The sequence below is a fragment of the Coturnix japonica genome, chromosome 12, assembly GCF_001577835.2.
Source record: "Coturnix japonica isolate 7356 chromosome 12, Coturnix japonica 2.1, whole genome shotgun sequence".
NCBI classification, from domain to species: domain Eukaryota; kingdom Metazoa; phylum Chordata; class Aves; order Galliformes; family Phasianidae; genus Coturnix; species Coturnix japonica.
The window spans coordinates 14,733,854-14,805,942 of record NC_029527.1 but is presented as its reverse complement, the minus strand read 5'-3'; the positions used below and the strand labels follow the sequence as shown (position 1 = coordinate 14,805,942).

The 72,089-nt window shown below is 39.9% G+C and overlaps 2 long non-coding RNA genes across 3 annotated transcripts; one reads left to right on the top strand and one right to left on the bottom strand.

The window, feature by feature from the left end:
• Positions 1-14,061: 14,061 nt before the first annotated feature.
• On the top strand, positions 14,062-17,296 carry LOC107319744. Its single transcript, XR_001557915.2, has 3 exons — positions 14,062-14,230; positions 14,368-14,446; positions 14,674-17,296. It is a non-coding gene; the product is annotated as an uncharacterized LOC107319744 (long non-coding RNA).
• Positions 17,297-59,301: 42,005 nt separating this feature from the next.
• On the bottom strand, positions 59,302-71,664 carry LOC107320024. 2 transcript variants are annotated; one of them, XR_001558106.2, is made up of 5 exons: positions 71,267-71,664; positions 66,144-66,864; positions 65,380-65,691; positions 64,576-64,696; positions 59,302-59,505 (listed from the first exon to the last, which is right to left on the bottom strand). It is a non-coding gene; the product is annotated as an uncharacterized LOC107320024 (long non-coding RNA). The 2 variants fall into 2 exon arrangements; XR_001558105.2 differs by having other exon boundaries at positions 64,576-65,691.
• Between the last annotated feature and the right edge of the window lie 425 nt (positions 71,665-72,089).

The window sequence follows — 72,089 nt, the reverse complement described above, 5'->3', positions numbered from 1 at the left end:
GGGGTGGTATCAAACACATGCAAATAAAGAGTAAGGTATGCTGATGGCAAAAAAATGCATGAAATGTGGGACTACCTACCACTGTTTCAGGAGCTATCTCTCATCAATTGCAACTTTTTTGCCTGGTACAGAGGTTTTTATAATGTGCAGAAAACTCCCAGAAGGTAAAGCCAACCTGAGGAGCAAAAGGTTCAAATTCATGACTTCTCATTCTGTTGGATTTTAAGCAAATCTGCCATAGTGGTAGAGAAACTCAGCTGTCTTGGTGGTGGTGAGAGTGGAATAGGACTTCTTTGCATCCTGAAACTGTCCTGAAAATACAGAGCAGTCAATGGATAATGAGCCATGGCAAGTCAAGGGTACCATAGGCATACCAGTGTTGAAGTACTCTCCTACAAAATTATCAGGTCTTCACATCAGACTTGACAAATCTAGTTTGTGCAAGATGATCACTTCACCAAGGCTCAGGTTAAGTGTAGTACTTTAGGAAATTATTACCCTGAAGGATCTTCATGAGAATACTCAGTATGAAAAAATGTGGAATCCATCAGGATAAGCAAGATACTTAAAGTATTTCAAGATATTAGTGTCACAAGCTGTTCTCCCTGCAGCTGATGCCCCAGCTGCATCCATCCATTTGTCCTTGTACAAATATACATGCCACTGCGTGAGAGTTGTGTTGGTTTTCAGAATGTTTAGTAATATTATTGTATCTCGGTATCATTTTGACACAAAGTACCCAAAAGCAATGGCAAAAAAAATGGAGATGAGAGTTCAGATTTGCCTATTCTTATTGCTTGAGAACACCAGGGTCAATGGCATCTTATGTAATGGTTACTACCTGTGATTGGATTGCATCTCCTCTATTTAAAACAGATGCTTTATTTTAGCAGTGTTCCTGTTCGCACACACTAGAGTTTCCTAATCTGTTGCACAGAATGGAAGTTTATCAACTGCTGCTACCTTACAGCTAACATGGAGTTAGCTTCCAAAGCCCTGGAGTTTGACCTTCACTACTTACTAATAATTTCTCCAAGGCCTGAGAGATGTTTCCTTTTATAATACTGATTGGGCATTAATATCACACTTCAACAGCATGCACCGATCACTTCATATTTCCCTTAAACAATGTTTATGTGATTTCAGAATATAAGTTGGTAACCAAAAATAGATTGCTCTCGAGTGAACTAATCTATCTGCAACATGCATTGCAATCTGTCTACCCCTGAAAGACAAGATGAATTGGAGTGGCTGGCTTCAAGTGTGGTCCTCATTTTGCTCATGTTTCTGGCTCAGTGAGATTGCGAAACAAGGTTGTGTAACTGCCTCAAGGTCACCAAATGACTTGTTCATAAGAGGCAATGAGGTAATGAAGGATTTGCTTGTTCCACCCTACAACATTTATTTAAAGGTTTGGATGCTGAACCGGTCCTTGATGACTTGAGGGGGAGATGGGGGGGGGAGTTGAGGATTTAGAGTTGAGGAAGGCAAATGTCCAAGGGGATTATGCCTTCATGATTATTATTTGATATCCCTAATCTCTCACTTTCTCTCTCAAAATGAGGCCTACAGCAGATGTGTGGGGGATTCAAGGTAATGCACTGTTTTGTCCTCATGCAAAAGGCACACAGGACAGAGCTGTTCCTTGAGCCACAGCCATGCCACAACATAGTGTAGGTAGGACGTAACTGTTGAAAATATGTATTTTACTTATATTTACTTATATATAATCTCAGTAGTTGACCTTTGAGTGTGTCAAGCTTACTGGGAAGAGTCAAAGTGTTCTTTCCACACAGAAATACACAGAGCTCAGAAAACTGGGAAGAACTCAATGATGTTTTAGTTCCTAAATTCCCAAAAATACATTAGAATACAATAGTTCTATTTGCAGTAGCTTGTTTATTTTCAGGTGCTACCACTTCTTTTCTTCCTGGCACTTAGGCACAGAAGTCTTGTAATATATTACAGTTCTACAGCTGTCAGGAATTCTTTATTTTGCAGATAATTCTGTGCAAACACAGAAGCATAAAAGCTGAGTTTCCAAAATAGTTGTACATCTAAATATAAAGACCTGTCAAAAGTTCCGAGGGAGTTGAGGTGCATAACACCTATGCAGATCAACACAACAGTACGGTGCCTTACATATGTGGCTGCCTGCATGTATTTAATTATTTAGTTCTTATTACTCACATGAAAGCAGTGATTCTGAAATGAGTTAATCAGGGAGCTGCTTTAGAAAGTCTTAGTGAGAACCTTTCTACGTTTTAGTGCCACACTGTCTTGGAAGATGAGGCTTAGAGAATTACTTTGCATATAAGTGACAGAACCAAGTTTGTAACATAGAAGGGATGTAACTTTAGCATTCAAAAATACATATGTGCGATATGCTTTATGTTAAAATTGTGGTCCAGTTTATTTTCCTATGTTCTAAGTTGTTTTAGATGAGAAGAATAGATGTAGTGAGTAGCAAGGTACATCAGTGTTTCTGTTCACAGAATAGTTTCTGTACTGCCAAGTAAGGGATTGTTTACTGTTTATCTCTTGGAGAGGTGGTTGTTTTAGAAGGACCTTGATGTGACATCTCGAAGATGTTTGTTAAATTCCACTTAAATTAATAGCTGCTCTTCTTGGATTGTATGTTTTTAAGGGAAAAAATGTCATTTTCATAATATCAACCACTGCTTTTGTGACCAAAAAAAGTAATCTGCTCTTGATAAGCCTTGAGGAATTCTTTGAAATGATATCAAGGCAAAATGAGCTTAATTCCTTCAAAGTAGACCACAGTATCTTCCAAAAGGAGTTAAAGTCTTAGGAGCAAGTTACTGATTTTCAGAGTGCCTGTATGGTGAGTCCAAATTGGTGTGTTAAATCTTGAGTTGTTAACTGTCTTATAGTGCTGATAATGACAGCATTTCATTGTGAGTCCTTTCTGAGGTTCTTGCATTGTCATGATACGTTCCATCCTAATTTAGCTTTGATTCTGGCAGTTATGGTGTTCTGAGATACACGCCACAACCCAACTGGAGCGAGCCTCAGAGCAGCACAGACCTTCAGCTTATGTTGCTTGTAAGCAGATGCAAAATGTGCATTATCTTGTATCTTTTTCTGTAGGAATATTAAGTCTTAGCTATCTCTAGATTTTAGCCACTGTTAAACAAGCAACCTGAGTGACAAACACAAATGTTGTCTTTGATCATTTTCAATGACTCTATCTACTTCACTTACAGTGACTTTTTATACTTCTGATGTAAACAGAAGTTGTGATTTTTCCACCCCCCTGCTCCCCTGAATGAGGGTTTGTCTGTTGCCTCTACCATCTGTGTCAGTCAGGGAGGTGGGTGTGAATGTGGCATTCCTTGGGCTGGGGAAAGTTTTGAAGATGGTGACTTAAGGGTAACAGTTATGTAACCAGTAACTACAATTAAATTTGGTTTTAAAAAGTCAATTCAAGACCAATGGGAAAGATGGTGGATAATCTGTAGGTATAACTGGAATGGCCAGAGAAAGCTTGTATTCAGTCTCTAAATGTATTTTCATACACATGCAAGATAAATGCTGTAAGCGTAGCATGTGAGGAGGACTGCAGTACATCTGCCTAAAAAGTCACAGTGATATTTTACTCAGGCAGTGAGATAGGCTTACCTCATTAGCCTGCCATAATCCCTTCGTGTCATTAATCACAATGTCCATCACTTTGTCAGGCCTCAGATTTTCTCAGCAAGATAACTGTCCATCATGTCCATGATCTATAGGCAACTTACCCTTTTGAATGACAAAGATTGTTTTATCTCTGGTTTTTCATAAGACTTCAATTCCAGAAAGAGACTTGGGGCAGCATCCTCAGTGAGCCCAGTCCTCAGCACACCTCTTTGATGTTTTGCCGGCTGTCACTCACCTGTGGTGCTGATGGGCAAGCTTGTCCTTGCCATGCCCTTCCCATTTCTAGGGCTGGGAAGGATGTGATGCTTGCGATAGTGGCCATGGTTGCAGCAATCTGCATGCAGAGGTATGTCCAGGCTTGCCATCAGTGCTCAGCTTGCTTTGCTGCAGTGCAGCCTCTCTGATAGAGAGGGCTTCCTCTGGAAGCAAGCAAAGCAATAGCAAAAGCATTGTCAGAAAAATGTGTGGGCAGTAATGAGGAGTTTGGGATTGCTTTTCAGGACAGACCAATGAGTCAGAGCTCCAGCGAGCAAAAATTAATATAGCTCAACTTGCTAAATTAGAGCTCCTCTTCTTTATGTAAGCTGAGGATTTGGTATGTAGAGAAAACTGGGGGATTGGGAGGAGCTGAAAAATACCTCCCTTTCTTGCATCTGTTAGTGGAAAAAAAAGTCACCTAGAACTGAGCATGAAAAACATGTTTGGCTTTTAATTCTTCTGGCTTCTGATTTTTGGTTGGTGCATTTTTGTATACTGTTGGGTCTGTATTAATTATACCTTCCTCCTCTCCTTTCTCTTGTGCTCAAAGTCTTTTTATCTGAGCTGCTTCTAAACTTGTAATACCCACTTTATCCCAAGACGATTTATAAAGAAGTGCAGGACTGAACTGGTGTTCTCACATACTAATCATTTAATTTTAGTTATGAATTAAGCTTTTCATCTAAACAACAAATCGTGTTCAAAGCATATTTTATGTGACTGAAATACCGCATTGTTGTTACTGTTTGGAACACACTCCCCTTTATCTGTTTAAAGAACAGAAGTGATGATGAACCCCTGTGTTATCGTGGTACTAATTAGAAAAGAATGCATAAGATGTTATTTGCATTTACCCAAGTGATTAGTATGAATGGTTCTAACCTTTCGCTTTTTGACCTGCATTCAGCTTGGTGGGGATGAGTCAAATCAGAGTCCATTTATCACTTTTCTTGTTTGTTTTCTTGTTTGTCTGTCCATTCTTATTCTTTCCAATACCCTGCAGAATGTGTGGGGTTAGGGATATTTGTGGGCAGTGCACCTATCCAAAGTAAAGCTGGCATCAGTGTCTGAGTGCTACCAGCTTCAAACTCAATTAGCTGTTAATCCCTGAAACACCAAAAACTGGGCAACTACTGAAACTTGGGGCTATCTTCTATTATTTGCTATGTTGGAGTTGTTCCTATTTTATGGGGCTTATTCAGAATCACTGAGTTAATTACTTGGGTTTTCTTATGTTCTAAATATAATAATCTATGCTTTGTTTGGTGGAAATCTTAGCATAATGATTTAGGTAAGATAGCTTAGTAAATGATAACAAAGAAGCAACACAAACTTGCATGTTTCACTCAGTTATTGTATTTTACTTTCAATGCCCATAAAAGTACAGTGATTCATAGCAGTGTTCCTAAACAGTTGCTGCATTCTTAGTTGAGGGAGAAAGAAAGGTTTTTCCCCCTCTGGATAATCCACGAAGGAGGTATTTAATGAGAAAAATTAAAAGCTGTTCCATTTCATGCATGGTTTGGAGATAGACAGCTGAACTCCTCCATGCTAAACAGCTTTCTAATTTAATTTATCTTTTATGGGGTTAAAATAAGTACTTTTTTTTAAAAATGGCTGAAATGCCTAAATTCAAGGAGAACAGAAATCAGTAATCTGCAAAATGCATATGCTGTGGTTCTTATCTCTGCTACGGAGAATTGGCCAAATAAGCAGGTGGAGAAAATAATTTCCTCAAATACATTCTGGAGAGTGGGGACAGCTCTCTGAGTATCTGTAAAGAAAGAAGACAAGCAGTACTCCTGGAGTGGGTCCAGAGTTCCTGAATTGCTTTATTTATACCCAATATGAAGGTGCTTTCTGGTGAAGAGCTCTCAGCTCTGCTCAAACCTCTGTAATTAATTGCTTCCACCTTAGCGCACCAGCGTGGAGTTAAAGCGCTGGGAAGAAAAGACATTTGGAGGTGCCCTGATTGTGTGGGAAAAGACAGATGCTCAAAAAGGCTGCTGCAATATCCCTGTGCTCTTACTGTGGTACAAGGGACAGTCAGACACTCATTTCTGAATGATTAAATGACAGCACCTAACCACATAATCCTGGAAGTTGCTCTGTTATTTAATTTTACAGGGAATAACTATGTCCTTCAAAGCATTCAGGATTATTTTCCTTTAGCCTATGTGTAGGCCCCTTATTTATTCAGCTTCATTTTTAGGGCATTTCCTGGATACCTGACAAAATACTTCACATTTAGTATTTTAATGTGAGCAAAATAGAGCAGATAAAACTTTGGCAGGAATGCCTTATGTTTTTTCTCTCTGATGCATTATGCTTCTGGAGATTATGTTAATCTAAATATAGCAGATCTAAAGTAGCTGTTATTTATATATGAGTAAGTTTATTATTTTGCATTTCATAAGGTGAGGCTTCAAATCTAGGAGCACTTGAACATGTTTTCTTTCTAGTCTCAAGCAGTAGAAAGGATAAATGATGCATTCCTCTGGACCAAGGTCTAGGGACAGAATGCCTGAGGAGGGTGCAGGGAGAGGGAGATGATAGTGGGAATGGATCTGCAAGGTGCTATCCAGACAGGTCACCTGGGCACTGCAGTGAATGTGGTTCTTTATCCAGTTTCTCTCCACTAAGGAACTGAAATCTGATGTAAAACATTAATACAGATGGTATTTCTGGCAGGAAGCTCAGCTATTCACACCAATCACAATTCTTGTGTTACAACCACTCCAGGAACTTTATCCTCCCTGAGAAGTTGAGAGCAAAATCAGGCCTCCTGAGGCAACGACCAGGTTGGTTCCCCAATTGGCTGTGGCCATACTGACAAATGCCTGTGAACTGTGGCAGGACTGGAAACCTACAGCATGTCCCTCACTGCCTGCAACTCCCTGCATACATACTTTGGTTGTGATTCCTCTTGTATGGTCTGCATTTTTCATGGTAAATAGATATGGTGTTATCTGTGATTAAGAAGCTGCACAATACCCGTAAGATTTGTGATACTTCTTTTGCCCCTAGGCTGCATCACACATAGCTGAAATAGTAATAATGATGCTTTCAGGCTCAGAGATATTGCTTGTAAAACCTTTTGTGAAGCTTGCATCTGCCATAGGGCAACTGCATGATCAGCAGCATACAAATGTTAGTCATTAAGAAAAATAATCATAATGATCATCATCAGTAAAATAAAAATTAGTCTGTTCCTCGCCTGTCTAAATACTGCAGTACCTGCAGACAACTCATCTTCAATAAGCTGGAGGTGGTACAATGGCTGGAGCTTTGTCTGGGCAACACAACTGATCAATAGTGTAAGCAGAAGCAATCACTTTCATTGACTTGAGCAGGCAATTTGTGTTCGTCTTGTAGTGCAGCTGCATGGGAACATGGCGAGCAGCAAGCAGATAAAAGTGGCAGCTCATCTATTGTTGCTGGTAGTTGGGGCCAATTACTGGAATTAAAATAACCTTTTTTGGACTGCAGTGAGATTAGCCATTGACCCTTTTGGCCTAATGCAGTTACTATTATACTTATTATCATCAGTCCCTTTCCTGCCTTCCCTGGCTATTCTCTGTAAATGAAGGTACTCATGCTTGTATTTCTTCTTCAGCCTGATTCTGTGGATTAGAAAAGTGCCAAGATCTTTCCATTAACAGAGCTGGAGAAAGCTAGTGTGTAAAGCAAGGGGAATTCAATCCAATTTTTAGTAGATAAAAGAGGAAGGCCACTAAAACTATACTCATTGAATAGCTGCCGTGAATCTAAGTAATAAAAAGACTTGATCTCTGCATTACATGAGACTTGATTAATCTCTCATTGCATACAATTTTTCTCCATTAGAAATACTTTTCTCTCTGTCTAATGATGTGCAGGTAGCCACTGACTGAAAAAATGTCTAAAAGACTCCAGAACTGCTGTTAATTTGTCGATTCTATAAAGAGAGAAATTGATGCTGCTGAGACCCTCCCCAGGGAGGAAGAGCTCTGCCAGCCTTTGTTCAGAACCCCACCTCACACCTACTGACTTCAGAATGGCATTATGGAATGTATAAGGCCACCTTACAATGCCTGATGTCTGGAGTTTTTAATAGGTTCTGTTCATTGTGATTGTTTCTAAATTGTAGAAAAACAAAACTATACCCACCCAAATTGTCATATATATATGTGTGTGTGTGTGTCTATATAATATAAATTAGATCTAGCACATGATTCTAGTATGGTCATGATCACAGTGTCAAGCACAGAGCAGTGCTAATCTTCAGAAACCTCTGAGTTGTCATAGTTATGTCTCAGTGGCTTATTTGTTGTATAGTTCCAGTGAGGATGAAATATTTCAAATGCTTCTATTTAGGAAAAACATGTGTAGTCTTGTGCATGGCTGGAAGTCTTGTAGATGAACTAGAGATGATGCCTAGCTTGCCAAATAAAACTCCTGTAGCCATTGTATGCAGGGTCTGTAGGGCTGTTTCCCTTTCTGATCTTGTTGCATGGAAAATGCGCTCATCCCAGGACTGTGTACTGTAAAGAATGAGGAGCAAACCTGATCAGGATATGCTGTGAAATCTCCATTGTGCCTTTCTCTCCTTTCAAAGAATTGCACAGTGCCTTTCTTAAGCTGCATCACACAGTCTATAACCAGAAGGTCAAGTGGCACTTGCCAGGTCTTAGGAGGGTTCATAATAACTTATTTTTTTTTCCTTTGTACAAAGAATGATACAGGGAGAATAAGCCCTGGGATCAGAAGAGTGCTTAGCTTAGTTCTTACAGCAGTATTCTTTATTTTTCTTTTTGGTGTGTCTTTTTCCCTAAGTGGATTTATCTGATACGCAGGACATTAATATTATTGTCAGAAGGGGACAGAATTATAGTTAGACCAAACATTGTCTGGATTATCTGTTTTCTCTCGGGAGGGAATGATGCCAACTGAGGCTGGAGCATATGTAGTGGAAATGAGAAACTGTGAGCCGTGCCTTTACACTGACTGTGAAATGAACCACCACTGGGAAATACAAGTTCCAGCAATGCTGGAAGCATGAGTCTGGTCTGAACACTCTTTCCCCAAAGGGAGGTCCTATTGAAACATCATGATATAATGTTGCAAGAGGAATAAAATTGCTATGCAAACCACCAAGCTTAGGGGAATAACCAACTGCTGTGTCATTAGGCTTGACTGGAATGACTAGTTTGCTCTTGGGGAATTGGCAGGAGATAGGAAATGCTCGTTTGGTTCTTTTCCCCTCCAAGAACACATTTCAGCAGAGAGGTGCTTCACAGTAGGAGGATAAAAACCTTTCAGGAAAAGAAAGCATCATAGCAAACAATAGCAACTCTTTAAAAACTTGCATATAATTCTTGTTTTCTACCTGTTTAGGTAAATAAAAAAAATAATAATAATAATAAAGCCAGCACATTTAGTTGAATGGGAAGCTGTAATTAGTGTCAAAACTGGTACCATTCTGACTTCTGCAAGAAGGTCATGTACTTCTGCAGAATTTATCCTGGAGTATTATTTCTTCAATGTTTCTCTGAGAGTAAGAAATTTGGCTCTTGGGGCTGTATTAATGTAACATCCTCTCTCTGAGGCAGACATTGGCTGGCATTGCAGACTAAGATGTTATGCTTATGTAGACTGTTTGACAGAACGGTTATTGAAGGTGAATAAAGAAGATGAACTATTCAGAGAAAGTACATGAGATTAAGAACGCAAGGTCAAATCTCATGAAATAACTCAAGTCAGCTCTAATAAAAATAAAAGGAAAGACGTCGAGCATAAAAGTGATTTGAAGGGACAGGATGTTAAGAGGGGACTGGATGTGTGCTAAGCATAAACCCAGTAAACCCAATTACTCTGGTTATTACTTCCTTCACTACTGTTACAAAGGTAGTTCAGTTGCTCATTAGTCATTCCTTGCAGTATTATAATCTATCATAGCCTCATCTCTTCTCAACTCTTTTGAGAATACAGAAAGGAAAACAAATCTATAAGCTACCCCCTCCCCATATCCCCAGAAGACCTCTACAAGAGCTTCCTCATCCTTCAGAAAAGCAATCAGTATTGAACATCTTTTACTTTGTCGATGATTGATACTTCCTCATTTCCCATTACTCATAGAAAAAAAGACATTTGTTTTGTGTGTATTTTAAGAGATGATAGAGGCTGACTATGGGTGTCTGAGATATTCATGAAAACTTCATGGCTGCTCCTTATCCAGCTTTGACAGCAGCCTCGAGGAATTGGAATGCCCAAAGAATAAAACCCTGTGGTAGACAAGGAAAATGATCTCTTAGATGAGCGCTTCTGTTGCCATGTATCACAGAATGTTGAGGTTACTCTGCCTGTAGAATTTGCTTCTTCAAATCCAGGTTACTTTTAGGAGACTATCAGTTAAATAAGGAAACTTTCTTTCTTCAGGATCTTTTTCTTTTTTTTTTCTTTTTTTTTTTTTTTAATATTAGATTTCTTACCATAGATCTGGACTGGTATTCTCACTGCTGAAATCAGTGGGATTTCCAGATGATTGTTATGTTGGAATGGACGTTAACCCCACAGGTATAAAATAAATAGCAACCCTTAAATTTTATCTGTTTGAAAATACTACATATGTGCTCTATCCATAGATAGATGCATACCTAGATCTATATAGGTCCAGTAAGATGATCTGTGACACTTGGTGCAGTTACTTTATAATTTCAGGAGTTTTACAACAGATTTTTAATCCAGAATGTGACCGGAGTCAGCAGAATACTCCTCAGTATTGTCAAGCCATTTCAGAGCCTTTAGAAAATGGTGAAAAATGCAATCAGTGTGTCATAGGAAGAGAAGGAGACTGCAACAATATCAGGAATTCTCCCTATTGGGATAAGAGTTCCCAGGAAATTCCAAGAGGTGAATGATACCTTTTCTCTTCAAAAGGAAGAAAAGGCCTTTGTGTGTTTAACTGCTTTTCTGACTTGAGGGGAAATTCTCTTTCCATCTGAATGTAGCAATAAGAAAGATAATGAATTAGAATAAGCAGCCTGCTTTTATTGATCTGCATCAGGGATGTTATTCTGTTCTCAGCAGCGTTTTTCCTTCTACACTTATTTCTTCTAACTATAATAATGTTAAATTGGAAAGTGTACGGTATTGTGGGACGTTCAATTAGTTCCGTGGAGTGTCTGAGCAAGTTAATGCAGTTTGACGAAAGCAGAACTTGAGCTCTCATCTCAGATTTGTGTTCGGTTTTGTTAATTCTGACAGATCGTAGCAGATGTCTGAAAAGACTAATTTAAAATTAAATGGCATGGAAAAAAAAGTTTTCATTCACTTACAATGGTTGAAGAAAGAGATGAAACCATCTTCGTGTTTGCTCGCTTTGGAGTATTTTTGTAATACTTTAGATTGGTTTCAGTGTGTCCCCTCTGCTCAATTCACCATAGAATGTGCGGATTCTAGGCAGTATATTTTTACTGCAAAGGTTCCTTTTTAATTAAGCACACATTCTAGGTTAAACGTACATTTGAAGAACATGGTGCTGTTGAATAATCAAAGGAATTGAGTAAAAGGAGTCACAAGATACTGTGCTGGTCCTGTGTGGGCACCATCATGGGTACTGGTTGTTGGATGCATCTGCCATTTCATGTTTTGAAGGAAAATATCTGATGTCATTCCAAACACTTGTGCTGTATCTTGAAAATCTATTTTTATGTGATGTTTGGCTGTCAAAAGTGGACTCTGACATGCTAATGACAGCCCATATGCTTTCAAACGTTGTACAAGGAAAATGTTGAAAGCTCCTTGTAAATAGGCTCAATCCTACTGCTGCCAGGAGGTTTGTTAAAGGTTTTCCATAACCTGAGTGTGGCCTCCTCAAAATACTGCTTGTGTTTTCCATCCAACAGTCAAAACTCTTGAACTGTTGAGATTTTCTTCCCTTTGTAATCTCTGGATCATTCATCAAGCAGAATCAACTGGGAGGTTGGACTTGATAATCCCCAGAGGTCCCTTCCAATTCGTAGTGTTTTGTGATTGCTCTATGATCTCAATATATTGGAGGGAATATTAAAGGAATATCTGTAACACCTAAGGCTACAAACATAATATATGCAATTAAATATTAGGTAATAACTACTTAAACTTGCCTTTAATTTAAAAATGAGTTTCCAATTTAAATGGAATTTTATCCAATATAGCATTTAATTTATTAAGGAAGTTCCCTTGCATTTCTTTACTGTGGCAGGTGCACATCTGAGCTCTTGTTTCATACCACTTGTATCAGCATGGTGCCATTTTCTGATTTCTTCATGGGCTGCTGAAGGGATAGGATGCGGTGAGGCTCTGTTCTTCACATTAGTAGCTTCCTGTGCTGATGCAGAAGGGGCAATGGTACAAAGCCTTTGCTGCTCTCAACTCTTTGCTGTGCCTCTGGTTTGCTACTGGTCTTATCTCCCCTTTTCTGGATAACTGATGTTGCTGTGCTAACTCTCCATCCATGAAGTTCTGCTGGTAGATGAGGTCATCCCCTGTAAAGGATCTGAAAGAAAACAACGGTGTTGTCCTGGGAAGCACAAATCAATACAGAAGTTGCACTATTCAATATCTGTTGCTTTCTCAGAGACTTAGAGAAATGAAGTTCTAATTGCAAGTAACTTCCAAGATATGTGAAAGGTCAGAACGTGCATTTGTATTTTAAATGGGTTTGTTTCCGTCTGGTTGATTGAGCTATCACTCTTGAGGCTGGTGGAGGTGCCCATGTTTGTCATTTGGGAGCAAGCAGCAGCATGGCTTGAATTGGCTCAAATACTGTGAGCTTAATAGGGTGAGCATACTTTCTGTAATAGAGAATAATGGAGCAGCTTAGATCTACTAACACATTTGTTACTTTATCCAGTAGAGCACAGCATGCTCTGTGTGTGGCAACCAATTAGCCTTGGTTAATTTTAGCATTTAATACAGATGGCATTTTCTTGGAAAGATAAAGTTATGCATCAACTCTACAAACTTCTTGTCATGCTTACAAAGAAATGAGCTCGTGGACCAGGAGCAGCAGGCAAAGGCTGAATTCAAGGAGGATGGAAGTGATGCTGATCAGAAAGGCAAAGTGCTCTTCTTTCAGATGGATTCTGCCACGGCTGTCCAACAAGTTGTCTTCAGCCCGCATGGCTGGCACTCCAAGTTACCAGATGTAATTTGCTCCTGTCATGCTGCATTGCCAAGCTGGGGTGCATGGGACGCATACACATGTCTGAAAAGAAATTTAGCTATTCAATTAGCATTTTCATAATGCTTTGAAGTAATTTTCTATCACCAGTGGTGAGGGACGTAGCACATCCCTCCTTGAGCACATTGTATCTGAGGCAATAATAAAATGCATGGGGGAACATAAACTGGGAAATGCAGCAGATTGCACTTTAGGATGAAATGAGCACTGCTACTCCTAGCCCTGGGAGTACCTGCAGTTATGCACTATGGGGCTTAGTCAGCTGATTCCAGCCAGGCCGGGAATAGGACTTTAAGCATGAATGGCTACATGGAAATATGGGGTAAATATTCCTCATACCTGCTTTCCCTCTGCTCCCCCTCCTGAAGGAGTAAGGCATAGAAGCTGAAGTGGACCCTGAAGTCCCTAATAAATACCAGTTTTTATGCTGTAGGACAACTCTTACCTGTACAAGGCAGATATATGGCAGCAATAGTCATTATTTTTAATTTGCATTTCAGTAACCAGGTTATTGCATGTATAAAACTTCAATTATAATTTTAAAAGGCTGTTTGGATGTGTTCCAGTGTGCACATTACTATGTGTGCTGTAAAAGAAGAAATATCCATTGACCCTAAACTATCAGACCTCAGCAGTAGATGAAGTTTGGTGCAGATGGTATTTTGGTATCAGATGTGGCTTATAGAAAAACAGCACAGCCACCAGGAGGGGATTTACACTTCTCCAAAACAGAGTTGTTTACTAGCAGGGTGATGGAAGGAGATGACTTTCTGATGTTACCCTCAGGATAGACTATATAGTTTTATGTATTCACCCAAGTCATTTGTTACCAAGTGGTCTATTTTTGACATTACGGATACTCCTATTCATGCTTTATCTCTGTTAGAATTGGATTGTGATTTCAGATGACTGGATAGCACTAAGACCACCTTCCTCTTAAGGCTTAGGGAATATGTAAGGAACTGCTGTTTTCCAGCATGTCTTCCAACTCACCTGATGGACAGCAGAACACAGAGGGCAAGTTGAAAGACATAGGGATACAGGGACGTGGAAGTGCCTTCCAGTGACTGCTCAGGCACCGAAGACTGATATTCAATAAAAGAACAGGTTTGTGGTTGAAACCCTTTGTACCACAGGGAGTACTATCACAAAGTTAAACACTCATATATCATTGTAAAACCTGAGATAAGGAAAATAAGTAAATTAACTGCTGCTAATCAGGATCTTGTTATCCATATTTCCAGGTGTTTGTCATGGGCTTCAGAAAATTTATGCTGTAGTTAAAGCAAAAGAAAAACACACTTCAAGCATTCCTACCTTGCTGTAAGTACCACCATTAATAAGCTTTTCATGGAATAAATATTGGGCAATTTAAGCCCATTAAGATTTTTCATCAGGTATTTTTGGGCAAGGCAAAAATAGAACTTGAGCTTCAAAGGTTGAGAAATTTGAGATGTTGTGCAAGAAATAACCAAACTTATAAGATTTTGTTGTAAAACCAAAGGCTGGAAAGAAGTTGTAAGCAGCAAATCTTCCATTTTTGCCTCCAGCAGAAAACTACAAAGGGTGCATGAAGTAGCACAAGAAGGAGGAGAAGGAAGATTGGCTGTCAAGTATTGCTCTGTTTTACCTTTAACAAAGTGCATGGAAATGGCTGTAGACAAAGGGCATAATGTGTTGATATCTGCTGAGTTATGTATCCACTGAACCCAGTTACCTTCCTTGCTGGTACAGGAGCACCACCTTGTCCTTTAGGCCACTGCTGCACCAAGCTCTGTTGCTTTCATCTCTGCCTCCCAGCCCAGGGAGAGCAGAGCTTGGCATATCGGCTACAGGAGGAGCCTGCTCTCACCTGCATTCTGTCAGTAGCTTTTCAGGATGGAAAACTCCACTTATCATATCATTCTTCAGTAATTTCTTTGTTGACTTGAAGCACAAACTCCTTTTGCTGTCGCTGCTTTGTGATTAGCATCTCTGCAGGGGAAACGTTGCCAGCAGGTGTGTGTTCACATTGTGTCTCTGACAGCTCTTGCCATAGCAGCCTTCTTACTGTAAGAGCTCCCCAGAGGGGCTGCAACTCCCTCCCTTAATTTTGACAATTTGGGGGCTCTGGGGGCTGTCTCAGCTATTCATAGGTGTGAAGGGAGGAAAGAAGTGTGTTTCTGCAATCTTACACACGCTTGATTTCTGTTCCAGTAACTTGCAGACTGTGTAGGAACAAAAAAAATCCAGCCTTGCTTGATTGTTCTTTAATTTTAAACCATATATTATAGAGTACCTCAGTGAATCTCATAATGTAGAATCATATTTTGGAATATTTTAGTTTAAAAGCGTACTTAAGAACTGTCAAACTACTAAAAGTAGGCACTAGAAACTACCAAAATGTGTGAAGTATAGAAAGGGAACACCAATATGGCTATTTCACTTTTGTCTGTCATTACTAGCAAGTCACACAAAGATCATATCCTGACATGAAATTCGGGTTGCTGGTTACCCATTAGGAATTCATACAGTTGTTTAGATCCTTATCCCAACTGAAAATAGTCATAGTTTGGTGATTGTTTCTCTGTTATAGAGAATGCTTTATTTTCTTTGACATTTTAAAGTAATCAGAAACCTGAGACAAAGAAAATCCACTAAGGACATACACAAGTTTTGCTTAACATTCAGTGTCGTGTCTGTATGTACCACGTGCACTCCTACCCGAGTTAATCTCTTATAACTGCCAGCTCTAATCTTTGGGCTGGCCAAGTGATAGGTTCATCTGCAAAGCACCCGCTAACTTAACCAGACATGCATCTGCAAGTTTTATACTGAAAGGCTTACATCTCTATTATTGGCATCATCATCATGAGTTTCCAGACCAGTACCAATCCATGCAGATGTTCAGGAGGATATGTTGGAGTTTTATTTGAAATACATCTATTTTCTAAAGGAGTTTTGCTTAGTAATAATGGAATGTTTTTCCATCGGAAGATGTTTGTGTACTCAGACATCTACAAGTAAGGAGTAATATGGTAATGTATGACTCATTCATCCAAATCCAGGCTTTTTTCAGTCACCTATGAACTATCCGTATATGCCTGGAGGGGGGTACAAACTGTAGATGTCACTCAATGCCTGAACTTCTAGCACCAAAATCACAAGCTTGAAAATTCCTCTTTTGATCATTTAATGGAATTGTAGCAGATGGGAAACTTTTTTGAATTGTGCTGTTTAAGACATCCATGTGAAATGTGCTTCTTTCTCTGTGTTGCTTTTTTTGTTTTCCCTACAGATAATCAGCAAAATGGGCTTGTAAAACCCAAACTGCCATCACTTCTGTTTATGAATGTAACAGCAAGCCTTAAAGTGAATGTAATCAGAGTTTTCACAGGTGTCTTTCCTGAAGGGCAATAATAATAGCAGATTTTGAGCAACTTTCATACCTGGGAGCTTAAAATGTCCTTGCTGAAAATCTCCTCAGCTCTGCCGCATGTTTTGCAGCACCTCTGCCAAAAGATAAGCATAAAAGAAAAAGATAGGAACACAAAGAGTTTTGCTCAGTACGTTCACACATGTAGAGAATATTAGTCCCCATACATTTGTGGCCAAATTGACTCCCTGCAGCTTATCCCACCCACCACCTTACTGCAGCTTGTGGTCCTCAGCCCATGTTTGGGCTGTGCTGATAGCAGCAGGGAGCCTGCACCTTTTGAAGAAGGCTTCTTTATGCTGTGTTCTAAATTGTGTCCAAATCGCCACCTTCTGCTTAGTTTAATTAAAATCAGTTGAGATTTTTTAGGGCAAGTGAGATAACAGGGACCTCTTTCCTATCTTCATTTTTTTAAAGGCTGTTCCTTCTCCAAACCACCATAGGGGAAAATAAACAACACCTAAGATGCTTTGAACATGCATTTGCTAGGGCTGATGCATTTGGCATGTACAATAATTACCTTCTTTCCACTTGCTATAAAGGAGCAAGCCAACAATATCCAGGTTTTTTTCCACTCTCATAATTTCAGAGGCAATCCAATTACTAATAAATACCCTCAGCACAAAGCACAGCAATTTTGTGCTGGAGTGACTGCTCTCACCTACCCCCAGGCTGAGTCTCTGTGCTCTTCCAAAACTGAGGTCATTGGCAAGAAAGCTGTTGTTTGTTTTTTTTTTTTTTGTTGGAATTACACAAGTGCAGATGGTAATGGGAGTCCATTATATAACAGTACAAATGTTGGGCATCCTAAAGGATGTTTTCCGCTGATCCTAATCTGTTTGAGAACAAGCAGCACCTATAAGGAAACATTACCTGAGAAAATGGGAGTTTGGGAGAGCTCAGGATACGGTCCTATCCTGGAGTTACTTTTATGGTGTATTTGAACTTAAAAAGGAAAAGTGTTTGAGTTAACAGCTGTACAAGGGCTATAGAAAGTGGTACTAGAGAGGATACAGAAACCTGTGTGTCTGTAGGAAAACTGTCTTACACGCATACCAAAAAAAAAAAAAAAATACAAAATGGTGACAGAGTTTTATATATACGTACATATACATATATATATATGTGTGTGTGTGTGTATATGCTTCTTCCTTGTGTTGACTGTGACCTCCTGTAGGGCTTCTTCATGGAAGCTGAGTTTGCTATAAGTCCTAGTCTTTAACGTTCACTTCCCATAGTGTTTTACAGTTACAAGAGCTGCCTTGAAAATGGCTGTATTTTAAGTATATTTAGTGCTTTGAAAAGTCAGTCAGTTTTAACAAGTAAATCTGCTAGAGTGTCAGCAGGATCCTTTGTTGGCTAAGGGTTAACTTTTGTTGGAGGAAGCAGCTGAAGCAAGCTCTCCTTCAACAGCTTTAGGACATTTTGTTTCAGTTACAGCTCCTCCATCTGCCTTCAGATCTCAGGCTGCCATCCTTGCTTCTTCCACTAAAGTGTGTGGAACTGGATGGGAGTTAGTGGGTTAGTGGATGCTCAGCTCACACATAGGACAGAAATAGCCTGTGGTTGGTTGGCTGTAGCACTGTGACACACAGCTGGCAGTTCATTTTGCCTTGTCACCTGGCAACATTGGGCTGGAGAGATGCTGATGTACTGTTTGTAGTATAATTGGCTGGTGTCTGCCTTGCCAATGCCTAATAATGAGGAAAAAGTTAAACTGTGGTTTTTGGTTTTTTTTTGTATGGGAAAGGATTGCTTCAGTTCCTTCGGTCTCTAAATGAGCAAGTGAGCATGTAAATTAGTTTTTGATTTTAGGGAAAGAAACATTGGGGTGTAGAGATGGAAGTTTACAATGAGATGATTTCAAGTCTTTTGTAATAAAAAAGTATAAGTATTCTCTTCTTATGTGCCATTATGCTGAGTGACAGTGTAATTAGAAGTTGAAATAACAACACTGACTCCTGGGTTATTGATCACACAGCCACCCACAGTGGGATGGGTGCTACTGCAGCAACTGTTGCTCCCAGCTCTGCTGCACCAGTGGCACACCTGCTGATTACAGTGGGATTCAGCCTAGTGTTTGTATTTTAAAGGTTGAGTGCTAATATATGGAAAAGACCTAAAAGGCAGTCTTGTTCAGGGGAGTTGAGAAAAGGCCTCAGCTTTCTCTGTGTAAAGAGCTCAGGGTGCCAGAGCTGCAGAGTTTGGAAGTCTGTGCAGATGGTGCCTCTGTGCATGGGACTAGGGCCATCCTGAGCTGTTCATGGAGGACATCTCTCTTAGTGTGGGTTGATCTGTAGCTCATCTGTTCTATGAAGGAAAAGAAATTTGAGTGTTGAACTCCACTAGATCATAGTGAGTAACGTGTGTGTAGGTGTGAGTGAATGTTACGTGTTTCTGCCCATGTCAGTAGGAAGGTAGATGTTTGATAGTGTTGGCCTGCAATCTCATCACAATTCTTAGTGCGTTTTGCTTAGCTTTCTAAATAGGGAGGCAAAGTGGTTGTTGAACCAGGAGGCAAAGTGGCTGTTGAACCTCAGAGAAGCTGTCAAGCTTAGGGGTGATGGCTTTTCTAAATCCATCCTCATATCAGTGTCTGCTTGTTGTGCTGAGAGGAAGATACGCTGCACCTATCTGGAGCATGAAGGCACGGGTATTTCAGAGAGCTCTGCCTCTGTTCAAAGGAGATGGATCTTCAGAAGTGCTCAGGTCATGAGAGCTCACCATGTTGAAATCAACAGTGTTTTTTTTTCCATTCAGATGCTTGGATTTTGTGTCATAAGCATCTGGGAGATGGAGCAAGTACTTAATGGTATTAAATTTATTGCCTCAACTCAAAATGCATTAGAGATTCAAAGCACACGTAACTCCAGGGTGAGCAATGTTGCAGATTAGCTTTTACCTCTGCCAAGCTGTCATTTTTTGAAGTGTGTGAGGTAAGGAGAGAGGTGGTCAGGACTTAAAATCACTGCCTATTGTCAATCTTATCATCTGGTACATCACACTGCATCCAGTTAGCTTAATGTGATATGACTCATATGTATGCATGCATTTAAGCACAGACATACAGCAGAGCTGAACCCATTAAGAGAGGACAGGTGAGTACCCACGAAGAGTACAGACCATAACCCACCTATCCAAACTGCGCAGCATGCACAAAACCCTTAGAAAACATCCTCGTTTCTTAAGAACTGAATATATTTACATTGTCTCATATATTCCATACAACATGAAATTTGTTTTCTGCCTGACTAAAGCACCTGTTGGGAACAGAAATCATTTGAGTGTCCATGCAGTCAATGTATTTCCTCCAGTATTACAAGGCTGCCGTTTCCATGGGGAAGCCCCAGCTTCCTGAAGCTGTTTTATGTATTGTAGCGAGGAAAGGTGAACTTCATGTTGATGTTTCTAGAAGTCTGAAACTGGGAACTGCTGAGAATCTTACCATTTAAAATGAACTTAGCTGGAATAAAATGAATATCAGTTCACCACTGTTTAGTGGTGAGACAGGCAGGATGCTTAAAAAAAAAAAATCACAGATCAAGAAGTGGGAGTTTTTTCCTTGTATGTGAAGAGCAAAATGACTTAGTAATAAATATTAAATGATTTTTCTAGATAGGTGATGATTTGTATTCCTAACTGTATTTTCTATATGAATGAAAGAGATAAGAGTTAGCATCCTATGGAGGTATTTTACGTATGTGTTCTTGTTTGCAAACTTGATAAGCAGCAGAAATAAAATTCTCAAACGTGTAAAATCTCCTCTTCATGAATCCATCTTTTAGTCTTATTTTGCAAGAATTTCATTATTTAAGAAAATAGAGGAAAAAAATCCTTGAAATGAATCTCAATTTCAGAATTAGAATTTTTTGGTTTTTTTTTTTTTTTTGTTTTGTTTTTAAATATGCTCTAAAGAGCAGAAAGAAAACGTGACATGCCATGAGAATCATAAGACATTCATATTGCAGAGAGATAAAGAAAGCCTCTGTCAGGTGGGGGTCTGCTCTGCCTCCCTTGGTCCCTGCAGACCGTCTGCTGACCTCTGTGGGCTTAACCCTGCTTTAGATTGTTGGAATTGAGAATCAAATAAACCCCACTGAGTGCTGTGGAGAAAGCTGCGTTAAATGGAAGGAGCTGGATTTTGCATTCCTGCCTGTATGTGGATGTGTTTCAAAGGACATCTTTGTGTATATTGCTTTTGTCTGATGGTGACAATATTCATCCCTAAGTTCAGGGAAATCCTGGGGATTATTGCTCACAGCACAGCTGAATGAATGCTTCTGGCCCCGTCTCCGCAGCACATTTGTGTTGCTGCTGCTGGTGTTTTTGCAAACACTTTTGCTCACCTGTGCTTGAGGGAGGTGATTCTGCTTGACCTTTTTTGTGCTGTGTGAGCTGTGCGTACTGAAACCAGCCATGCACAAATGGCTGCAAGAGGACACAGACCTTCTCACTGCTGCTCCTCACTGGCAGCAGCAACAGCTTCACCCGTTGTGCTGGTTCTGTATGCTGGGGGTATGCATGGAGAGTATTTGGGGTACTGTTTGTTGCAGTGGTCTACAGAACAGACTGTCTGACACTGAGTACAGCCAGTCTGCTTGCAAAGAGCTCTGCAGATGACTTCTGCACCTTTAGGTTGTGTGGGCAAGCCTGGAGAATTTCCTTGGCTTTAGAGAAGGCCTGGAGCTCAGCTGGCCCAATTATTTTTTGCAGGTGGCTCGTTTTCCAAGATATCATACAAGTGGGTGACTGTACACATCTGCCAGCACTTCTGGGATGGTTGGCAGCTTTCCCTTTCAGATGATGTTCTTTGGCTTCATAGCCCCAGGTGAGGATGTGCACAAGCTGCTGGGAAGCTGGCCTGGGACTAGTGGCATTGATTTGGGATTACTTGGGAGATGTTGATTGGTTTTGAACCACTGATCATCTGGAATCCATTTAATTCCTGCCAGGGAGAGGGAGAACAGAGTGCTCCAATTAGTTGATGTTCATTTTCAGCCATGTCAGCTAATTAGTCCAAGACCGACCAGATGGGAAAAGATTGATCATAGTGCTTTCAGAGGCCCAGGACTGGAGGCTGCCTGGCTCACGCATTTGGGAATTAATTCTTTTTCTTCCAGGAGGAGGAAGGCAGGCGGGGAAGGTGGACTCCCAATTCTTTGTTCTCTTATGGGTAGGGTTAGGTGCTCATTAGGCTCAGTTTGCAGCACACTTGCTGTAACCCAGCTGACTTTGCCACCTAGAAGTGGCTCTCATGAAAGAGACAGCTCTGTCTCACAATGGATGTGAGCAAGAAATGAATTCAGTCCTGCAGGCACCGAGGTGTGTTTGCTGGGGAACTTGTGCCTTCCAGGCTGCTGCAATGAACTCACAGCCAGCAGGGCAGGAGCAAGGAGCCGAGCCCTGCCTGGCAAGCTCATAAAGGGGAGCCAGCAGGGTTTTCTGAGGCACATCTGTGAGAAAGGTGCTCACGGTGTAGGCAGCACAGGGATGTGATTTGTGAGTGCAGACAGCCTTTGTTAAGGCACAAAACTTAACAGCCTTTTCTATTCTAGTACAGCCTTCAACTATCTCAGAGAGGGAGCAGTGGGTGCACAGTTGTGTTATGTCCTGGACAATGATCACATACAAATCAGAAGGTCTCATTTTTGAAGTGTCTTCTGTTCAGACAGGAGCATCTGCCCCTGACAGTGCTGCTCATGTCTTGCCTCCCATGGTGGAGGGACTCACCATGTAGTTTCCCCCATCCTTTAATTTTTAGAGAATTTGGTTTGCTATGAGCTGTTTCTGCTCTGCTTATCCTGACGCCTCTCTGGATCCTTCTGCCCAGGCTCTTCCAGGTTGCTCATTTTCTCCAACGTTTTCTGTATTGCTGTCTTGCTCACTACCTCATGCTAACATGGTAGAACAGCAGCATCTTTTTGCAGCATTCATTTTTAATTAGTCTTTACCTTCCCTGGATCACTGTTTGCTCATCGGTGTTGTGCAGATGCATGTTTTACATTCTGTGGTTCCCCCCACTCACTGTGTGTTAATATAGCACCCACCCCAGCAGCTCATGGGGTTTGTTTGCTGCTCAGGTCGCTGTCCATGTTTCCTCCTCAGCATGTAGAATATTTCTATGTTGGCCGATGAAAATTACTGGCGATTTGTAAAGAACATTTTTAATGATGAGAGAAGGGAAAGATGAAGGTGGACACTTTCAAAGCTACTTCTGTGCCTTCAGTACTCTGAGCCCATTTCTTCAAAGGGAAATCAGCATCTGACTCCCATAGATGACTGTCAGGGAGTCTTTCCTTCTAAACATGTTAAGACTGGAAATGGAGAAACTATAAGGCAAATAAGGAAGAGGGTGCCACAGTGTAAGCAAGCTTGTTTTTCCTTGTTCTGCTATACCTACATTGAGTAATTTGAGCACCTACTGGGAACAAAGTTGTATTAATTGTGCTCCAGAAGCCTGCAGATCTGCTCTCTGAATCTTTCATGTTATTATACTCCTGTGCAGTGTCTTTGATAATTTTGGTGTCCTGTGTTTAGCGGGTAGGGTCCATAAACCTTGACTAATTATTTTTACATTCCACATCTTCTCATTACAGCATGTTTACCTGAAGCCCTGTGCCCGTGCTGTTCACAGCAAGTTTTGTGAAACATATCAAACCATCAGCAGTTTTCCTTCTTGAATTTGTGGAGAATCTAAAACCCGGCAATTCTTTCTCAGTTTGCTTTTTAACACCTGGTACTTTGACTTTGCTTATGTGAGCTGCATCTTTGCCCATTTAATTAGCCTTTTGTTTGTATGCTGGATCTGACAAATTAAGGGTAACCAAAGTGTGTAGTAGAACAGCGGTTGTTTGTAGTTCTGTATGTGACCTGTGTGAACCCAGCAGCCCCTGATCAATGCAGGAGGTTCTGTTTCAGTGGGACAAAACAATGGAAACATTTCAGATTTTCAAAGGGCATCTGCTTGGAATGGATAAGAGAAAGGGCACCCCATGTTCTTTTCTGGCCTTGAAAAATCACCTCTTGTTCCACTCATGCACATTCAAAATATTTCAGTAATGAATATCCAGTTTCCCTAATCCCAGCATTTCCCACCCCCCTCCAGTGTTCTCCCATTAGCTCCTCTTTGTGCCACAGCAAACATAAGCTACTTGTTCTCATTTTCATGACCTCTCCTCGCTCGATTCTCTCTCAATTCATTACTAGGATGTTGGCTTCATGGCCCAATAACACCAGGAGGCATTGCTCATCTATTACACATGCAGGCTGCTGCACGCATCTCCATTTCCACTGCTTTGCCACTGCTCCTGCAGAGAGCAGCAGCCCATCTTGGGGGTAGTGCTGGGGATAAATATTATGGAAAAAGCATTATCCTATTCATATACACGTCTGCTAATATTCTGAGTGCCGTAAGCCCTCCAGTTTTGCTTCCCTTTTTCTGAGCTTTGTCCATAACCTTTCTATGGATGGGGAAACTCATACGCCAGCAGCACAGGTCTGTGTCTGCTAACTGGCTCCTGCTGCATGTGGCTTGGTTGGTTTTATTCTTTCATTTACTCGTTTAATGAGCTGGGAAATCATTCCTGTGCTCTTCATGCAACCAGAGAAGTGATTCTTTTGTAATTAGCTAATGCATCTATTTACGTGTTTCTTTTAACACGTTACTGTTAATCAATTAGCATTGTGGGAGTTGGTAGAGCTGCTCTGTGGTGCTAAGCATTGTATATTGATATCAGCTTAAACTGTTTCCCTCCACTCAGCCATTTATTGCAGCGTTAGCCTGCCATGCTGCAACTGGGCGATTATGGTGTGATTCATTGTAATATTTTCTAGCTCCAAATTCCCATTGATTTCAGAAGGATTTGGGAAAAAATGAGGGGAGGTTATAACTTAATTTCATGTGTGAATGTCCATACTGGACCAGCTGACTGGAGAGTGTGTGAGGAGGCCATAGCTTGAATTATTCCTAATGTTTTAAGAAGAAAGCAACAGCAGATCATAAACTGTGCTCTACTGAGCTATTTTCTTCATCAAGGCAAATAACATATTGAGGTCCTAGGAATAAGGCAGTTTTGCTTTATTTCAGTTTGATTCAAGTTTTGCTGTTCTTTTCTTGCCCAGTGATGTCAAACATCTTCTTTTCTTGTGTTACTTCCATGAAGAGCAGATGTGAAACCAAAACCTGAGATTGTAATTTTTTGGTTATTTGCTGCTGCTTCTCACAGCAATATTCATCACTTCACTTATTATCCTTATAAGAATGAAGCCTGGAGAGGCACAGCAGCAGTGGTAACAACAGTCAGAAGGCAAAAATGCCTTCTTCATATGCTGGACAAGAGACAGCACTGGGTTGCTCCTGGGATTGGTCTTCCTCTCCTTGCAGGAGGCAACACAATCCTTATTCAGGTGCAGGATGGTCATACCATAGTCCAAAATGGAGCAAACTGAGAAAGGCTCTTTGTTCTTCAGTGTGGTTTTATTTCCTTGCGATGAACCACACTGCATTTTTGTTTATACCATACGTGAGCAATGAATGTGGATCATGTTGGTGCCTAAGGAAGTGCTGTTTCTCCATGAGAGACTGAAAGGCTCAGGAGGATCTGCACTTACCCCTGCTCTTTAAGACATCGTGTTTTTTGAACATACGCTTTCTTGGCAAGTTAATAGCTTCAAATATATTAATTGCATTAACTACAGATATATTATCAGAGGAAAGAATGTGCTTTGGGCTGGACTGGGGTGTACAGGAAGGTCATAAGATTTGTTAGAAAATGCAATTCTTACATCCTAATGTCTGAAACTTCATTATGCCAGAAAACCCCTGACTGATAGCAGCAGGATGACTTGCCTGGCTGGCATGAAGGTGGCTTTATCTTAAGCTGGTTTTTTTGTACACTTTAATAGAGTTCAGAATAGAAAAGACTGCAAGAAGACAAGGAATTAAACAGTTGTCTCATTAAGCCTTCAGCATTTGCAAATAGTGCTGTGGTACAGTCTGACTTCCCGGTGGTAACCACTCTGTATCATTTTGGTCATTAAATTACGTACTAAACCTTTCACAAAGCTTTTCTTTAGTGTTTCTCCTTTTATCAACAGCTGTCACAGAAACTGGATATAATGCTTTCTCATCACACAGTTAGCCCTCCAGTACCTAAATTAAGAAGTAGAAAGTGCAGTGGTTAATTACGAACCTGGAAAAACTGTGTAGAACTTCCTCCTAACACACATGCAGTGATCTTTGTGGCATGTGATTTACGCAAATCAAATCAGTCCTTAAATCCAGAGGCATCTGAACCTTTCCAGCTTAGCTCAACAATCGTTTTTGTTGTAGATAATCTATCATTCAAAAACCTTGTAAGCAGAAATTAGTTCACAATAGCCTGCCCACAGTCCAAAGCAGCTCTGTGGCTTTTAAAAGTATACTGAATAGGCTCCTCTGAGAAAATGAATGGGCTTTTAACCATTGCAGTGATGAGGATCAATGGATTTATCTTTGCGGCAGCATCCACCCACTGTTTTCTTTATTCAGACAATTAAAAAAAATGTTGCTGGGACCAAAGTTAAGAGAAACAGCTCGTGCTCCAGCAACTCTTCATTAGTAAGTACAGCTGGAATTGGTCTGTGATGCTATGATGTGACTGCTGTGCTGATGTCCTGCTGGTGAGGCCAGAGCACCCCAGCCCACTCTACAGGCAAAGGTGAGGGAAGGGCTTTGGGGCATCACCTGCTGTCTTCACAAAGGCATTTTTAGAGCTTATATTCTGAGCTGTACAGCAAGCAGAAAAGTAATACGTGTAATAAGTAAAGAAATATTATGTACTTGAATTTTTAATTAAGTTTTATTTATGATGTTGTCATCCGTGTTGAAACATTGAGAATAGCTCTACCTTTAATGCAGGAAGGATTTCCTTTATCTACAAATTTTACAATAAAAAAGGAAAAGGAACGGGGCTATTTTTACATTGCAAGTGCCTTTATGTCAAATATAAGCTAGATTTTATTTTTTAATGAAACTTAAATTAGCCTAGTTAAGAAACCAATAACCATATTTCCTAATTCAGTTTATTAAAGTAATAAACACAGCTATTCCAGGAAATGAAAACATTTCTGAATATGAAATAGAGTTCTCTGCAGAAGATATTCAAGTGTGGTTCTCTGACATTAAGCAGTAAAACAGTATATTTGGGTATAAAACAGGCTTCTATATAGTCATGTGTTCTGGGCACCATCCAGCCTGATTGATATCTGTGCGTAATGCAGATTCTTAGCACTTCTGACAGCTTGGTTTGTTTTATTTGGATGTTTAAGTTGAATTTAGATGTCTAAATTTAAGCAGCAAGATAATCCCATGCTTGTACCTTGTTTTTGAACGTGAAGATAGCTTCAGCTGCATTAAGGAGCCTGAAATGACAGGACCAGAACTGATATTTAATAATACACCATACTGTAAGAATACTGCATTTCAACATAGTTATTAAGAAATGCCATTAGTCAGAGGCAGAAGTGTTTGTTATTTATTGCTTAATGCCTTTAAGTTTCAATTCAAGAAAAGTGAAAAGTACAAAAACAGATCCATTGCCATTAGACTGATGTGGAAGTAACTGGATTGGTTCTTGACAAGCTCCCATTGTTTTATATTGAATGTTTTGCTTCTTGTCTCTGGAGAAGTGCAGCCAGGTTTTGCCTGGCCTGGAGTCCTGGAGCTGCACTGCAGGAGGACTCCATGCTGGCCCAGGAGATGGGTGCCACTGCCTGACACAAGGATAATTTACTCTACTAGGATCTTAGGTAAGGGATTATAATCGAGCACAACCTTTTGTGCACCTATGAAAATGCTTGTTTAGAAACGTGGAAAGTTTTAACAACCTTTGTTGTACATCAACACACAAACAAAGAGTTGAATTTTAAAGCTGTGGAGATTTCAGGAGAGTACTTATGGATAAATGAAGGTTTTGGAACATCGATCCAAAATCAGCCAGTTCTTTCTATTTCCACCTGTCTTTCCAGTATGTCAATCTCCTTAGTCTGTGAAGTTGCCCCTTCTTTGTTAGTCTTGTAAAATTATTCAGAGAAGTTATTAGTAATAATATTGTCAATGGTTTCTCATATGTGCTCAGCAGAGACCTCGAGAGGCCACACACCTCCTGTGCTGCAGGACAGAAGCTCCTTGGGCACCTCAATACCCATCGCATCCACTGGGTCCTAAGGAAATCCTGATCTCCCAGTTGTTTGTTGTTTTTTTTTTTTCTATGTACTGGATATCTCTATCACTTCCTCTTACAGTTCTCTCAGAATAGTGGTTGGTTTCCCTTAAGTAAGAGTAGAGGAAAAGGCGATGAGCAGCTCTCTATATGAGGCAGTCAGTGCTGGGTGGTAACACTGGAAACCTTCTCATCTGCACTGAAAAAAATAATATTTAACACAGCTATGGAGTCTACCGGGAGATACCAGTTATTTCCAGAGCCCAGTCAAAAACCAGTATGAATCTGCTGGAGATAGTTAAAGTTTCAGCAACTTTCAGTCACCCTCCAGGCAGAGCAGATCTGTTGAGCATGCTTAGCAGGAGCGCTCAGAGCAAAATGGGAGCAGAGGCAGCCATGAGAAGCAGCCACTTGGAGAAATGCCTCTGAGATGGCTCCCATAAAAAATTATCACTTATCAGCAGCTGTTGAATGACACAGCACCGCTGCCAAAGCACCCCTCTGCAGCACCTGCTCTCTGCAAACTGCTGCTTTTGGCAGTGAGCTGGGAAATGTGGTGCTCATCCCTGTGGCTCCTGGAGCAGCAGCTCCTGGTATCAATACCTTAGGGGTGGGGGAGATGTGTGCTGCTCACAGGAGCACTGCTTTGCCTTTGATTGTGCTAACCACAGAATATCACCTGGATCCATTTGCATTAATCTGTGTGCAAACTGTCTGTCTGCTGAGCTATGGTTCTTAACCCAGAAACTTTCTAAACCTCTACAGTGAGGTCACTCCTTGTTCGTACTTCAGAGCAATGTTTGCTGTGTTTTATGTTCTAAGAAAAAACATCAACATGTTGTAATACATTTGAATAAAAGTGTTTATTTCCTGCTGGAATTTCATGCTGCTTGTGGATTTATGAATTGGATTTCCAAGGGATAGTACTGAGCTCAAAGCAATTTTCAAAGGGGCAGGCAGAAAGTCATTAGCAATGCTTTGAAAATAAATTCTTCCTATTCTGCATCAGTGAGATTTGTGATCCCCTTTACATATATTTTATTATGATTACTCACCAGTTATCTTTTCGGTACTATTAAAGTAATCTGGAAAAAAATATATTGCATATTGTACGTATCACTTTGTATTATACCAGCCAGCTAAGGAGGAGCACAGGAACACTGAAAGAGAAACAGAAGTGGGAACAGATCTCCTGGGTTGGCATATCCTGTCTCCTGCTAGCACATCACCTAATTCCTTTCATAAACAGAAGTAATCTAAACCTCTGAGTCCTGTTAAATTCGAAAGAAAAATGTTATTCTAGTATATCTGGAGATGATTAAAGTAAGCCAATAATGAACATAATTACAGTGAATTATAATAGATTACATGGAGATTTTATCCCTACTTATCTTGAGGTTTTGGGGAAGAGTTTGTTTGGTTGTGTTTAGCTGTGATTTGCTTCCTTGAGCGTGTTTTGTTGAGGAAATAGAAATAATTTTGATCTTTTTCTCTTCCATAGCCTCATGGAGGAGCAAGGCATGACAGCAGTGTCAGTGCATGGTGTAGGTATCCAGCAGTACGTGCCACTGGCCTCTGGCCCATTGCACACAGCATTATCTGATTCTCTACCAGTTGCACTGGGAACCTGTGGAGCTACTGCATAAGTTTTCCATTAACTTTCACTTATTTTGGACACTCATTTTAGATGCAAGTTGAAGTGCCTATACTGGGTGTCCACTGGAAGATGGACTGGAGTGCACCTGGAGTGCACCTGGAGTGCACAGGTGATGGAAACAGCAAGGTGCAGCAGTTGGGAAGATCAATATGCTGGGTAGGTGTTACAGCAGAGGTGTGATGATGGAAGGACTGGCACAATAGAGAGGCTCTAAAGGAAGGGAAGATGATTGTTCATCCCTATCAGAACTGTCAGGATATTCCAGGTTCACAGTGGAAAGCTTCACCAAGGAAGGTTGTCCAGAAAGAGATCCTTCCCCAGTGGCAGTCAGCCCTTAAGTAAGGTCTAAAAGGTGTGGAGTCTGGCTTCACCTGTGCTCCCAGGGCTGACTGGGTCTTTTCCCCAGGTGCAATCCACTATCAGTGGTTCAGGCTGTGACTCAGCAGTTCCCATACATGTGGTCAGCAGGTCCTCAGGACAGGTTTGCTCTGAGATCTCTTCCTGAGCTTGCTGCCACAGGTAACGAACCACATGTCAGATAGGACAGACACCGTGTCCGCTTGTTCCAACAGCGTCATCTTCAATTCTCATCTTACCATATAAATGAGTTCCTGTGTTCTCACGGAGCCTGAAAAATAGACTTCTCACAACCGCACAGAGCAAATAAGATTTGCTGCTATGTATCTCAAGTATGGGATTTATTTTAGGATACAACAAGGATTTCATCTAAAAATATTTTCCACAAAGTAGAGAGATGCAGCAGAAAAAGAAAGTTAATTCCTCATCGCCTCGCCTGCAGCATTTGTTTTCTTCCAGCGGAACCCAGTGGAATTTAACAGCACAGTGGCTGAAGAGCTCTTTCAAATTATGGAGAGAGCAAAATAGCTCCTGTAGTGTTTTTTCCTGGCTTGCTTTAGCTGTTTCTTTCCGGTTGAGACTGCCTGAAGTGAGACTAATCAGCTATTCCTCCAGAGAGAAAGCAAGGCGACTGGAAATAAAAATAATAAATCATAGCATTTTACTATAAAGAAACAGTATACATCAAGGGAGTGACTTTTACAACATTATATTGCTGTCTTCCACAAAAACAAACTAGTGGAATGAGAAGTTAATTTAAGTAGAATGTTCGTAGCCAGTTTTCACATGCGTGCTGCCATGTCTATGTGTGTATTTTCCACTTCAAATTGAAAGAAAAGTTCAGTTTGAGGAAGGGCTTTGTCTTTCTTTTGTCCTGCTTTCTTAACCTTAATTAAGGGAGATTATGTTTTCTTATACAGAAGAGCACTGCAACAAACTCAGCTTATTATTAACAAATGGGCATCTTTTGCAATGGAGAGTTAGAGATACCAGTCATGTTAATTTCCATGTTAGTTTGCAGTGTACTAAAGAGTACATCTCATTTTAGATCAAGTTCTTTTCATTTGGATTTCTTTAAACTCAGCTTAGATGATTGAATATTCAGTAATGTGAATAATTTGTCTCCACTTTCTACTCAGCTGCAGGAGTTTTAGATCAGTGGATTTCTTATGACTTACCTACATGACCTAAGCAAGAAATCTTGGTATTTCTTATGTCTGTGGATTCTGTATCACAGTGGAACCCAACATCCAGATGTTCAGCTTGGAAGAGGAGCACAGAGCTTCCTAAAGGCAACTGGTGGTGTAAGGAATGTGCAGTGCTGCGCTGTGGTTTTACACAAGCAGCACAAGATTGTAAAACTGAAAGACTGCAGTGCAGATGCGTGAAAGGTAATGTGAATGCTAAATTTGTTCGTACAGGGTATAGCATCAACTCATGGCTTTTTGCAAACCTGATGCATTCTTCACAATCTGTCCCAAAATAGAAATAGCAATAGGAATCAGTGAAGTTGTCAGCAAGGTTTCTTGGAGGAATACCAGCATGTTTCTCCTGCAGGAAAATGTTTCTACAACAAATATTTCTACAGCAAATTTAAACTTTCCACTGCTATTAAAAAAACAAAATCTTACATATATGTATATTTTTACATATCATTGTAGAAGAACCCAATAGCTTACCCTTAGAGCAGCCGTTGTTGAATGATTCAAATCCAACTGCGGAAGGCATCAGGTGATTATGGTTTACTGAAAATGTGAGTTGAATTAAAACGTTGTCACCCAACATTAACTCCAGTTGCTGAATAGCAATTTGAAAGTAAGTTTCTAAACAGCAAAATGCTCAAGCACCTTTCAATGCATGAATAATTCTGTTAGTTTCAGTAAGGAAACTAATTAGGGATTCCGAAGTCCGCCGCTTAACAAGGTGAAGCAGTAGTGATTGTTACTGGGTTATCATTACTCAACTGAGTTACAGATATTCCTCTGGTGACCCTCGGGAGGAGATGGGTGAAGGCAGAAAATGCCAGGTGCATGTTGGCCTAAAATGAGAGAGAGTAATTCACGCTGCTCCCAAGAAATGAGTTTGGTTACCCATAGCTGCCAGGTGTGCTGGAGGCCACCAGTGTCTGGAAGAAAATCCAAACCCACCTCCTTGCCGAAGTTCCATCTCGAAAGAAGTCAAATGGAAGTCAAATTTCACTTCTGTCACCTTCCTGTGCTGTTGGGATGCTCTGTCCTGGATGCTCCTTCCCTGCTGTGCCAGGCAGCCCACCCGCTGAGCATCTCACAGCAGGATGGGTCCGTGCTGCACTACATATTGCCTGCAGCCATGCTGCTCTGCTGCCATTATTCAGCTAGTGCTCTCCTGCGTGATGACATGCCTTTAAGTCAAATACTAATTATGTGAGCAGTGTGTTTTGTTCCAGACTTTGTAGTACCCAGCTTCAGAGGTTGTCAGGACCAAAGCAGCTGTGGAATGTGTCGTAGTTCCTGATTAGGTACTTCTGATGTTGGAAGCACGTTCAGACTCCTAATCTGAAGAAACTCAGGTAAAGTATAAAGCAATGGTAGTTTGTTAATATATTTAAATGAAATGCAGGATAAATTTCCCAGCTGGAAGGAAGAATCAAACAACTTCTTTTTGATAGCGTTATGAAAAATACTTTATGATCCTTTTCCAGCAGCTACCTTTTAATTGCAAACAATTCAACACAGTTGTTCACATCAAAAACCATTTAGGATTGTTCTTGAATCTAATAAAGTGAGTGAAAATGTTGCGTTTTTACTGCAGGAGCTCCAACTTTAAACTGTTTTAATCATTTGATTGTTAACCTTGACATAAAAAGTGACAGGAGCTTTTAATTGCTTGATGGCTCACAGGAGCGCCGGCTTTTGAATGGAGTTCATAAATGTGGCTTAAAATTGATATACTGATGTTCAGACCAGTCAATGTGATATCCTTGAAGGGTAAGGAAAAATTGCTTAAATCAGAGGATTCTCTGTAGAAATGAAATTTTGCTTAGGATTATTTATGTAATCACACCTCCAGATGTGCTGCTTTTTACAGCTGATGTATTCCAGAATGATGCTTAATTATTTTGGCATTCTGTTCTATCAGAGGACACAGGGCAGCCTTCTGCCATTAGAAAAAATATATGCGTGTGTGTGTCTACATGTTTGTGTGCAGTCAGAACTCTAAGTCAAGAAGAAAGAATGTTATGCATCTGTATGCAGCTAAATTATGCATCCTCTGGATTGTTTGTGGATGTTACTGCTGTCAGTCCCATGGAGCTGGCAGCACACTCATTGGGGAGGCACTTCATTTTATGTGTCTCTCTCTTTGCTTTATGATACAAGTGATTTTATGCACGTATTCTTTGCAGCTTCTTCCCTTTGGCACTTTGCACTGGTAAAATGGACCACATTCCTTGTAGTCCAGCTGCTGCTTATACTGAATTCACAGCATTCATCCCCATTTATCTCTTCTCTCTAAGTTCTACAGAATACAACTTTCTGGGATGGCTTTTATTATCCTCATGCTGATCATGTTGTTCTCTCCAGCCTTGTGCATTTATTTCATGTCACATCTTTCAAGGCTCCTTCTAGTGTTGAACCAGTTGATGGTTGCAGTGTTTGAATAATAAACGTAATTTGTCAGTTCAGGTAAATAACCCCATCCCTATTTTTTCATGTTACTGTTCTTTTGCTCAGTCTAATGATCTTGATCTTTATAACTTTGTCAACAAATGGAGTGGCCAAACAGCCTCTCACTGTAATACATTTCTCCAAAGAGAGCTGTGCGTTGTGCTTATTTGCTTCCCACTTGGTTCAATTTGTTACAGTGCACTCTCAGTCTTTTAAAGTTTCAGTGTCAGTTGCAGCACTACAACAGTTCTTCTTTATTCCCCCTTTACTCCCCCCCTTTTTTCTTTTCTGTAATATATGATGTATTGAAAAGAAGTCACAATGATAACGTACATACAGCCCTTTAATTTTCCTTTTGACATACTGATAGCAGCCTATTTTCTTTCTTTTTCACTGAAAACATTTTTAACCTTCATTTGCTAAAAACTTCTATTTCTTTTGGTAATTTGCTGGGTTTGAGTCAGTCTATATTTTCTATCTCTTTTTAGGTGTATATGCGCATATTTACATGCATTCATATTTATCTGTGTGCACACAGGGAATTTTGCGTTGCTGTGTCAGCGAGATCCTGCGCTTCATCACCTGTCCAAGAAGATAACAGCAAAGCTGAGCAAGGTCAGAGAACTTGAGCCATCCAAGGAAGGTCCTTGCAGTTCTGCAGAGACAGAGATGAAGCTGGACCAACAAGCAAGGCAGTCGCTGTAGGTTCGTGCTGAAGAAGACCCAGGAAGGTGCAAGTCATTGCATGGGACATTCACGTCTCACATCACCACTGGCTGTGTCTGTATTGGCCTAGTAAAAGAGAATAAATTCTAGAACTTTGTAGACAAATTCTTTTTTACAGATTCTGTCATTTCATTCTATTCTATCCTTGCAAAATGGTCAGCTTAGAGCTTATAAGTGAATATATAAAGTTGTGGTGCTGCATAATGGGGTGCCAGGAGAAAAAGCTGAAGCAGCCAGTGGGGAGTTTAGAGAAATGGGAACGTGAGGAACAGCAGTGTTCATTTTCCACCCCTAGGAAAAAACAAATATATTATTCTATGGGTTGTAAAGATTCAATAATGCCACTTTCCCTCTCCAAAGTGTTCAGAAAACAAGTCTGTGGAAGTCAATGGATGTTTTGCCACTGCCTTCCTTGATTGGGCCCCAGATAAATCGTGATTCATGGAGCCACTTACATGGTAAATGTGAAAAATGAAAATGACCTATCCATTAACTTAATCATCATTCTATCCCTTCTCTAAGGCAAATAAAGTGCTAGATGGAGGCAGATGTTGTTGTAATTGAGGTCTTTTTTCTTATTTGAAGAGACCAATTTCTAAAGGTCATTGATGGAACTTGATGGAAATAAGCCTTTAAAGTGTGAATATTGATGGGTGAATAAAGTGAGTCTTCCAGGAGGAAGACTGCAAAAAACCATAACTATTTTTTAAAAAATTATGGGTCAAATTCTTCTTCCATTCAGGGCGCTGTAAATCTGAAGGCATCTGAAGAAATCATTGACTTCTGTGTAAATGAGGGCATGGCCTTCCTCAGTAGAATGAGCTGAAGATTTTTATTCTCATGGAGGAGAACAGAAGAAAATTTACTATGATTTTGTCACAGCCCTGACGGAAGGGGAAAGGAGTGATTATGACTGTCAGACATCCTTAAGGAAGTTCCTTTTTTCTCCCCTTGGATGTGCCTTGCTTCAGTAACCCATGTTGTGCCTGGCAGGCACGTGCCCCAGCACAGCTGCAGTTCAGAAGCACCTTTAAGACACTATCTTTAATGTTCTTCTGGAAAGAGAATTAGGCAGAGCTGAGCTTCTGTTTTAAGTTTGAGAAGAAGCTGTATCTTCAAAGGTATGGAAGAATGCAGATCTCAAAATAAGTATATTGTGTATCATTCCAGTAACGCTTTTGTAAAAGAGAAAATCTACCACAGAAATAATAGTAATCTATGTCTATTGTTTATTTTGTAGTTTTGTTGCTTCTATCAGACACTGATAATATTTTGATATTATAATATTTTATATGCCCATAATTGTAAGTATTTATGTAAATAACATAGACTTAAAAAGATAAAAATCCTATTTTAGCAAAATCTACAGATTTGTAGAACAAATGTTTATGGCTGCTAGAAACCTTCGATGGATGCCATTTTTAATGCTACTCTGACACAGTCTTAACTGTCATAGCACAAACAGCCCTACTAAAATTCATCTTCTTTGGACAGCTGCTGTGGTGTGATACCTAGCAGATAAATGAAATCAAGGAGAAGAAGCAGGATAGCATGGAATACAGGCATGAGATATAAAACATCACAAGGAACAGTTTCTCTTTCAGCCAGAAAATAAGAGGGGGAGGTCAAACAAGTTCATCCTTCTGAGAATAACACATAGCTCAACTACACAGCCCCTCCCCAGGCAAGTGGAAGATAAACTTACTGATATCCTAGGGAAAAAAAGGATGGATCAATGATGAGAATTATGCTGCATGATAGCAAACTCAAGTGCCATGGAAATGGAGAGCAGAGCAATAGAGACGCTTCGAGTGGGAAAAATAGGGGGAAGCTGGCAGGAGAAGGGATTGTCACCACAACAAGGGGTGACAGTTGGGAGGATGCAACTGCAGCTTGGCCTGCTTGAGAAATGCAGAGTCAAAATTAGCTAGGCAGGGAGATGTGCACAAAAGAACAAGATTGCAAAGGAAATGAAGTGTGTCAGGGATTAGAGATAGTCCAGCAAGCAAAACAAATGCAGATGAAGTTAAAAAACACACAAAAAACCACCAACAGAATTTTAAAGGTGTGTGTAGCTTTCAAGGTGTTCATATCACAGAAAAAAATGGAATTGGCTTCAACTGATTTATGGGAACTCCTCAAAGACAAAAAAAGTAATTGTTGTTTTCAATAACATTTACTACAGGATACTGCAGCCTGACTCCGGTTTGATTCTTAGAAGAACTGCTTGTCTTTCAAGTAGCTGCAATCAACTCCCAAGGCTTTATATAATGCAACAGTAAGTAGCAAAGACTACTTCTTTATTAGCACTCCTGAGTCAACCCATTACCATAATATCTACAGTGCATATAGCTACTAATTCCACTTGTATTACTGCTATACAAGAAACTATACAGTACAAAAGCACTTGTGTTGGGCTTTTTGCAAGCTAAAAAGTCCAAAAGTAAAATCTTCCATCATTTCTTGGGTAACAACCGCTTTGCAGACATTCTTGTTTTCTAATCATAAATGCCATTTCAGATGACAGGAATAAATGCTGTTTACATTATTGATAGAACTAAGTAAGAATGATTTTACTAAATGATGTTTTGGTAGACTTTTACATCTAACTACTTCCTGAAGTGGTGGCTTTTCAATGGTCTGCGGTGGATAGGTTTATGTCTTTTTCCTCACAGAACTGTAAAAGCGAGATTCTGAAAAACAAGTAATGCCTTCCAGTAGCTGTAAGCACTTCAGAATATAGGGCCATCAACAAATACACATGCACATTAATTCAGTCTGCTATGCTAGCATTTTGGTATGAGATGCTTGGCCTTAGCAAGGTGGGCACAGCGCAAATGCCACAAGGGTTGGAGTTTTCCATCTTGCTTTTAATTTTTGTCTAGAATAATCCCTGAAATCAGTCTCTCTAGCTTTAAAAATCTATTTGATCAAGTTTTCCCAAAGCTATGTAGAAGATCATTTCATGAGGCTTTAAGTTGCTGTGTATTTTCTCAGTTGGGCACCAGCCATTACTCTAAAATGAAGACGCTTATTTTGGCTGTTCCTGAGGCTTCAGTTACCATCTTCGGAATGAATACCTGCTGACAAAACTAACAGGCTCCTGCAAAAAAGTTCATCTTTAGTACATCCATCACGTTTTCTAGCAGGATCTGTTCAAAGATCACCTTCAGAATCCCTACATTCTTATTCATAGTTCATAGGAAATTTGATTCTTATTGCACAAAGTGATCTTTTGTCCATTTGTGTGCACAAATTTCTTTATTTTGTAGCTGGAAGGTATCTTTCAAGCTTGCTTGGAGTCCAAAATATAGGAAAGTCATAACATAACAGAAAATTGGATTCCAGGGTAGATTTAGTAGCGTCATAATCTTAATCTGGTCATCGTTTGAAGCTCATCGTTACTTAAACAACAACAACAACAACGACAACAAAACATTATTTGAGTTGATCTTTCTATGATCAGAAGGAGTGCATTTTGGTCATGATTTTGGTATATAATGACCAAAACTTGAACAGAATTCACGCAGCAGCGCTACAGTTAATAGAGGAACAAGAAGTGGCAGCTGGCAAACATTTGTTAATTCATTAGGACATTACTAAAACTGTTTTTTAGGCACCTGCAAATATTGGCAACATGGTTTTGCTACAATTCTGAATATATCTGTTTGAATTCAGGCCATTTAGTGAACATGTATGACTTGGTGTAGAAGTGCCTGGGTTGTAAGTCAAATGATATCTGCAGTTTGAACAGAATTTGTATCGTCTCCAACGCCTGTGAAGCATGACTTGTCTTTATTATTATAATCAGCCTTTATTGCTGGACATTTTCCACTGACACGTTTATATAAATGCAAATACAAAAGTGTGAAGTGTTTAACCTTCTATTCAATGCCCGCAATTCACTCAGTGTGTGCAAAAATCCTGAGAGTTGTCCATTGCGTCCTCAACTCTTCCAAATTTCCTTCCTGTCCTTCACACCTACGCCATCTGTTTGTCATTTCTTGGCACCCTCCATACCTCTTTCACAAACAAACCATCTGCTCAGTGCCTTTAAACTTCTCTTTACCATACATACTCTTTTATCTACTTTACAATTCTTTGCATATGTCAAAATTTTAATTACATAGTCGCGTATTAGGATGGCGTCAGCTTAAGGGCTTTTTCTAACAACAGTGTCTGTGATGGGCTAGAAGGCATTTGAAATGTGTTGTATCGCTCGCTGATATATGATATTTATGAAAAGTGCAACAAATTTTGAAGGGAAGAAGCAGATGATGCATGAAGTCAGTAATTGTTCCAAGACACCCCCGAGTGATTGATGTCTACATAATTCCGTAAATGCTATTGCTTTATTAAAATACAATAACAGTATTAATTTCTATGAAAATTCAGTTTGGCTAACAACTAATGCATTTAAATTTCATGTAATCTAATGCAGTCCAAACTCCTGTTAGATTGGAAAGGAGAAGCTTACTAGAATTTTACTACATACCTCAGGTCTTACAAAATGTGAGAAGATATGAGAGATTTTTATAAATGTCATAAATATGATTAAGTGATTTTGAAGAAAGAGAGCAAAACTGATTTTCCTAAATGCAAAATAGCTAAGAAAATTAAAAAGTAACGGTCATGGTACAAGTTCTGTACATACATAATGCATACAGACACACACAGTGTTTGTTCGTTGCATTCAGCTGGGGTTTCATTCACCCAGAGGAAAAACTTCTCATTCCAACTGCTGTAGAATGTTACCTGCTCTTTCCGGGTGAGTTTGCCTTGTTATACCATTTTAGGATGGTGCACAGTTTGTGTGATGGTCAGGATAAAATGAAGTTTTAGAAGAGAAAGAAGTGGCCAATCTCTTCCCACGTGATCTGCAATATAAAAGAAAGAGGAATTAATGAGCATTAGCAGAATGAGATTCCCTTTTGCTGGACTTCAGGGGCTTTGCCTGCATCTATCCAGTCTCCTCTGAAGTCATGAGGGTTGGTCAACTTATCTGTGAAAGGGCAGCATATACAGCAGTGCAAAGTACACTGGTAAGGAAGTGTTTGGAAAAAAAGCAACAGCCTTGAGGTACAGGTTCAGCACTAGTAAAGTAAGGGCTCCCATGGAAGCATGTGTGAGATGAGTCTGGTTGCACCAGGGCTGATCCCAGTTGCAGGGGTGAATTGAGAGTCACTGAGAGTCACTTGCAGTGACTGCATTTGGCTTCTTATGCAACCAGTGTATGCCACAGAGGCCTTTGCTTTCCCATCTGCTTGCAGGGAGGACTGAGAGCTATGCAGAAATCCTATGGAGTAGGTCCTAATCAAAACAACATTGATTAAGTACAGAAACACTTCCCCATATCTAAATAAAAAAAAATGTTGAAATAGCGTAATTTACTGTAACTACAATTCTAGGAAGACAGTTGTTTAAATTCAGCTGCTTATGGCAACTGCATCTCTCACTGAGCACTGAACCACTCCAAACCACTTGACAGTAAATTGATCTGTGTATGTGTTGCAGGTGGCTTCTCCAGGGCAGACATGCAAACAAGCATGTCTGAAAACCAATAGAAGACCAGTGGGATCATAAAGATGACTTTTCCACAGGCATTACAGACACAATACTAGAGTTAAGTCACTACCCAAATAAACCCAGTTCAGTCTTAAATTGTCCCATCCTTAGGACTCCATTCCTAGACATATACATGCCCCATAGACCATTTTGTTTATCGTTTCCTTCAGGACAGCTGAGAGATGGGATCCCATAGGGAATGTCAAAGACAACTAAATTCCAACAGGGCAACTTCATCTCTTTCCTTTTGTTTTGTCGCTTGGCACTTCACTATGCTCAAAAGATGTTGTGTGGTACCAAACACCCCAGTACTTCTGAGAGCAGGGGTTGTGTGAGATAAATCACATATTTGTTACGTCCTTGCTTCTTAGTTCTGTGTGCTGAATGATGTGTTTCGTTGTGAAATTTTATTAGCTTGACTAGAGTGAGCAGCTGCCCTAAGTCTAAAATTACACAGTGTTGGAATGATACCAAAAGAGCTATTCTAAGCATGTAAATTGGGGAGACAAGCCCACCTTTTTTAATTGATTAAGGTAAATAACTAAAGCCTGGAAGAGCTCTAGAGGAGCCATTATACTTTATATGTGAATTATCCCCTTCACCTTTTAATTATGCCTGTCTATTTAAATGATGTAGCTTTTGATATCATAGACATAACCTGGTAGAAATTTGAATATCTCCATCTAATACTATTGTGTGCATACTCGCAATGATGGCTTCTTTAAAGAAATTAAAGAGTCCCAGTTCCTCATTTTATTTTACAAATTCTTTAAGAGATTGGCTGTCATGATCCCTCAGTTTACCATCTGATGTTCTGCTTCCTAACCAGGGCTGCACAAATTGATGGTAACTGATTTCAGTCATATTCAGGCAGTGCAATTTCTCTCCTCCACCTATTCAAACAGTAGGGATTATACTCATAAAGCAGATCGATCGATACTACCTGACTTAATACTCTATTTTCAGTTGCTTTTCAGATCCTCAAATTTAATAATGCAGCTTGAAGATTCAGCTGCTTTGTTTTGGAGAAATTTCAATCGGAAAGGAAAAAAAGAAAATAAAAGAAAGCCATTCATTTTAGAAATGGGATTAAGGAAAAAAAAAAGATATCATATTCTTTACATAAAAGTTCTTATAAATTTTCAACTGAAATGCTTTAATGTTTCTTTGATTTAAATGAGTGGCTTGAAATGCCTTTTATGTTCAGCAGAAGTTGATAAAGGATACTAGACAACAGAAAGTATTTCTTTCAATATCAAATTGTCTAAGTTACAGATCTAAGCAGAGAAAACTCATTAGATAAGAACTCTTTCTGGGATGTCGACATTGGTTAAATCAATGCTTTCTGTACTGTTTCTGTACCAGTGAAACAAGAGTTTAGAATCGATTGATCTGTATTTTCTCATGAAATATGACATAAAAATATGAACTTCTGTGATATATCTGTTCTTTTCTTATTGCATATATACAGTGGATTCATACATATTTTATGAAAACCTTTCACCAAAAACTCTTGCAGTCTTATAGAAATACCTGATTGTTGTGATTTTTGAGACATAGGAAGATTGATAAGATGATGGACTACAAAAGTAACTTTGGATTTTCTGACCTGCTTCATTACTGTGTCATGCTGTAAAATCAGGGCAGCTGAGAAATGCATCAAGTGAATGTCTCAGAGACATTTGAAGTCCAACTGTTTGATTAGCTGCCAAATCTTGTTGGAAGAACCATCCCTAGGTCCGAAAAGAGATCCAACCTCCCAGTCCTGGTGAGAGAGGGCATCCTCCTCAGCCTAAAAACAAGGGATAAATCTGTGCTGTGAACTGCCTGTTTCTTGCTTTTTGACTGTTCCTATCATAATTAAATCGTTTTCCTCTTTCCAGCACTCTGTCATCACAGGGAGGCACTTGCATCATTTGTTGTTAATGTTTTTTCCATCCATTCTGGTTGCTACAATAGCTGCATCATCAAGAGGTTTGAAGTTTGAACAATTAGATCATGATTTTCTTTAAGCATGCACAAGACATCACAAAAATCCAGCTGTGTGAACAAAGTAAAGAATCATCTTTGAGAGCAAATGCTGTTTGCAATCTTAGAATTTGCAGACTAAAACTTAAATGACTATTTTTATCCTCTTTTTTTCTGCCAGACACTAACTAAATTTGTCATAGTAAGCATGCTTAGGATTAAAATTTTATTGATTTTTTTTATTTTTTTTTAAAGGCAAACTTAAAATACCATGCATAAAGTTTTCATAGCTGCTTTAGACTGTGGAAGTCATTCTGACCCAGATTCCAGTTCCTGTCATCTCCAGTTCTGCTGCTGAGATCTCCCAACCTCCATCCTGGTGACAGGTATAGACCCACCATGGCAACCTTGCTCATGATCTGGACCACCAAACTCAGGTGTAGAGGGATTCTTGAGGGATGGAAAAGTATGAGAGAGGGAGATTGGGAGAATCTGTGTGGGAAAGGAGTCACCCAGTGGTGGGCATCACCCACAGGTTAGTGGGGCTGGTCATCAGCCCGGGAGCGGGATATGGTCTTGACAGGGAATGGGGTTTTTTTAGTGTTTGATATAAAAGGCTGCTGTTGGTATATGTTGTATGCTGCAGTATTACTTGAATTCGTATGTTTTAAATATAACTTAAGGTTCTTGTTTTTTAATTTTCGTTGGTTTTGCCTTTCATTTCTGTGTGTTGTCTTCTATTCCCTTCTTAGTATGCACCATATACAAAGTGGGTTTTTTAAGGTAAGATGAAAAGCAGCAATATTTTAAGAACTAGTGTTTTCTGAGCCCCTTGGTAAGCTGCTTTCCAGGGAGGTTACCCACCAGCTTTCTGTGAGATTCTAATCTTGTTCTCTTGAATTGAAGTGGGTCCTGTGGTTTTCGGTAGAGTAGACAGTATTGAACCCCCAACTGTAGTAAGATGAAAAGTAATCAGTTTATGATGTCGTTACTTAAAGATGAGATATTTTAGTGCAATCCAGAAAGATGCACCAACCTACAGCAGCCAGTGAGACATCAGGTCCACAGCAAAGGCTGTTCCATAGCTCTCACAGAAACACATCAAACAGGTCTAAAACATTGGCACTTGCAGTAGTTCCTCTCACTCAGGAAAATTACCTAACTACGAGGAGATACTAAGAGGCAGTGGATTAAAGAGACCTGAAGGAAATTAGCAAGTCCTATGCAACTTCATACAGAAGAGGAGTTTTTAACAATGAAGGTAAATAACTATTAGAAAGTACTTTATTATGTAAAATATGAAAACCAAATTGATGTATCATCATCCTGAAGCAATCAGGATTTTTCATATTTCTATTATAAACTGAAAGCAAGATGCCCAGCAGCATCCTGAGCCTCAAATACCTTAATCTCTTAAGTGTGATCTGTGGTGCCAGCTAAACTGGGGAGGGTAAGAAATTTCCCATAAAAGATTCCCAATGTCAGTTAAAAATTCTGCATATTTGCTTCTTAGTTTATCTGAAACTGAAGAAGGCGTCTCTCTCTTGCAGTCAAAACATGTCATATGCATATTCTCACACAGAAAGCAGTGGAGGTTCTAAAGCCTATCCTAGAGTGTGTTTGATTTCCTGGCTGCCTTATTTGTTTACAACAATGCTCTTAAAATTGTCCCTACCATCTGTGTGGTTTCTAGTTGTTTGAATGAGAATGAGATATTAAAATGCCATCCAGATGTCTCGTTGCATATCAGCATTAACATATTATGCAAATTGTCACAAGGATAGTTTTTTTTTTTCTTCTTAAACAAAACAATATTTTTAGATGGAATGGAGAGAAATAAATCTGTGAAGGATGACAAGGGAAAAAATGCACTGAGCATATTCAGCTGAACTTTTCAATCATTTTTTATGAAAGGGTTAGGTACAAAGTGTCCTTAGGTTTGTTTTTGCCATAAATCTCTAGAACAATTGGGTGAAAATACAATAATAAACCAACAAAGTACCTCTAAACCCAAATATCTCATAAAATGAATTCAACAAAGTGAAACACAAAACTTGCCTCTGTGTATTTATCTCACAAGAACAGGACTTTGTGAAGAATGATAACAAATACCTGCTGGCTACTAAGCATCCAATTTAAAGAAACCTTTGTCTCTTATTCTGCAGATATTTACATTTGGAGACAAGTCCACAAAATCAACAGTGCAAGGCCAGACCTGTGCCCTCATTGTTCTCAAAAATAAGAAGAGATGTCTGGAAATTAAAGCAAGTGTCTGAGATTATACTGTTTTCTTGCATCTTGATTCTTACAGCTAAGAACAAACGTGATGTTGTTGCTTCTGTTTTCCTTAGAATCACATAATGGCATGAGTTGGAAGGGACCTCAATGATCATCCAGTTCCACTCCCGCTCCATGGGCAGGGTTGCCACCTTATTTAGGCATCTTTATGGGCACAGAGCAGCATGTGGTTGGTCTGTAATTCCTCATCTTTTAAACACATTGCTGTTTTATTGTTCTTTTTGGTTCTTACTGTTCTTATTTTGTTTGCTACCAGTGGCATATAATCTTCACAAAGAGAGTGCATTGTGTGTATGCTGGGGGCTTAATCCGCAGATAAAAGGAGAGGGGATTGAACATGAGCTGCTATTACTGCTGTGTAAGGACAGCGGTCCCAATATGCAGCAGATCAATGATAACACAAGAATTGGTTATTAATAAGTAGGCTGAGGGTAGCACTAAGTGCTGTATACATTACAGCAGAATGTATGCACTGTCCCACCCTGAGAGTGATGAAGAGACTTGTAATAATCATTTTCAAATGTCAATCTAATGTCACAAGAGAGGGTTAAAAAAAAAAGACACAAAACTGTACTTTTTAGTTCATTCATTCATTAAAGCAGGAATCACAGCCTGGTTGAAAAAGCTATTGCTGTTCAGAGGATAGCTAACTATTCAGAGAATAAATCTGTTTGCAGATTATTAACTGCAAAGTAAAAGCCTATTTCCTGCCTATGAACAATAGCTGCTTTTTATATTGGTGTGTTTGGACTTTCTGCAGCTAGAGATGCAAACATTTGTAAACAATCCATGCATACATCTTCATTCAGACTTCCTGAGAGTTACGAAGTGATGCCAAGAGGATAATCAATCAGCCACCATTTTTTAAGGCTGCTCTTTGCTTGGCATGCAGGGAGTTTTAGTGATGCTTCTAAAAGCAACAAGGTTTTGTCTGTTATGCTGCAGGAACTGAAAGACAAGAGCTCATTCCAGGTTTCCACGTGGAAGTTTTAATTCATGCTTTTGCCAAGAGGAAAGAATGAATGACTCCAATGATTCATTGTTGTCACTCTTCCACTTTTCCTCTCCCTGTGCTGGTCAGCCTGGATTTACGTGGGCATAAGCACTGGCTGTCCTCTCAAACACATATGCGAGAGTGTTTTAGTGTGAAATATTTTGACACTTCCAAGAATGGCTAATTATGCACATGAGAGGTCTATTTCAAGGCCTTACGCAGAACATATTGATCTTCCATTGACTCTCATTGCCCTTAATAGACTGGTGGGCAGTCAGGCTCTTTCTGCCTCATTTGATCTCTGCTACTTACCAGAAAGGCAATTTCTTTTCGAGTGGAGATCTAGACACATTTTCATTTCGTGTCTTCTCACATTACCTCAGTAGTTGTTGTTTCTCCCCTCTGTTTGAACCTCCTACACAGAGTGCTTCAAGGGAAATAACGGAACTGCATTGATGGAAATAAAAGATTTGATGTGATCCTGAGACATGTTTTAGTTAAACACAGGCGATTTGTCTGAGAGCAGTTCAATATTGGGATGAAAGTGTATGGCCTTTGTATACATGAGATGGTATCATCTATCCTAGAAAGCTATGAAACTGTTAATTAGAGCAGATCAAGCAGTAATTTTACTGGCATGCAAAGAAATAATTAATTTTTATTTCAGCCTCTGCCCTTCACGATGACTTTTTTCAAGTACTTGGTAAGTGAGCTTCAGTTGCACAAACTATTTTTAACACAGTCATTTTAACTGTGAATATTTGCTTTGAAGTAACTTCTTAAATGCTTTTCAGTTAGCACATGCGGAAGTAATATGAGCCTTTCCTAATTTACAGTATGACTTGTTTTTTGTACCTATTATCTGCAGGTACGGTATCTGTTACTGTGTTCTCAAGCACCAGTAGTCTTTGAAAGAAATACTTTTATATCTACTCAGAAATGTTTCACAGAGTGAAAGTGCTGAAATTAGATTAATGCATTATTAATGATGAGTGATTTGCTCTGCCCCGTGAACAATAAAGGAACGATTTTAACCCATTCAGTCAGTGCCCTGTGAAGGGAGGTGAAAGCCCATTGTGTTCCTCACCATCTTCACATTATGGAAGAATGTCTTAATTAGTTCTTAGGCCTTAACTTCACAATTTATCACATACCAGCTGTCACTGAAGAGCTGGACCTGGATGGATGAGGAAACCACTGCAATATGCCATCAAGTGCAGGAGGGATGCTGCTTAAAACTTTATATCTCTGTTTTGAAGTGCAGTTGGGCACTGATGCAGCTGTGCTCTGCAAGGTGCCCTGATAGCATCAGAGTCCTTTGACCAGGCTGACCTGTCCGAACCTCTCTCCTTTTTTAGCTGTAATGTCTGTACTCTCTGCTTTAGGTTTTGCACAGCATGGCTTCTTAAGGAGCATTCTTCTTCCCCCTTTAGCTGTCCTTATATATTACTTCTAGTAAAGGTAGTGCAACTAGGGAAGAAATGCAGTGCAGAATGGAAAATAAATTCATGTTAGTCATACATTTCACTGGATAATTAATGGCATATCTCAGTGCCTGCATGCAAGGCTTCAAAACTGATTAGCTGGCAGCTTTCACTGCTGTCCCGCTGTATAAGAAAGTATGGCTATAAAAGAGAATGCAGCTTCACAGCATCATATACACTTAAAATTCATTGATAGTAACAACGTGAACAAGAAAATGTGAGGTATGGGGGGAAAAAAAGCATAAGAAAACAATTCTTCATACCTAAAAATAAAAAAGGAACACAGAACAACCACCTACCAACCAATGTAAGAAATCGAGGTTGCAAGAGAAAACACTCCAATCCCACAAGAAGCAATTAGAAGATTTTGTGGAAATAGTGCATCAAGAAGATGAGTCTCCAGAGGAACAAACTGCTTTTTCCTTATACATTTTTTTTTTTTTTTTTATTGTTCACATGGAACTCATCTGACTGTATTTTCTCTCCACAGCATTTGAATGTTGTTTTCCCCTTTCTGGATGATTATCTGTCCTCTGCTGTAAGGAGGTATGAATAAGCAAAAGCTTTCAAGGTTGCTGGAAAGGATGAAGTACTTTTTTTATATCTCTGCGTAGAACACAATGCTTGTAGGGGGGAAATAGCAAAATATTGTTCTTCTCCATCATGCTTTGGAGAAGTGCTTGGTTTATTGACTCATGTCCCACCTGAAACACCCCGCAGATTCATTTAAATAAATAAGCTTGCACCGCACGGTAGGTTTTTATGTGTGTGGAGCAGGGTAAAGGGAGTAATGGAAATTCTCCCTTGTGCGGGATGGATTAGTTGATTATGAGGCAATTTTTACCCACCCCCTGAGCTGAAAGAGTCTGGGTCTCTTCTAATCCAGGGCACTTAGTCCTTGGGTTTAGGCACTTTATAATCTTCTAGACCACACGTGGTTTAAAACGTGTCATTGTAATTCTCTAGTCAGTCGCCTGGAAGCTGAAAAGACCTCCATGTCCCTGAATCTGATACCAGCTCCGAAACTGCTGCTCTTTCTCAAAGGTAACTGGAGGCACATTTCAATCTGGTTTAATAGGTTTGATGATCAATCAACACAAAGGCACATACCTGTCCTATTAATAACATGGTCGGAATATTGAGCTATGACTAGCTTATGCACAAATATTCACCACTTATACATTCATGAAAGCTGAGAAAAATCTTAATTAGCTTTGTTGCTCCTGCCTGGATTGTTGAGTAAAAGGTAGTTTTACCAAGGCCTGATTGAATTGATTGTTGTGACCCCATGCTGTGCTCTGTGTTTCCACAACAGAATTGATCTTTTTCCTGGATGAAGACATACACCGCTCTGAACCACATCTGAGTGTGTTTCCTAAGCTTGGTGAGGTAAGTAAATAATCAAAATGGGAGCTTGAGAGTTTTACACTGCTCAAGAGTTTTTTCCCCAACACCACACAGATTACTGTCAATGTCATATTATTCCTCTGACATCAGAAAGTGCCTTTTCATTTGTAGCACTTCACTAACAGTGTCAGTTGTCCATTTAAGTGTGCCCTGGTGGCGCAGAGGTAGGAATGCCGCGTTGCAACATCGGAGGGCCCAGGTTCGATTCCCCCCTTTGGCGCAAGTGGTAGAAGTGCTGCTCTGCTACACAGAGGCTCGAATCCCGGGGGCTGGACTCGATGATCTCTAAGGTCCCTTCCTACCCGCACAAGACTATTACCTATTATTACCGATTAACTATTATCTCTTCTAATTTTCTTTGGACAATTGTAAGAAACATAAGCAGAACTGTTAGGATGCTGGAGCATTGAGGGATAAAAGAACAAAAAGAACAGGTCAAGATTACATTGGGTCACTGCAACTTACAGCAATATTTCTTTCAAGAAATTTGAAGGTCTAAGAGTCAACTGTTAAAAATAAGGCAGAAGAAAACCTGCTAATATCTATTCAAAAATCAATAGAAATATCCAGTTTGACATGAACTTTTATAGAAATTTCTAGGGAAAATGCTTACTTTATGATATGACAGGCATCTTTATTATATAGGTTAAATGAGGCAGCAAAGGGAAAAATATTGCTAGTATATTTGAACATAGCACGAGAACTGAAGAGCAAATATATATCCAAGCACAAAGATAAGAAAGTAAAAAAAAACCACAACCAACCAAACAAAAAAAACCACCAAACGCAATTGAAATTGATGTTTACAGTGCAAAGCTGATGTTTGGAGAAAGGAGCATTCTCATTGATCAAAAGGCATCATTTATCTGACTAATATTTCCAAGAACTTTGAAAGAAATAGAAACAACATTTGTGAAATTATTACAGGTTGTGAGTAAAGTAATTTTGCTTTAGTCTGCTTTACCTTGGCTAACCACAGCAGGAGATTCCTTATAACCTTAGCTGATTATGAATAGAAATCATCAGGTTTATATACACATGGTTCAAAATTCATTTTTGATAGCAATGAATGGGGGCGGTGAAAAATTATAAATCAAAATATGTACATGAACAATGTCCTGTTGTGTCATGATAAAAGGGTAGAAATGTGTGAATGACAGTTGTGGGAATTATTTATTGTTCTTATTTCCTGTCTTTCAGAATTTAAACTAATAGGTGGGTGTTCCATGAGATGACAGACAGTGGTCAGAATTGCATTGGTTGCATGTAGCAAACAAGTAAGATATAGGCATCTTTATAAATCAAATCTACAGCCAGAGCACCGACAGATTAACAGGTGGTGAAACAACAGATGACACACACAATGCTAATGGTGAATAAATATGGCCAGGATGGATACTTTGGATGAGCTTTAATTCAACATAAAACACTTTTAAAATAGATAGCTTTTAAAATACTAAGGAATGATTTTGCTCTGCCCACATTGCCTGCTGGCCCATGGCACTAGAAATTAATCCAGAGCTGTTGTTCAGAACGAGCACTAAAGCTGAGCAGTTTCTTATATTCACTTTGCACCAAGTTGTTCTCCTGCTCAACTTCTCAGGCTGTGGCTGAAATCAGTGACCGCTGATGGTCATTTAGAGTTGCCCTGACTACACCATTCAGTATTTCCACAGTTCTTGATGCCACTAGATGAGAATTTACACTATTGCAAAGGCAAGGATTCCTTGTCTTGCAGAGGTTCTCACTGCCTCGGTGGGGATGGGGAGGTGTGAAGGGTATCACTGAATCCCTTGTGGATGAGACCAAAAACAAATGTTAGCCTTGGAGTAAATTAAAGGCAAGTAAACAGAGCAGCAGAAATATCAGTCATAATAATGAAGGTGGAAGTAGATGGATTTTCCAGATTGGTAACCTTCATCAAACAAATGCAGGGTGAGATCATTTGAACACAGCCTGGAAGAATTATGGAATGAAAAATAAGTTGAGTAAATCAACAAGCATGTCAGGTGATACTCTGCAGCGAAGATGGAGGTTTCTTTTTTAATCTACTGAAAAGGCACATTCTATTCTCGCAGGGATGAAGCTATAAGGACTCATTGCCAGGAAATGCTGGTGGATACACACCTTCACCCTCTCTTGCAGAGAACTATTGATGGGCTCTCGTGGCTGAGATATTTATGAAGAAACTTTTTGTACATGGTATGTGTGTATGTGCATGTGTGCCGTTGCATTTAGTGCTAAAATAATTGCCTGAGGTGCAGAACAGACAAAATCAAAAGAGAGGAATGGAATAAATGAAACTTGTCAGGTCTGTACCTCTTTATACTTTTACATAGTCAGAATTCTCCTTCTGTGAGAAACTTCCTTGCCTGCTCCCCAGGCTGTTAGCAGGAAGGATTTGAGGCCTTAACCTGTGCAGTTCCAGCTGGGATGCTCAGATGATGCAGGGAGTACATGAATGGTTGTTGAAAGTAATAATATGCCATCACTGATGGGACTACGTAATTATAGGAAGAAAGAAGGGTTGTGATTTATATTGTATGTCATGCCAGTGTAAAAGATCTGCTGAAGCATCCGCTTGTTTCTCTTGAGAACAGCACTATCAGCTCAAAATTGTGCTCCAAGGTGTGTTTTGACCAAGGGAAAATAAAATAGTCATATAGACAGGTGGGTGCCTCTAATCCCCAATAATGACAGCAGCATGACCATACCAGACCAGGCTGTTAATCTTTCTGGGCTTTTATATTCATGTCTACTTCACATGCTCAAATTTTGCCCCTTAGGTTTTGAAGCCTGTTCTGACTTCTACACAATTTAAATTTTCGATTTAGATATCACTAATATTTTTTAAATATTGTTTATCTGCTGCCTAGATTCTTGACATTGAAGTCTTCCAAAATATCTGCACCATCTGTCACGGTCTAAGAATTACCATTCTAATTATCACTAATAAAGGGATGAAGTCATTTGTTACAAAATTTATGCATTGCACCAGTCACCCATTCACCCAATATACAATTGAATCTACCACTGGGGGATTTTGGATAACTCACAAGTCAAAGACTGGGTTAATTGTATGCATAGAGGACTAAGAAGAGTGTATTGGAATTGTGTAGATAGTTTGAAAGGGTGAGTATGAATGACCGTATGTGAGATAGAGCAAGGATGGGCTTTTAATTGGTGATGGTAAAATGAGGTTGTTTTGAAGTGTAGTGTCAGATGAGGGAGACAGGAGTTTATTCCAAGCAGTGGATTCCACAGTAGCTATATTGAGTTTGTGTTTTCCAAGAGTACAAGCGCAAGGAATGATTTAGTGCTCTGTGGTAAGTGTGGTTATAGTGACTACAGGTTAAAGCACACACACTGGGAAAGGAAAGCAGCTGCTTTCTAAGCCCTGTTCCAATGAGTTTGTGGAGGCATCGTGGCAGTTGAATTTATACAAGCTGAACAGCTTCAAAAGAAATGCTGAGTGGTCTTTAATGCTGCACAACTGATGGCCAAGTCCAGGGAGCACATTCAAAGGCAGGAATCCAGCCCTTCCCAAACCAGATCATGGGATTCAGCCTCAGTCTGCCTCTTCCCAGCTCAGCAATGCAATTGCCTTCTGGGTGGGAAGAACACAAAGGACTGTGTTCTGCATGAGGTCCAGACCATAACATCCATCACATTGTGTCCTTCAGGAGTGACAGCTGGGAATCATGATCAGCTGTGATGCAGACTCATCTGCTCAGCCAACAAAACAGCCAATAACTCCAGGGTTTGGTGACATCTGAGTTGAGGTTTTGAGGGCATTCTTTTAAGCATTCAATCCAAAATCACATCTACAGTGTTTGGAATACTCTAGTGAGTCTAGCACATAACATTTGAACAATATAAAACCTTTGTTGTGATGCAAAAAAAAAACCAAAACAACAGTATAAACTGCTTTTAGAACACCTAAGTCCATTCAATGCCATTATTATCTTAAGTAAGACTAAAAGCAGTAGGCATATATTTTCCACAATCTGCTAATTGTTAATTAATATCCAAGATAACAAAATAAACCCACTCAATCACTCAGACTGAATGATCTTGGGCTGGAAAATGTTCCAAATTGCCCTTCTTTGAAATACTTAGCTCACCAGAATATTCCCCTTATGTCTTTTAGTTTCTTCTACACTGAAGTGTACTCTGAAATTTTCACCTTTTCCTTTCAGGTGTTTAGACAGGAGATAACCTCTGATAGCATGAACAACTTTTACTGTTCCTTCAGCTTGGAGTTCATAATGCTGTTTGGACATTATAAGCCCTTAAGTACTGTTACAAAGTGAACGTTCAGCTCCAGAAATTTCAAATCCAGGCAAAAAGTGAACTTGCTGATTAACTCTGTGAATGAAACTCATAGTTTAGTAGAGGCTCTGATGACAGCAAATGAAAATCTGTCTTAAACTGCAGTAAAACCTGCAGGAAATACAAGGCACCTGCTGTGAAATCGGCTTTCTCTTTAGCTATTACGTTTAATCTCTTTGACTCTTGTCTGGTTCTTCTAGGGTAGTGAGAACATGCGTATGGATTTTACAGTGCTGTCATCACCAGTGAAATGCTCGTATTAATCTAGATTTGTATGCTATATGGCTGTTGGCAATGAGGACAGTTAACATTCCAGTATCAATTTCCCTTCAAGGATACTGAAGAGCATTGGAAACATTAAGCTTTTGAGGCTGGTAATTTACTAATGAGAACACTGATTCAAAGAGAAATTAGAACCTTAATCTCTCACTCACTGAAGCCAATAGAAATCATTTTGTGATTTCCTTGGGCAGACTCTGTGTAGCTTGTAAAAGGTCACTGAAGAAATCACAGAAAAATTAGACTGAAGTCCAATAACTTTTTGCATGCCCAGTCGGAGAATAGCTGTGCCTGTGCTACACCTGTATCCTTTAGAGCTGAATCCTTTTTCCTATGTGCAGTTGAAAAAGATTCCAGTAAATCTTGATTTGCTGGTATCTCACTCCTGTGTCACCACCAGCTGTGTGCTGTAGTAGAGGAGATGTGGAACAACAGTGTAATAGCTTTGGAGCTCTATTGTTTTTCATTCAGGCTGAGCACTGCAGGTCTTCTTCCTGGCACCCTGTGGTGGAGGCTGATGCTCTAAGCAGATTTTGGAAGCAAAGATCTCTTGGGCAAGTTTCCTACAGAAGCAGAAATCCAGCCCCACCAAACTGAAGAACCAAAGCCTTGCCACTGTGTTTACATGCTCACAGTGACGTAAAGTCCTTTAGTACAACTCAGGGCCGTGCCCGTCTTCATAGAAATGGAATTTCCCGTTCTTTGAAGTAGTTAAAGTTTAACAAAAAGCTGTACTGCACTGCTGAGACTTTTCATTGAACTAAAGCATCTGGTTTTCAGAGTGACACTGTGACATTGAGGAAATCACAATTAAGTTCTTCAAACGTGTTATTTTATAGGTAAGGCCTGATCCAAAGCAGCATGTACTCAGAAGGAACCATTCCACCACAGGGCTCACTCAATGTTTGCCAGCATGCTCTGTCTCTAGTAATATTTCAAGCAGTTTATTACAGAATTTCATAATGCAATATGCATTGCTCCTGTGTCTAGAAACCCTTATATCAACAGTCTAGATAAATGCCAGCACTGCTATCATAATACACTTCAACAGAGGTAAGAAATATAGTGATGTGTTTACAAATTTGATCCATTCAGGGCCCTGGGCTGTAGTAACTTATATATAGAAGCATTTATGCACAAAACCGCTGGAGCATACACATGATTGTTTATCAAGATGCTGAATGTATTGTGTTGGTATTATGCATTAGCACCTACTTGATATAACAGGAATAAACACTTCATGAAAGAACACAAAGGACACCAGAAAGGTATATCACAAACATATTTTTATAATGAACCCACAGAATATTTATGCTGTAGGTTCCACATAAATTGCATGTGAGCTGGCCAAGTACAGCCCTCCCAAAACCAGGTAAGCAGTACAGTTTTATAATGGTGATATAACTAAAAGAGCCTTCGTTGACTTTAAGTACAAACCTTATGTTTGCTAATGTTCCTTCAACTTACTTGTCACATAAAGGTCATTCCATAGCACAGTAGAAGGAATAGATGTATATCTACGATACGCACAGCAGATTTAAGCACTTGTACTCATCTGGGTTTAGCCAACTATGGTGTGCAGTGAGTGGCAAATATATTATTCTGTTGTCCCGTATAAAGTATTATTTCAGATGTTTGAAATGAAGCATATTGTTAAAGGTTATGGCAGAATAACGTTAAAGAAATTCACTGTTTCTTGGCCTGATGGTAGTGTGGATGATAAAAAGGAGAAGGTTATTACAGCCTTGAAGCATTACAGTTATTTTGCTATGATAATAGTCCTCAAATTTTGTTATAGCCCTAATATGTCACCTGAAAGTTAAAACCCAATTCACAGGTCTGTGATCACTTATTGTCTAGAATGTAATTTCGAAAAGAAAATGAGTGGTGATCTTGAGGATAAATCCTGGTTTCTTTAAACTTTTTTTGTCTATTTTTTTTTTTCCTTAAGAGGAGGTTTATTCTTCAGAGAATGAATCAATCCAAGACCGTCACTTCTAGATTGAAGTATGCCAAGATAAATCTCTCCTACTCCATGCTGTTATCACTCTTTTTTACCAGGTAATTATGGACTACAGGTAGCAAGTGCTTCTGGACTTACAGCAATACACAAAAGCTGTCAAGTGACCAGGACCTTCCAACCAGACCCTGCATGATTCAAGTGGCCCAATGGATAGTTTTGGTTCTACTTGTGAGATATTTTGAAGTATTATAGTGTCCATAACTGCATTAAGGACAGTGAAGTGCTAATACTGCAGTTTAATCCATCAGTTTTAGAGTCCCAAACCAAGGACTCACTGCCAGTAGTCACCGCTACCGATGCAATGTGCACTGTCAGATTGCAGCCTTGACCATAACAAGGTCATGGAATAAAGCACATGACAGAGGAAGGACTGTAATAACAATTATTTCCATTGTGTATAATAAATACTATAATAAAGCTTAGTTGTAAGCATTAGAAGAGCCGTGAAAGTCAAAGCAGTTCTTTTGTGTTTCTGATTGTCTGTGTACAGAAATAAAACGAAGAAAAAAGGAAAAGAATCGGAAGAATGTTCCAGCTAAAGCAGAGCTGGTTCCAGACAAGCTGAGAAAGAAGTGAGATGGTGTCTCAACTATGACAATGCAGAATAGAAACTTAATATTTGTTCTGCAGTTTGTGTTCTGTGTTACTTTACTTCAAGGGACTGGGAAATGTTTGATTAAAAAAGGACTCCTGTTCCCAGAATGTATCACTCATCCAGATTTCCCTTTGTAACTCAGGGTGCTCAAAGAAGTCCTTTCTTCCACCAAAATCTGTCTGATGTCTCCATCTTTCTGGAGCTTCACATGTGTGATTGGAATTCAAACATTCAAGGCAAATACTGCAGTTAAGTATTAAACCTGACAGATTTATATGTCTAGTACAGTAATTGATTCCATGTTATGCTAACCTACTCCACAGGTTAAAGCAGTGAGGGACGGCTCCATCTCATACAGGAGTCCCTGAATTATTATTTTTAAGGTATTTAAAAGCACCAAGGCAATTTAAATTTCTGTTTTCTTTTATAAGCACTTACTTATACAGTTGAATAATAGAATACAGGGAGCACTTGCACAGTCTAAAGGAGAAACTCAACCCTGAAGTTTCCTCTTAAAAAAAAAAAAAAAAAAAAAAAAAAAAAAAAAAAAAAAGTAAAACATTAAAAATTGTGTTGGGTTGTGTTTTTTAGAAGGAGAGCTTGTATGTCCATTCTTTCTTTCTCTGTTCTGCTCTGTTTATTGCCTGCTTGTGGGTTGTCAGAGGGTCTCCTTCCCACCTCTTCGAGCCAGGGAGTGATGGCACAGGATGAGCAATTTCTGGCATTTCAGAGTTCATAAACAAAGCGAATGAATGCTCTTTTGCACATTCTCCTACCAAAGATACATGACTGTAATGTCAGTGATGACAAATTGTGGATTCACCCACTCTCTTCTTGATGGGAAGTTTCCAAGAAGAGCAGCTACTTCCCCAGCCTTGTAGAACCTGCAGGTCAGGAGGTATCTCAGAACTGCCCTCTGTTCTGCCAGGAGTTTCCATTCCACCCAACTCTGTGTTACACCTGAAAAGAGAGGCTGCTTCTGCAGGCAGCTGCTTGGGGCACCAGATTAATACAGTACACCCAGATTCACCCCCTGCTCTCACTCACCAACCATTTACGCTGTGCCAAGTGGAAAACCATTAACTAAGGATTAATGAATGAAACAATGTCTTTTTATCTACTGTTACCAGTAATTGCTGTGACCCAGTGCCTGTTGAAGTAACAGAATTTCTGCTTCAATAAGGACCAAATCAGGCTGTACTTGGTCAGACCACTTCTTTTTACAGGTAGTTTTCAGTGTGTATTTATGGTGAGAAATGAGTGCCGCTTTCTTTTTGCGCATTAGAAGTGCTGGGCTGAAGAAAATGGGTATAACTTTTCTTTTAATTCTATAATCTTATTACCCTGGCTCCAATAAAAACTGATAATGAAATCTGAGGATATTGAGAACTTGGATTTTTTCCATTAAGTTTAACTTTGTATTTTTTTCAAGCAATGTGGTACTTGCTAGAGTCCAACTCTTTTTAAGGCTATCCAGGGAAACATAAACCCTTGCAGCGAGCCATTTTCTGTCAAAATTACATCTGACCTGCATATTTTTGCAATTCTCCGATGCATTATGCAGTCAGATCAGGTTGTTCCTTGACCAGTTGTTCACCCCTATCAATTGCATTAGCATTTAACCTGTCAGTTTAAATTACAAAGGTAACAAAGGTTTAGGAAGGTTACAATAGATCCAATCTTATACAGAAGTGTGGAAGAATAATCTTAAATCATCCTTCAATGCAAGTGTTATTTTTTCTCCTGACATACATATACTCACCTTCTAGAAACATCACTGTAACTGTGAGCAGCGTTTTATGGTGGAGGAGTACATGAGATCAGCAAAGCCTGTGAAATAAGAGAAGTACCAGCAGTAAGACAAACACACAGATTTTGTTTGATCTTAGATTGCATCACCTTTTCTCATTTTCTCTTCTGTTCTTCATCCTTTTCTAGTGTTACATTTCCTCTTCTTCGCTCTCCAGGGACTTTATTCCACATTGTGCCTGATTACTAATTTAGGCCCTATTCTGCAGTGTCATAAGCACTTTGTCAGGGGCTGGAGTCCATCAAATCCTGCTAAATCTTGATCCTTTAGACCTGAAGATACCACAGCTCTTAGAACCCAGCCTCTCCTTGAACTGTGGTTGGCCTCTGCCGCACACTTACAGCCCGACTGCATCAGTTTGTCTTCGTGAGTCTTCATTGGTGTAGGTATTCCTGTAGGGTTGTTCCAAGGCATAAGCAAGTTGTGCAAAATGCCCTCTTCCAGCCCTGCTTTGCCTGCATCAGAAGAGCAGGAGACCACAAGGTGTGCCTGTGAACAGTAATGTTGGGAGTGCCACTGTAGGTTGCCTGAATACAAAATATGACATAATTCCCACTGCAGAAACCCTGCCAAGCTCTTTGTACCCCTCCCAAAATCAACACAGGCACTCCACAGCCTTTCACAAAGCTAAACCAGCATATGCTGAGCCCCAAATGCCACTGACTCAAGCAACAGAAGAAAAAAAAAAAGCAACCAAAAAAGCAAATTCCTAATTCTGTTAACCTATAAATGCCGTGATATTTCCTTCATGTTTTGCTCCCTTTCTTGCTAAAGGTGAAACAAATAGCTTCTGCCAATAATATTCACGTGCACAAAGTTCACATTAAAGTCATTCTCTTTTGTCTGCAGAGAAACTACATCATTAAGATAATAACAAAGCAATACCAGAAGTGGCTGTTGCTGAGCACGTGCTCTTAGTTGCGTATTTCTTTTAATATCTGTAGATATTTAAAACATTATAAAAAGAGAATGTTCCCAGTGTGTCCAGAATGCATGGCAAAAAATGCTCTAAAAATAGCAGTGCCAGCCAGTGTATTAATTTTAGCAATAGGCAAATGCTAAAAGCAATGTCTTTGGAGAAATAGTTTGGGTATACATGTTGGTATGCTTGCACAAATACCAGCTTCACCACGTGCTGCACCAGCTGTGCCACAATGAATGCTGTTTAATAAGCAGACGAGAGGAGGTGGCAGCGTTTGAGCAGTGCTGCAGTCAGGATGTGTGGGTCCCAGCACCCCCAGCTGCCCCACAGCATGCAGAAGCATGTGAGGCTCCCAGCATGGCATCTGAGAGCTGTAACCATCCAGAAATGGATATATGTAAATGCATAACTGATTTAAGAATATCATGAAAACCTACTGAGTATTCAAATAGATAGAAAATAGATCTCAGTGCCTCCATGCCACGAATTGCCAGTGAGCCTTTAGAGCCATACAGGCATCAAAAAGACAGTCCTCACTGTGACAAGAACGACTCAAACCTTGTTGATGTCATCCACAGCGCCAAGCAAAGACAGGTGGATTGCTCTACTGATCCATGCCAGGTTTTATTAGAGCACATTGGGAACTGTCAAATTTCTGAAGGCTGCCACACTATCGATGCACTCAGAGGGCTCTTAGCGCCTTCATTGACTAGCCCTGTTCCCAATGCCTATGGAATAATATTAAGGAGCAACACAAAAGGTGAAGTGATTTCCATTGTCAGTGCAATGTTCACTACTCTGCTAACACAACTGTAGGCTCTAGTCTTCCTTACAGAGCTTGGATTTTGGTAGTTTTTGGCCCCAGCTCACCTGCTGTTTGTATCTTCAGCCTCCCTTACCTGACCAGCTGGGGCTGTTCCTACATAAGAGGTTCCTCTACCAGGCTCATCCTTCACTGAAATCTGCAGTGTGTACAGTGGGGATGGTCAGGCTGCAGCTGTGGAGCTGATTGACTCAGCATGCAGATATTGGAACAGATTTCCAGGTGCTAAAAGCTCCATGGAATAAGAAAATAGCTATGGAAAGTGGACTGGCTCCGGATTTATTTCATTGTTGCTTCACTGTTCTTTCCTCTTTCCTGAAAGAAGCAGTCTTCATTCTGGAACAGAAAATCCACTGCCCTCAAGTGTCCTCAGGGACTCAGCTGGGATGTAAAGTTCAATTAAGGAGACAAAGACATGAACAAAGAACAGAAAACCACAGCCCTTCAATTGGCACCAGTGTTCACGTCCCTGCAGCTATGCTCAAGCAGCCAAACTTGGAATTAACTAAACCTTGGTTCTAATCCATGTCTTCCTCCCATGAAAAATGAAAGTTAAAATAACAGGCTTTTCCATGAGTTCATATATTGAATTTTCTGGGGCACAGACCATGTGCTGCTTGGATTGTGTATGTGGATTGGCAGGCACAGAGTTAGGGTGAGGGCACTGCTCTGTCTCCCAGCCCTTATTCCTGTAGTACCCAATGAAGTACACCATGACCTCTCTGCTGGACAATTGATGTGGTTAGTGCTTTAATTTTCATCACTTACATACGTCTGCTCCTCGCTGCTGGGCAGTATGAAGTTCTCAGTGCCCAGTCCTCCATTCAGTGATCCCCAAATGCTACCAGATTTCTCACTGGTTGAATGCTGGCATTTGTTGTACTGGTATTTAAAAACACAGAGAAGATATTAGTGGGGAAACGATGAATACAGCAAATCACATCATGTGGGTGCCCAGCTGCTACATTGGTCCCCACTGCACAGAATGAATTTTCATTTATCTGGATAGATATCTGGATAGAATAGCAAAACCATTCTATACCCAGTGCAATGGAGAGCCCTGAAAGACTTTTGAAGGTACAAGGGCCACAAATCCAGGTATGGAAATGTGAAAAGCAGAGTGAGAGAAAAACCACCATTGCAACGACAACTTCATTTCAGCAAACAAAAAGCAAAAAGAAGATTCGGAACAGCCATACATTTTCAAATGAGACACCAATTCTGAAGGAAACACTAATTTTCAGCTCAAAAAATAGTGTTCTAAACAGTTTTAAAAGATTACAGATGTGTTACATAGCCATTGCTGTCATATTTCCTATCCCAGATGCATTCACAACATCAATGAACTTAGGACATGTATTCAGTGCTGCACACATGCTCTATTTATGGTTTGCAATCAAGCTGTGGAATTCAGTGCCCCTCTCTATCATGAAGTCAGACTCCGAGGCTAAATGACTTCATATCCTTAAATTCTGTCCCCACCATATATTCCTGGTTTGGAGAGCGAATGCCTGAGCTGAAGGCTCCAAAGTAATTTGTTTGGAGTGCTGACCTTCCTTTGAGGTATTAGCACTGTTTGTCACTCTCCTTTTCATGATAGTGGTTGAGACTTACTTACCAGTCCTTAATGCCCGTGTTATCAGATTGCTTAACTTAGATATTTAAAATGGAAAATAATTTTCTGTTTTATCAATCTGAAGTAATTCAGTGATAGAAGCTTTGTAGCACCTGGGAGCTCCCTGGGACTCCTGCTGCAGTCCTGCTGTGTTAATGTCAAGCAGGTGAGTGCCACCTGGGTTCACTACATTCAATCTCTGATTAACAACAGGAACAGAAGGAGAGCTAAACAACCTTTATATATGCTGTTTAAAGCAGCAGCTACTTTGTTTTCTTTCTAACTACGACCTTTCCATTTACTGGGTCAAGGATATAATCTGACCATGGTGCTGGAAGTGAAATAATTCCCAACACTTTACATTTGATTTCTTCTAGGTGGCAGCTCTTGCCCTCGGCTGCTAATCCATGCCTTGAAGAATTATTTATTCTTATATTTTTGCTAAAGAAAATACATAATCATATCTTTTCCTCAAACTGTAAGGGGATATATATATATATATATATATATAAATCTCTTTCTACTCATCCATTTGTTCCTACAACAAATACAGTGTGCTGCTCAACCTAACCTAAATGCAATCACTCTGCTAAAAACATAATCTTTAGAGCAATTATAGTCACAAACGTCTCAGGCAGTTTTCCTGCAGAGTACAGCAGTAATCTGTATAGGAAAGTACAGTCAAGGAAAAACAATAGCTCAGTTACTTCATCTATTATTAACATTGTGGCTCTACTGAGAAATTTAATGACAAGATCACAATGAAATGCTGACATACATGTCACAATAATGTTGTCATAGCAGGTGCATGTACCAAACGTAACTTCTGAGCAATCTCTGCTACACAAAGCGAGGGTACTCCTGTTGGAACAGCTCTGCCATTAGATAAGCGTGTCTAATTTGGATGTGCTTATCCAGGATGAAGGAGAAGAGACAAGTTTGGAGAAGTGGCTTTTGCTTCTGAACCCCCTCTGCCTGTCGATGCCTCCTATGCCAAGATCTATTGGTGCTCTCTATTGGTAGCAGATTTTTAAGGTGTGTTTAGATACGAGGCACTGTGTAAGTTATAAAGGCACATAAATATCTTGCTGCACTTACAGAACGTCACCCTGAAAACTATTCCCCTTGGTCCGCCAGACCTAGGGCTCTCTGGTGCTTGATGGCATTGATTTCTGTGTAATGCACTGTCACCTCAGAGAGCAGATGCTTCACTCTCCTCTGAAAGGTAAATTACAAAGGAGCGAAGGAAAAACAGAGGGAAACTTGTGAGAAGGGGTGGAGGAGGTGAGGCAATAACTTCAGCAAAGGTGAAGCTGTTCTCTTGAATCTGGTTCTCTCAGGCAGAACTGAAGCAGATAAAACACACATTGGCATCTTAGTGCTTAGATTTTCTTTCTTCCCTTTATCATAAAATGAAGGAAAGTATTTCCTCACTCATCTTAGATCTCCCCATAAGTCAGTAGATCTGTAAAGCTATGTCAAAAAAAGAAGTATGTTCCCAAAGCGACAGAAATTCTTGAAGTTTGCTTGATAAATTATTTCTTCATTTTTATATTCAAACAAAGCACGTGTATTTTCATGATCACCACTGAACAGAAAAATACTGTGAATTTCTGTAGAAAGCTGCATTTACTTGGAGAAGTCATTTGCTAGGCTTCTCAAGGCACAGTAAAACACTCTGCTATCCTTCCTGCACCCTACTGAGTGTAAGTGCAAATAAATTTTTTTTAATGTTATTAATTGGATAGTTTCAGGTTTTACTTAAAGTAATTCAAGTGTTTTCTCTGTGTTTTTCAATCTAATGTGACAGGAACCTGATATTACGGTAATGTCAGTCTAAAAGAAAGCCATCGTTAGACATGTATTAATATCAGTTAATTGCAAAAATGTGCAATTCAGAGGACTGAGACAAAGAGGAGATGCTCTGCAGAGCAAAGCAGGACCACAGAAGGGCTGTTGTGAGCTGTGCCTGGGTCCAGAGAGTCCCCGGGCCTCCGGGAAGGAGGCTGGTAGGTCAATAAATATGTAAGTTTAATAATTAAATGAGACAGAACAGACTTACTCATCATTATTACAGTACAGAGTTAACTGAATTCCTAGATGATATCATGGCATCCAGTTGTGTGACTGGAATCACACAAGATGCCAGCCAGAATTGAAGAAGGGAGGAGTGAGCCTTTGGGGTTACTTGGGCTTGCTTGTGCCCTGGGAGCTCAACTGAACATCAACCAGAAGATGGAAGAAGAAGAAGGAGGAGAAGTAACCGTTAATGGCTTCTAGATGGAGATGCAGATATTCTTCCTCAGTTTCTCAACTGAGCAGAGGTTGAGGAGCCTGGCGCACATTGGGAAATTTCCCAGCACGGATGGAAGAAAAATGTCATTCAGGATGCAAGAGTGTAAATCTCACGTTTCCAGTCACCTTCTCCCCACCACCAACTTTTGTCAGCTCAGTCAAATTAAATGGTTTCAACTTTTAAATTTATTTTTTTAAGCTATAAATTCATTAAAATTTGGAAAAATTGCCATTACAAGAAAAAACTCAGTCTTCAGTTAACAGTGTCAACCTGCTGTTGCACTGGCTTCTTTTTCTCCTTAATAGGATACATCGAATCAAATTTTGCTTGGCACACAGTTTTTATCTTGGCAAATCAGCTTTTTTATTATTATTATTTTTGTCTTTTTGTTTTTTGTTTTTTTGTAAAAAATTTTCAAGAAATTCCCAACCACCTTGTATTATTTTCCAGATGTGGTGGTAGCATAATGAAGTCATAGCTGATTTCAGGCTGCATTCTTGTACCTTTTAGGGCTTCCTGAGGTACTGAGGGACAATCAGTTACCTTGCACACTCAACAAACTAGGAGATGATACTGCAGGAATCAATGTAGCTATGTAAAGATTGGGGATGTGTGACTATGTTGGAGAGAGCAGTAAATAAAAATACAGCTCTACTGGAATTTAATGTAACCATACAACAAGTGAGTACTTGTACATGTGTGCTTATATAAATAAGCCAAAGGAAAGGAAAAAATGTGAACTTAGTAAGTATCGATTAATGTACAAAATGTAAGGCCAACACTATAAAGTTATCCTCAGCTATATGCTAATCCTGCAACCATTTCCGTGCAGACTCTTTCTGATTAGAAGCTAATAATGTCTGTTTCTCCGTTCTATCAAGAAAAATCAATCTGGGGACATAATAGCATAAATCAATATTTTCCTATTATATTACCTGTGTTTCTTGCATATACCAAGCCCCATCCCTTGCACAGGCAAATTTGTGTTTCCAAAGCTAACAGAGGGTGTCACTGTACTGTGCTTATGCAGAAAGTATTAAGAATAATGTTGTGTCAATATTGCACTAACACTAATAGCAGCAACATTTTTAAGGAGTCTTAGACTACTCACTATTAGCATTTCAAGCATTATGAAAATAGACAAAGCCATTGCTTTATCTTCAATAAAGTCAATGGAATTGCTGGAGATATAGCAAGAATGTTACACACATAATTACCACCGTGGTAATTTATTCAATAAAGCTCCTGTTTAATTACAGGGCCCTATTGCACTGAGTGATGTGTTTAGTGTGATTTATATCTCAGATGTAAATATTCAGAGACACCCAAGATGAATGGAGCTCCTGGCTCCTCTCTGTCTGCATTTCGCTTGGGGTGCTCATACAAGGATGCATAGCAGCAGGTCCCACTGGGTGGTCAGTGTGTCTATAGGAGGTGGCTCAAGGACTGCAGCCTACAGCCCACCTGCTGTGATCAGCCCTGCATGGCAAGTGGGAGAAACCACCACTCAAGGTGGTGACCATTCTGAAAACAGTCAGTGCCAGCTGTTGGGAATATGAATGATACAGTGGCACAGAGGACATGGGATGGGAAAGAGCAGAGCCAGCAGGATGAAGGCTGAATAAGGTCCATAGGCTCAAAAGCCCTATTGAATACTCTGGCCAGACATCTCTTTCTGTCAGATACACGTTTGGAGCAACTCCTTGCTCCAGCAAGTGTTTGCTCAGGGAAAGAGTAACCATTATTTAGTGATGATGATTCCCTGCAACAACTGCTGTCCTCTGCCACCAGAGGCATACATAAGCCAGTGGTGATCTGTGGCATACAATCTATGATATGTCCTCTTACAACATTTTGCTCATCATCAAACACCAGGAAAGCAGAAATGGTTAAAAAAAAAATATTCTTTAAGTCTCTTTGTGCATGCAACAACAGACCGTGTATTTGAAATAATACATTAGGAATATGTACCGATGTACATTAAGTTCAGAATACAGAGGATTTTTGTTCATGGTGTGGAAAATTAAATATTGTTTCCTACCAGCATGACATTGCAGTGTGCTCACAGCTGCCTGAGCTCTTGCCACCCTCGTTCCTCTCTGCTGGTGCCCTTGGGGCATCTGAAGGCCATGGTGACTGCACAGAGTTCCTGAACTCCAGAGCTTTAAAAGAGAAAGATATTTAGTGTAGTAATAAGTCTCTGTATGAGCTGAACGTGCACTGTTTTAGTACCAAAAAAATTGTTGAATCACTCCATTACTTCAGGTTTGTCTTCGACAGATCTCAGAACTCAGAAAAAAAAGCGCAGCAGAATGAATGAAAACATTGCCATTTGAACTGAGTCCAATTTTCAGCACCCATCCCTCAGAAGATGCTCGCTTCTCTTATCACAGATTTAAGCAACAGCAAAAACCTCAAACCCATTCAGACCCAACCATGTCAAACCTGACAGGAAATGACGATGCTTATAAAAGCCTCAGCTTTCTACAGGGACATCTTGCTTGTGAAAGGTGTTACCAATTGATAACACAAGTAATAGTCAGCATTCTGCATCTATGCTGATACTCAAAGCTGCTGTCAGAGCTGCTTTTTATTGACATTGTCACAAATACTTTGCTCCTTAGGTAAAGGCGTTATTGTCAGAAACAGGCTGGCAACGTTCCGTAAGACATTTCTCAGCTTAACTATGTTAAAAGTCCATTTTTAGAGACCCTCTTCACAACAGCCATTTGTGAGTTTACCTAAAGGCTCACTTAGGGTCTTCAAAGAGCATTTTAACTTGAAACAAAAACAGGGTCTGTGCCACTACAGCTGTGGGCAAGGAGCTGATGTCCTATGAACTCACCTGGTGAGGGGCTGTACCAGCCCAGAGAAGTTCTACACATCACCCCTGCTACACCATGAAAGATTGATGATGACCAGGTAGAAACTGCTCAATGCCACAACACATGCTGATTCTGCTTTATCATTGTGTATTTGTATTTTCAAACCTTGCCCTTGACGAGCTTTTAATGATGAGGAAACTCCTCGAGAATCGATGCTCAAGAGGTTGTAATAAGAAAGCCACTCTGGCCTCATAGGAAACATTGCAGAACTCCAGGGATGCTTCATTGCAGCATGACAAAAGTTAGGAGCAACGCTGTGGAGAGATGGGGATCTGTGGAGGAACAAAGCAAGAATTTCTGTGCCCATTGCTGTGTTCTCCTTCAACACACACTGAAAATAATGGTGGAAGTAAAAAGAATAAACCATTTTGGTGCTGACCTTATTTAACCTCACTTTAATGTAACACATAAGGCAAGCCACTGAACACCAAATATACTGGAAGAAGTTTGCATCCAGTGGAGTCAAAAGCTGCAGGTGCTGGCTCAGGACCTCGTGGCTCAGTCCTGCTGTGGTCTCACCCCTCTGGTGATCAGAGCTCAGTGCCATTTCACCCCACTTGGCTCTTAGTTCCAACCTAATTTGATTGAGTTAGAGAAACCTCACACTCTCCAGAGACTGATTTTCCTCAAACACAGCACACAAATATTTTAAAAGCCATATAAATGAATTACTTTCCATTTTTCTCTGTTGCATTTGCTGCATGAACAAAATGCTGGTACCAACCTGTAGCAGTCAGGTCCCATGCCAGGGGTCAGCAGGCACAGCTCCCCATGTGCCAGCCTCTGTCCATCCCTCCTCTTCCTTGGGCTCCCTCCTAGGTTCCAAAAATAACATTTGCACTATTGTGGTTAGTTTTTGACATCGTTTTAACTCCTGTTCTGCTGTAAAAGTTGATTATTAAAGATATGTAATTGCCCATTTGTCCCAGAAAACACATTCCTGAGGTCCTATGCATCAGTGGTCTCCAGTGAACTCTCTCTTAGTAAAAAACTGTGCACCGAAACTACTGATGTGTGAAACCTTGAGCAGGAAGAAAACTCTCCATGTGGTTACACCCTTTAGCACTTAGTGGTCAGTAGCTAATATGGTGTGCCTTGAAAGTGGCTACATGGAATTAACACTTGACACATCAGGACCCCACTGCAATAACCCTATGCTTTTGACTTCAAAGTCGACAGAAGAGTAATGTTGAGATCAAAGACTTCCAGCACAATTACAGGTTTTGAAGTCTGCAGGCCATAGAAATGGAAGGCATTTTCCTTGATTTGCTCTTGTAGTTTTGTGAACTCCCAAGATCTTTCAGTCACCGTTCCAACTTTTGATGCAAACTAATATTTGATGCACAAGGATCTGAAGAGGTGAAGGAATTCCAGATCAATCTGTGCTGACAGCAGATGCTCTTTAACTTCCCATTGATTGCTTAGATAAAGTGTAAGGTTTTTCTCTGGAAAAAAAAGTAGAAAAAAATCTCCCTTACCACCTTAACCAAGGAACTCCTCCAGTCCAACTTCCTCTTACAACTGAGATGCCACTAGTAGTCGGACACTCAGAATCATGCAATTTCCTGATGCTGTGACAGATACATGGTTGGGTTGTCCATTTTTTATGGTACATATGTTTATCAAATCCCTTTATCCTTCTCTGTATATGAGCAATCTTTTCCTCCTGCTCATCTACTTGCTTTTATCAATATTGGTTGCCTCGCTTCCTCTGCCAAAAGTTATCTTTCTCCATGAAGCTCCATGATGGATCATTTCAAATAGATGTAATCAATTGTGTTGATTGTGAAATTCAGTATTTTGTGGGGAAGTATTTTTAACTTCTTCCCGGACAGCCACTTGTAATCAGGACATCAAAAGCAAGAGGAATGCGCTGTCCCTTTTACTGCTTTTGAGTGGAAGAGCAGATGCTGGTTTAAGGTTCATCTATGATATGGTCTAGATTTATACAAGAAATAATTGCTCAATTACCATGACAACATGCCTGTGCTCAATATTCCAAATGAGCTATAAAACCTCAATAGGAAACGATTAACTCAGGCCTTGCAATCCATTTCAGACAGCGCTGCAAGTAAAACCTGGCCAGGTTGCATTGCACCCTAAGCACCTGCAAAAGCTGGAGAGGACAAAAAGCACCACAAGAGATAACCCGCTGCACTTCGGACAACAAGGAAGTGCCAATGCTGCCAGCACTGCTGTGTGGGGACTCCTGAAAGTCGCATTGCACTACTGCTTCAATGTGGAAACTCAATTGCTTATCCTTTACAAGAGATAATCTTTGAATGTAGCAGTGTACCACATTAACCCCAGTTGTCCACAAGACAGTCCTGGGCAGTTAACATGTTTATAAATCCCGTGTCTATCTAGGGGGCTGCAGTTGGGTGACATCCTCTTTCTGCACTACAGAGTCCTTGTAAAACAGGCTTAATATAGCAATAAACCTGTTTATTTTTGTTATGGTTCTTCCATCACTCCCTTACTGCTTCTGTTTTCTTTTTGAAAGCACTTCATTGTACCATTCTCTGTCTGTTTTCAGCATCATAAAATGAAATTCACCTCATTGATCAAACGATGACCTCTATCCAGTGCCTCTTAGATTAGAGATAACAGCAGGCTGCTGTCTAACTGAGAAATAATTCCTTCAGCTCCTTCAGCTCTCTTTATTATGATTGCTTCCTAAAATATCACTTAAAACCGGGTTGGAAACAAATGAGAATGTCTTCTTTCAATGCTTGTGTTTTGACTCACCAACACACACACTCACACACACACGGCAGTGTGCATTGTTTTAGAATAATTCATTTTTCCCCTAGAAGATGAAGAAAATGTTTAACTCCACATAACTGATGGGAAGAAAGGAGTGAAAGCGGATTGACATAATGCCTACCTTTTGCCTGAAAGACTTCAAAACAGGGAAAAAATGGTAGCTGTACATTCATGTAAAACTTAAATTGTGCTATTCAGGAACAGGTTTTTAAATATCAGCATTAAAGATCGCATTAGAATACATTATCACATTCTGTGCTGTAGCATGTGTTACGTATTTGTAACAAGGGAAGCATGGAAGGCTAACCGTGCACTGGGAATAATGACATGTTTTCATGGTAAGATTTGCAAGGCATTATCCCAGACATTCCCTTCTGGTGGGGCAGGAAAAGGGAGATGCTGTTTTGCACTGCTGCTCAGCATCTACTGCTGGATGGGGTTCTGTGAAGGTGATAGGTCTGTGGTGACATTAATTTGTCACCAAATAAATAGGCATAAATATGTGCATTATTTCAGCTATTTCGGGCTTATCAATGAGCTGCAGGAAGTCACAGAATCATGGAATCATTAAGGTTTGGCAAAGACCAATAAGTCCCTCAAGTCCAGCCCCAACCCATCCCCACCATACCCACTGACCATGTCCCTCAGTGCCACAGCAGTTCTAGAGCACCTCCAAGGACACAGACTGCCCCCAGTGCCCTAGGCCCTACCTACCACCCTGGCTAAGCAGTGGGATTTCAAGGGGACTTGTCTGCCTCTATAAAGTTGAGAGGCTTCTCAGCATCAGGCTGACTGTCCTTCACTTCTTCATATTGAATAATAGTGTTGGTTTTTTTTTCCAGGAATAAAATGAACCTTCCCCCCCAAAAAAACATTGAGTGCCTCAGACACTGGAATGGGTTTCTGACAACTGATCTTGTTTTATCAAGTAGTATGTCATCAAAGCAACACAATTGTAATAGTGTCTTACACCAGTACAGATGACATGTTACACAAATGTACTGACACAGCAATGCTGGCTTGATGACCCCTTTGCAATAACATAAGTTACCCAGCAGAAACCTTTTCCAGCATACTGGGATTTTCATGCTTTTTTTAAATACACATAATATGGAGAAAATGATTTTCTTTGTGGCTGTAGTGTTTACCACTGACTCTTCCAGGTGATGCAAATAACTGTGACTGAAGTAGTTTGAGAGCATTAATAGGCTAAGAAACTTAATGCTGCCTTCCTCGCCTTAACCAAGACCACTCTGCAGAATTCTGCCCCAGCAAACAAAAGACAGACTTTAGAGTCTGCACAAAGATATTTGCCATGGACTCTATGTTCTCCAGTGGCCAATTGTGAAGTCTAAACAGAAATTGGCACACCCAGGTTTGAAAACTCAGAGTGCTCCCAAGAGAATAGTGCAGCAATTTCTCAAGGCCTATCTGTCACAGAGCTATGGAATAAAGACAGCCTGAACAGCCCCTAGCTGGGAAAATATCATCTGGGAATCATTTCCATGTTCTTGAGAAGAAAGTCCTTGGGGCGCAGAATCTGCTCTGAGTACACTTGGTCCTTGACACTGTACTGAAATAACACAAGCATTATTCATTCTAAAAACTTGTTCTGCACAAAACTATCTTGCATGCTCCAGATTTCTCTGTATCGTGCACTGCCCCCTTTAATAACCAACCAACCAAACAAAACAAAAAACAACCAGGTACATAGCATAGTGGCCCCACTGTTCCCCCATAGGTGCAAGGAACTACATATTCAGTTGGTCACAGTTTGGGGATAATACCAGAAAACTCTCATTGCATGGCACACATTGCGCAGAGAACCTGCCAGTGCTTCAGACAACTCGATCCATTCTGGGATTTTCGAAACTAGTAAAAGCACACAGATAAGTTGACAGATACATTTGCTGTGTAATATTGGCTCTGCAATGCTAATACTGGCTGTTGCCTGACATTCTATATAGCAACATTTATATAACCAAAGTCCCTATCACTTCTAAGTTATCTGATGCACCATGAAATTTCAAGGCAGTGATTCCATTTTCTTTGCTGATCAACTTAAAGCTCATGATGAATCAAGTAATATCAAAGAAGATAAATTATGCAGCTGTTTATTTACAGTTTACATCCCTGCAGTCGATATACCTCATGCAGAAATTGACCTTTGGAAGAACTATAGCAGCACATTATTTTTGCAGCAGTAAAATTGATGGAAATTGATGGCGCCTGAAAAACACACAATTATGGTGTCTTGATTAAAAATGGAGCACATTTCAATGAACTTTTTCCCTTCTTTGTATGATTATGATACACAAGTACTAACATTAATGGTATTTTTTTATATAATGAACCATAAAATTACAGTTGGCAGTCAAGAGCACTCTAGCAGATAAGTAAGGCAATTTTCCTCATCATTTTTCCCTTTGTTGTCAATCTTGTTGCATAGCCCATTGCCTTTTCAATGAGCTGTAATGTGAATATTCAAGATCTTGCTTTTCCCCGGTGTATATATTCCAGCTGAAATAATTCAGTTTCATGCCACCCCTTTTAATAGGTTTTATTAAGTAAACTTAATATTTTTAGGTTTTCCACTACTACTAGAATTTGTCTGCATGCTGACAAAAAGAATAATGGCACCTAAATCATACAGGTTTTATGGTTGGCAAAGATGCTTATGGAGCTTACTGCACAAACAAGCTAAAAGGTCTGTTTGTGGCTTTCCACTAATACTGTCCTTCTCTCCCGACCGGTTTATTAAGTTCAGGCATATTTGTATACATACCTTCCTTATCCAATCAACTATCACTTCAGAGTGAACCGAGTTAACAGGAAACATACATTATAGCTACTAGCTCTCATATTAAAGCATTTTAGGAAGCATTTACTTTGTGCTATTTTCAATTGTCTGGCAATTTACTGCTCAATGTAAATTACAGTTACTGGAGAATGGGAAATGTGTAAAATGTTGCATGCGCTCATCTCTGTTTTGCATGGATTAAAATGGTAATAGAGATTAATATGTTATTTTGAGTTAGAGAAAAGATGTGAAACATTCTTCAGGGGAATTACCATCCTTACCTCCCACTGCAGGTGCACTAATGGCTGTCAGATAATCACGGTTTTCTTCTGCTATGGAACAGGATGAAGAAACTTGTTGGTGAACCCCATCTCCTCCACAGCTTGCAGTGATGGATGAGAAAGATTCTCCCTGAAACAAGCCTAAAAACCTTACTTTTGTCCCTCGGTTGCAGTGTTTGCTTTGAGAGCTTAGCGGTCGAGGAAGATGATGTAGATAGCTCACGATGGATAAGGATCAACACGTTATCATCACAGTCAGTGCAGAGCCATGAGAAACTCATCTTGCAGACATGAGCAGGCCTTTCTGGCATCTGAAAGTCAATAGGATTTTAGGCTTCTGTAGACTGCAATCATTTCCTGACTCACTCAAATCTTTCCTGATCATCCTAGTAACCTTCCCTTATTATTCCCCACAAAAGATGTTAATCCAAACAAGATATCACAATGCTGGTGGGTTTCTAGATGGCAACCAGCAGTGCCTAAGAATAGCAATAAGCAAAAAGCATGTTCACTCCGTGTTCGTATGTAGGAGACTCAATTAGAAAAGGCTGTAATCCCTTACGCTCATCACTCAGCCCAGCTGTCAAGCAGGAGATACTGGCTCCTCTCTAGAAGTTATTCCTAGCTCACAATTAATTATACACACTAATTCCAAAAGAAACTTTCAATAAATGATCATATAGTTTTACTTCTGCTCCATAAACTCTGAATCAAATAATATTGTCACTGTCAGCAAATGAAAGTAAAACCAACAACTCAAGTACTGGGTAATGCTGCTGAAATCGTAGAATCCTAACATCATCTAGATTGGAAAACACCTTCA